Raw genomic sequence first — 53470 nt, forward strand, 5'->3', positions numbered from 1 at the left:
CGTATTTTTTTTTTGTATGTCGCTGTACTATGCAGCTGTCCTCAGAAATAAAGGATATTGTATCAGTAGTTTTGTGTTAAATCTAATGATCTGAATGACTGCTCTTTGATGTCACCACTTGTCCAACAGACATATCGACTTACTATGCTTACCAACTACACCATATACCAACATATATATATGCACACATATATATGCATGGATTATTTGGCAGCTAATTCCATATGGCCGGACCGCCGAACATGAAATGTAAAGTGAGTGCCTACCACGTTCTGAATGTCCCCAGACTTGTCATTTCCATGTTCAGTGGACCCCACGTTAGCATTTGGAAGGGGTTGTCTACTTTTTTGTTGTGTTGTTTTTGCCAAGTTACGCCAACAACCACAATAAGAAATGAATGTTTTATGTCACAGCAAGCAAGAAGTGACAATTGTCTTTTGGGAAAAGTAAATGAGTAATGGCATAATGAACTGCTATGAATCTTTGTTTCAAAGAAGGAAAGGTCAACCTTTTATGACAACCAAATCCTGGTGCACCCTCTTGTTAAGATTCCTGAAAAGTGAAATTATAAAGACAAGGAAGATAAAGGGAACTCTCAACTACTTGGAGTCTGCCAAACGTTGACTTTTGAACATTACAAACCATTTTATAAGCTATTTTATTGCCTCCTGTAAGCCATGCAGTACTTTGCTCTTTTCAAAAACTCTAAATGGCAGAATTTTGAAGAAGGAAAAGCTGCAGCCACTGTGTACTAAAGGGGATGAAACCTGCTGGTTAGTATTTGGGGAAGGGGAGAGTAAAAAGATTATAAGTGTTCAGCATGTTAGATGTCAGATATTCCTGGTCGGGGTTAAAAAGAGCTGGAGCCTATCCCATCGGTACGGGATGCAAGGCTGGACCTAGCTTAGTAAATATCGGGAATGGTAATTGGGCATACTGCTTTGAGTGGTGCATGAACTGAACCAGAGCCCAAGGGGCAGCTGTCATGTTTCAGCCAGTATATCTCCCCTGACTGGGTTCAAAGTTGTGTGTTTTGTCTAATTTTGTGTCATTTACTTGTATCAACGTTTCCTTTGTTTATTATGATTATTTTTCTTTGTGTTTATTTGATTAGGCCCCATGGGTTTTATGGGTGGTTCCCAAAGGGGTGGGGCCACCAGGAGCTGCCGTCCGCCCTATTTATTGGAGGGCCTTCCAAAGTTCCTGGCGGTTCATTTCAATGGGCTAGGGAACGGAGTGTCATTTGTGTTTTTTTGTTGCGCCTTATTACTTTTCGTGAACCTGTGCTCTGTTTTTGACTTCACCTTTGGATTCTGTTTTGGGACTTTGTCTGCAGTGGGTTGCCTTGCCTTCTCAGACAATTTTTTGTGCTCATCAGATCTTTGTACATTTTGTGCATTTGTATAAAATAAATCCTTTATTTTAGTAAGAAGTCAAGCAAAATGACGCCTGTTATTGGCTAACTAAAAAGATTACAATATGCAAGTGTTTCGAGGCAACTCAGGCCTCTTCTTCAGGCAAGATGTTTTAAAAAGATTATTCAAGGCCCTTTTTTGGATCTAGTCAGGGTTTGGATGGTATTTCCCCCAACTAGAGGGCAATTGTGAAAGTATTTTTGGGACCCCTGAGTCATGAGAAACATTTTTAGAATTTAAAATGACAAAGTTTATGAATTCAGCTTTTAATAGACGAAGTGACAACGACAATATCCTGTAGTTCACGCGTTAGGGGTCCAGTGCAAATTTAGAAACATTTGTCTCACATTTAATATGATTAGAAAAGAACAAATATTTATAAGTAACATAGATATTTGACTTAGGTTGCAATCCCAGCTTGGTACGTTGGTATTTATCGTGGAACTGGAGTTTCCGAATTGCACAGACGTGCATATTAGATGAACTGGTCACTCCAGACTGCCCATATTTTTGTGCCCGCACCCTGTGAATAACTGATTTCCCATCCAGCCAACTTTGAGCATAGACTCATTACGACCCTAAACAGGTTGAAAAAATAGATAGGTAGAATTATTGTTGTTATTATTATCATTGTACTTTAGATAGTGACAAGTTTCATCTAGAGCCAAAGCTAGTTCAACAATTCAAACGGAAATATTCTGACATTAAATTAATCATTTTCAGTTTGCGTAGTGAATAGCGGCACACTAAGACAGTGGCTAGCACTGCTGCTTGACATCTTCAAGGACCAGAGCTGGAAAGTCTCTTTCAGCTCTGTGTCTGTGAGGAGTTGTCACATTCATGTCCACCATAATTAAAGGAAAGGTGTCTGTGGGTCCATCTGGTTGTTCTTGCTATCCAACAGATGGTGCATCATAAACATTAGTTCTGCTTTTACGAATCTTGTACCAAATAGTATGTGACAGGGACACACTGGAAACACTGCAAATATTAACCCCAAGGTCTAGGGCAGCAGTAGCTCAATCGGTAGAGCGGGTTGTCCAGCAATCGGAGGGTCGCAGGTTCGCTCCCGGCATGAGAATGCAGCTGTTGTGTCCTTGGGCAAGACACTTAACCTACCTTGCCTGCTGGTGGTGGTCGGAAGGATTGGTGGCGCCAGTGTTCGGCAGCCTCACTTCTGTCAGTGTGCCCCAGGGCAGCTGTGGCTACATAGTAGCTTATCATCACCAGCGTATGAGTGTGTGTGAATGGGTGAATGACTGTTGTGTTGTAAAGCGCCTAGGGGGGTTCTTGAACTCTAGTTAGGCGCTATATCAAATACAGGCCATTTTACGTTGATTATTTAGATTTCAACTCATCTTCGACGGGGAGCACAGCTAGTTCACAGTTTAGGTGGGTATTCACTGGATACCCCAGTTTGCTCCCTCCTCCAAAAGTGGTTCATGATAAAATTAACTGAGATCTCTAAAAATGACCCATCATAGGTCAGTCCACATTGCATCGACTCTGGTCCACTACAAGGAAAATAAAATGGAGGCTTTATTGACTGTCTCTTCATTTCAAGTTGTGACCTCCATCACAAAGCAGTCAACAGAAAGTAGACAACTAAGAGACAGATTTGTTTCTTTTATTTTTGATACTGAACAAAGCTGTTGTTTTTAAAAAATGCTTCAGGGAATGGTAACTTTTGTGGAACTGCTTTCACTTGGGAAATTGTCTTCACACTGATAGTAGGACTTCCCTCAAGATTATACAGCTCACACATTCACACACACCGAGGAGCAATTGCCGCTTTGACATTTATATTCAGAGGAGGAAACTGAGCCTGTGGGCTCCACATAAGCTATTCTATTGTATTACTTAGCTGCTAAAGGCATTGCCGGATTTTATATTTGTCCTCAGCTGCCTACATGACATAAAAATATATATTTAAGCAGTATTAATTTATTAAGTGATGTTAAGAGTTTAATCATGCCTGTAATTCTTTGAATTATCTGCTGCCCATGCTAAAGAATGACAAATCCAGCATGTGCAGTCTTGCTTCAGATGTGACACGAAGAATTGAAATATGTGGAATGCGATTCCTTTATCAAGTAACTGATTTTGCAAACGTTAAAAAGGAAACCCCACTATAGTAGCAGCCGGAGGGAAAAACACGCGTTACAGGCATTTTTAGTATTTATGTCTTTCTTACGTTAGCACTTTTTTGAAGAGCCTTTAAGCACATTTTGCAAAAAATGTCAATGGTTTTCATCTGAAATCAGCAGATGCTTCAGTCAAGTTAACTGTTGAGAATTCAGACAGAAGTTTGGGAAATTTTATTGAGCTGTTTAACAAATACAGAGCCTTGACCTTAAAAAAATGAAAACAGACAAAACTAAATTTCCCATAAAGGGGAAGTTCATGCTTTTTGACATATGGGCTTTTTAGAACAGCAAAGCCAATCTCTAAACCCAAAAGCTATTTTTATGTTTGATGCTTGCACAAAAAGGATATAAGTTAATGAGTTTAAACTGATAGATAGATAGATAGATAGATAGATAGATAGATAGATAGATAGATAGATAGATTTTAGTATAGTAGGCAGGATAAGATAGACTTTAATTTTAGTGTAGTTGGATAGATAGATAGATTTTAGTATAGTAGGCAGGATAAGATAGACTTTAATTTTAGTGTAGTTGGATAGATAGATAGATAGATAGATAGATAGATAGTACTTGTATTGTCCTTAAGGGGAAATTTATCCCTCACCCAAGACCAATGAATTCATTATAAACGATCTTCCCTTTTTCTTCTTGTCTCTTGCTCTGACAGATTCTGTTTTCTTTCATCCTGCCAGTTAAGATTTGGTTTCCTTTTACTTATAATGGTTTATTACGGCACCTTTTTTGGAATTTCTTTTTTATTTCTACGAAGAAAAACCCTGCCCCGACTGGACTGCTGCATAGTGCAGTACATCCATTTTGAACGTTTTCGTGTTTATGCTATTCTGTCATGGCTGATTCAGGTTGAGATCATGTCTAGACTATTCCTTTAGGCAGAGGGGGCATCAGGTAATAATTCTGTGTGTGATGGTAATTCTAACAGTATGTCTTTCCTAAAAAGATTTTAATATTCCTCGATAAAACATCAATATTATTATAGTAAACTGAAATATGGGAAATCATATAGAAGCAATAATTCATGCTGTATATGCTCTATTGAATAACATTGCAATCGTGCCAAGAAATATGAAGATTATGCTTACATAATTATGTTGTACCACATTAACCTGCAAAATGGAGAATTGCAACACAATAAAGTGAATTTCGTGATGCAGCATCCCATCCTTACACATATCCATCCATCCATTATCCAACCCGCTATATCCTAACTATAAGGTCACGGGGATCTGCTGGAGCAGGGCTTAAGGCAGGAAACAAACCCCGGGCAGGGCGCCAGCCCACCGCACCTCACACATATCCATGCTCTGATATATTCTAATTCACCATCTCCAATTTGTATCCCATAAGTTGAAAGTATATGGGAATGTGTTGGAGAGGTATTTCCTTTATTTTGAATTTATGAAGAAATATAAATAATAAAATTTTCCACCGTGCTCAAAATCAATTACTACCATCATAGTATGCTAATTTAGTGCTACTGGCACCCTCAACTCGTATTTAACTGGCTGCTAATGCCCATTTTCCCAACATTTATGGCGGAGTTTATTTTTTCTTTAGCTTGTCTCTGAGAGGTTTGTTTAAATACTTTCCATTATTAGCCCCAATCCTCTCTATGGGTTTTTACTTCTTCGGCTAGAGACACTGTAACATCATTCATATTGTCCATAAAGGTCAGAATTCAGTTATTCATTTTCTCTGTAGTTGTTGCTCTAACTGCCCCATCTCAAGAAACCCTATTTTAGTGATCTGAGATTTTTTATAATCGAGGCAGAAATAACTTTTAAATAGGGAAACCGAGTAAACGTTTGATACAAGATAGGACTGATTTTTGTTCGTTACAAAGCCCAGTCAGAAATCAATAAGTGTAGTCGAGTAAACGAAAGTGAGTCTGTACTTTGGAAAAATTCAAATTGAACATAAAGAAAAGCACAACACATGACCAACGCAATGACCGGAGAGTGCATGACGATGACCTTTGATACAAGCTCACAAGAGATGACGCTGGCCACATACTCCAGTCAGGGACACTGGCAACAGAAGCTACAAGATTCAAAGAATGGTGACGCACTACACAAAACAACATGGTGTCAAAAAAAAAAATTAAAAAAAAGAGACACAAAAATAAACAAATGTCGTTAAACGTATTTCCGTTAATTTTTTAAAGAGCAGAATCATAGGCTGCTTATGTTAAAATTCCCACAGAAAAAGAGATATTCCAAGAAAAAGGTGCCTAGTAAATCATGAGATAAGACTGCCTGTGAATGCTTTTCTCCAAGCTTCCTCCAGACTCGTCTACACTTGTTATGAACTGTGTGTTCTTATCAGAGAATGCAGATTTGTGCTGCATTGTTTTGCAGATCTTTTTGGAATGATTTGCTTTAGTTTTTAGGTGATTGTTTATTATTATTTTTATGAAAGGGACATCATGATGCCGTCACATTACAGTCTATAGATGCCAATTCTGTTGATCCTTTTGTGACTGTGGCCTGTTACCTCATCATTCAAATGTTGTATAACATGGTGGCACCAATTACTCAATTTCCAAGCGTGACAGTTAAACCAAGTAGGCCTCAGGACGTTTGCTTTGAACTAATTTTTCGTTAACAATTCTGGTTTTACCATTTTATTTATTCTTGGTTAGCCAGCTTTTTCAGACCTTAACTTGGTTGCTCAGGGACTGCGCCATTGAATACCTCTGACTCTCTATGATTACATAAATACTTTTGAAAATCGCTGGAAAAGTCGAGTAATGTGACATAGCTTCGATCAGAGCCAAGGTTTACATCTGAAAGTATTTTTGCATCTGATGGTTATGCAATATTCTGTAATTTAATTATTATGGTTTGGTCAGGGCTTTATGTTATTGAAATGTTTTCAATACATTGTATTATTCTTTAATTAATATTGACTTCTGTATTCATCATTATGTATTTTATTTTAATTCTGTTAGCCACTATACCTGTCTGTTATATTTAGAACCCACCCTTATGTAGCAGCCATGAGGACCATCCTCAGCCTTCATGAAGACAACAAAGACCTCAGCCCAGTGTTGAGGCTTTCGTTTCGACTTATACCGCACGGCTCCCTGATTTTGCTCATCTTTTGAATGCTGTAAAGCTCTCGTTAAAGTTCTTGGGTTTATCAATTATTGCCTTGTCCTTTTATAAAGTTCTTATTTGTCGGAACATTCTATATCATTGTCTTTGAATATTTTGTTAAATAAACTTTATTACTGTTATTCTTAAAAGAATTTCTGTTTTCATTCATGTGGGCAAGGGGTTTTCACAGTTCCCTTCTTTCTGTTTTAAGAATTATAATAAGGTGACCATCCATCCCCGTTTTCCGGGGACAGTCCCCTTTTTCAGACAACTGTCCCCACTCAGAAACATGTCCCCTTTTTGTCCCCGGTTTCAGCTGGTTCACCTTTTTGAATGTATCTTCATCACCACGATAATTTGAACTTGGCGCGCATGCGCGGTGTTTTGACGGAGGTTATGCTTTACCGCATCCTGCAACTTTGGTGAGAAATCACATGATAAGCTTTCCCTTTGTACCCTGTAGTGAGATAGTGTCAATTTCGACATTTTTGAAGATGCCAGGAAAAAAACATGTAAATTATCAATAAACGGAATTGTAAATTTAATGTCCATACCAAAATTTTGTTTCTTGAACTGATGCAGACTATACAGAATGTATTTATGATTTACAAAATTGTCCACATTTCCAGTCCATGCACGATCTTGCGTTAAGTTTTGCTTGTTCGTGTACGCTAGCATGTCATAATGAAACTGCATTTTCACAACCAGGCATGAATTCTTCTCAAGTCTACGCTCCTCTCGCAACCATGTCCCTGGATTGGCCCAAAAAATTCTGGTCACCTTAATTATAAGCTTTGCCTCTTGATGGTGTGCAGGCCAAAGAGCCTGTTTCTTGTATTTTCTGAGATTCAAGCTTACTTTATTTCTGGTGAGGCCTGTTTTGTGTTTTTCAGGCCTGTCTTGGAGTATAATTTTAATTTCATTGAGGCCTGTTTTTAAGTTGCTGCCCTGAGTATGAAGGACCGGGGGAGAGACTATTTTCAAGACCATTTCTCCCCCTGACCAACATTGAGCAGTCCCCTTGGCTTACAGCGGGGCCACCACAGGTTATGAACATGGAAGCTCAACCCTGCTGGGGCCCGTGGCCACTGCCAGGGGGCGCCTGGTCATTTACTGGTCCCTATTTGGCAGCACTTCCGCCACACTCAGAAGTGCTGCCGGAAGAAGCTCGTTGGGCACCTGGACTCCTTCCGGGTGGCCTATAAAAGCAGCCAGTCATCACAACTCAATGGCCTGAGTCAGGAGGAGGAAGACGAAGCTCTTGAGGAGCAGTGGAGGTGGAAGGACTGGTGGCAAAAGGGACTGTATTGTGCTCTGTGAGCATTGAGTGTTGGACTGTATACATAAACCGGGTGTGGTGGAAGTGCTGCCGGAAGAAGCTTGTTGGGCACCTGGATTCCTGAGTTTCCTAAGCCCAGCTAGCATAGCAATGCACCAGTTCTTTAAAACTATAAACCTTTGTGACTATAAGTGGGCCAGACAAGATGCTCTTTACACACTGGATTCTATCGATATGACTTTGAATTGCAATGCAGACAGCTTGTTTACAATATCCAATAATAACAAAATAAAAACATACTGCTTCTGCCAGTCTCCAGCCACAGATTCCACTCTTTTCCAAAAAAGAACCATGAATTCGGAATTAGGAGGACTCTATCAAACTTTAACAGCCATTTTCAAGATTCTTTTTACTAGGGGTTTTAAGATAATGTGGTCAATGTGTCGCTTTAATCCAAAAAGTTTGGCGTCATCTTGACTTTTGTGTTCTGCATTCCATTTTTATTGTAGCTAAATTGTCATCTAATTTGCCAGCTCCATCGGTTTACGGGAGTTGAAGAAAGCCTTATCAAATGTCTGGTTATGTTGGTAGTTAACATGAGCTTGCTACTGTTGTGACTTTGGAAACTGATAATATTTGGCTGTGTGTCCTTTGCAATTCAGAAAGAACATTGGATTATGTGAGTCAGGTGTTAGGCTGACTTCTCTGTCTCCAACTACAGATTCCAGCTCTTCTGGGGGAATTCCCAAGTGTTGCCAAGCTGACTGAGAGATATAACTCTTCCAGCATGTCCTAGGTCTGCCTCAAGGAGTAGGACATGTCTGGAGAATCTCTGAGGGATGTCACCAAGGGGGATTTCTTATGATATACCCAAACCACTTCAACAGGCTCCTCTCAATCTGGAGGAGGAGAAACACTACTCTGAAGCTCTCCTGAATCACTAAGCTTCTGACCCAGTCACAGAATTTCAGCCCAACCACCCTGCAAAGAAACCTCCTTTGTGCCGCTTGTATTCACAATCTCATTCTTTCAGTTATTACCAAAAGTTCATGACCATAAGTGATAGACAGGGATTTAGTAAGCCGAGAATTTTGTCTTTAGACTCAAGTCCTGCTTCCTCACCATGGACTCCAATCCACTGGTTGATCTCATATTCACTTTTTCCATCACTCATGAACAAAATCCCGAGATACTTGAACTTCTCCACTAAGGGCAGTTGTTGCCCCCTCACCAGGGGCCTCATGCATAATGGCGTGCGAAAAATTCACACTATAACATGGCGTATGGACAAAAGCGGAAATGTGCGTACGCACAAAAAAATCCAAATGCATAAATCTGTGCAAACGTCAACTTCCACGTTCTTTCACTACATAAATCCCGGTCAGTGCGAAAAGTAACGCACATGCACGTGCTTGCTGCCACTCCCCAAACAATAGAAAAAAAACAGGTACACAGTGGGGAAAAAGCTCGACATGTCAACTTTAATCTCGAAATTTCCACTTTAATCACGTAGTTTATTTTCTCATTAAAGTAGAAAATCATAAACTTCATCTTAAAATCCTTTAATTTACTAGTTTCTCAAATCCCATTGTAACTAAAATAACACGTTAAATGCTTTGTTTTGTATTTGATCTTCTATGTGCGAATCACTACGTTCTTCCGGGCTTTCTCTTCCTCCGACAGGACACAGAATCCATTACATTCGTGATATTACAGCTCTCTGAATAATTAAAATACTGAGATGTATACTTGATATCATTTTCATGATGATAGGAGTTAAAGCACGTTATTAAACATGGGAACACGTGGTGCAGTGATTGTTCATGTCACACGCAAGATGCTTGCTGTGCCGTGCTCGACCTTCAATGAAATAATTTACTGCAGCAGTACTGTCTCTTTCAAACATACAAACCTCTAATTCCTGTCCTTCCTTTTCTTTCTCTAAGTACCAAATCACCACACAATCAGCTCTGTAATAGACGTTAAGCCATCTGTAAGCTGAGAACGCCAATTCTTCAAACCTTTTAAGGAACAGTGAAATATCTTCATAGTACATGTTTAATTATTCCATCCATCTATCCTTCCAGTGTCACACCAACTCCAGCAAGAATACAGTGTGAGGCAGGAACAATCTATGACCGGAGCGCCAGATCCTTGCTAGTGCAGCGACACCATGTCCTCACATGTTTAATTATTAACAATATAGATTATTTAAATGAAATTAAAGTTTTATCTGTATAATATAATAAATATAGTTTGCTGCATTTCATCTTAAAAATGATATAATTATCATATGTATATACATGCTTTATAAAGTGTCTCAGGTTGTGCAATATTATAACTGTATCGCACGTTTACAGTGAGGTATTTGTACTTATAAGTACAGACAATTCTACAAGGAACACTTGAAGGACTGATTGAGTGCGTTTATAGTTCTTGGGATGAAATTGTTTCTGAACTGGCGAGAAAAGACTCTGAAGCGTTTGTCAGATGAGAGCAATTCAATAGACAGCATGGCTGAGGCAATGTGTGCAAGATACTGTATACCGACAATTCTCTTTCTGATCAGCTGCTGTAGAGTTGTGATTCCCCACTCAGTTACAGTGATATAAATACTCTGAGTGGTGCAGTGAGAGTAATATGGAAAAAGATGATCTGCTGTGGAAACTCCTAACAGGAGCAGCTGAAAGAAGAAGAAGAAGGTGCAGTGAGAGTAGCAATGCTAAAGCAGTTATGGTATTTAGAATCATTTGACCATTCTGTGGACTATTATATTGTTACAGGTTAATTACAATCAGATGCATTAAACTAATAAACAATATGCGGTTAATTTCAGTGTATTTATAAAGCTGCATCAGGAATGTGTATCTAAAAAAGAAAGGGAAATCACACAGGAACAGTAGCACTGCTTTGACGCTGGGTGCCGGCAGTCTGTAAAACCGAGCGCAGAACTTGCGTACGCGAGGGTATAAGCTACCGTGGAAATGTGTGTGTCTTTATGCCAAGTTTAGGTTTTATACATTGTGATTTGAACGTGGAAACATTCGTATGCAATATTTTTGTGAGTACATACCGTTTATACATGAGGCCCCAGGTGAGTGCCATCCACTCTTTTCCAAAAGAGAACCATGACCTCGGAATTAGGAGGACTTGATCAAATTTTAATGGCCATTTTCAAGATTCTTCTGACCAGTAGTTTTAAGACAGTGTGGTCGATGTGTCACTTTAATTCAAAGTTCCAAAGCCAAGATTATTACTCAGCATTCTTTGGTGTTGCACATAACTTTTGTCTCGACTCTTGTGTTCTGCGTTACATTATTATTGTAGCTAAATTAGAATCCAATTAGCCAGCTCCATCAGGTTGCAGGAGTCGAGGAAAGCCTTATCTAATGTCTGGTTATGTTGGTAGTTAACATGAGCTTGCTACTGTCGTGACATTGGAAATTGAGAAAACTTGGCTGTGTGTTGAGAAAGAACCTTGAATTAATAGAGTCAGGTGTATTAAATTTGGCTGGTAATCTTGGTGGCAAGAGAAAGTGAAAAAAATCAAAAGGTAATTATGAAACAGTACCATGAAAAAGTACAATAATATATATATAAGTTGTGGTGGACAGGCAGCACCCTTCTTCTTAAAGGAAGGACCAGAGGGGAGAGAGACAGAGGGAACAGGACATTATCTCCCCCAGATTGCTAGATGGCAGCCCCATGGGTTCCTACAGGGCACACTGGAAGTTGGAGTTTGATGGCTTAGCCTTGTTGGGTTTCAGAAGTGAAACCAGGGGGTGTTGCAGGGGTTTCAGAACCCTAATTTATTAGGCTAACGGGTGCAGGATAAAAGAAGCCCACTGCCACTGCTCCAGGAGGTAGAATCAGGAGGTGGAGGACAAAGCCTGCTGGAGGAGGAGTGGAGGCAGACAAAGGAAGAGAAAACACAGAGAAATGAAGCAAAAGACAAAGTGCTAGGTGCTTAATTATTGTGCTTATTCACTGTACTGTGCATTGCAGGGGGGAAACTACTGGAAAGAGTTTCCCACACCTAAATAAAAACCTGTGTGCGGTGCTGAACTTGTGTCCTCCACGCCTGTTGGTGTTAGGTTTGGGGAAATGGAGCTCCCCCTGGTGTCCACAGATTCATTCAATTTTGAAAAACTGCAACAATGTTTATAAAAGATTAGTTGCTAGACAACAAAACCAGGTAGGTTAAAAGAGACCTTCTGAAGTGAATAATAAGCTATGTTGAAATGTGTCATCGAGAAAAGTCCCGACGTGAAATATAAACAGCCTTTAAAAATAAGGTAGTTTGTAAATAAAATTCCCAAAAGTCAAAATATAAGTCAATTATTGATAATGAATAAAACAATGATGTAGCATTTCATAATAACTACTAGTACTAGTGTGTAGTATTCGCAAATACTGTTATTTTACAAGATGTATATATTTAAATAGCTCAGTTATAAGCAAAAGCACTGGCTGCATCTTGCTTTGAAATTAACAGTTTCTTACAAATAAGAACGAGAGGCCCAAAAGAATGTCACAGTTTCAATAAGTCTAAGCTTGTATCTCTGTTTATTGAACCTTTTCACAAGAAACCCTTAGGCCAGAAGAATATCAACTATATAATAAAACACCAAACTCTGTGTGTGCACAGTCCCTCTGAGCAATCTAATTGGTCAGTTTGGCTTTGATGTGATTGGTCATCTTGGCTTTGATGTGATTGGTCAGCATGGCTTTGATGTGATTGGTCAGCATGGCTTTGCTGTGATTGGTCAGCTTGGCTTTGATGTGATTGGTCATCTTGGCTTTGATGTGATTGGTCAGCTTGGCTTTGATGTGATTGGTCAGCTTTACTTTGGTGAGGTGATGAAAGAGAAAATGCGAGCGTGAGATGCATGAGGAGCTGTAAAGGCGCAGGAGGCACACACCTCAAAGATGGCAGGTTTAAATGTGGACTGGAGGCAAACAAAGCGCCTTGAGAATAATGACAGAGTCTACGAAGCAGACTTGAGGGAGGGAGCACTGGTAAATATGCAAAGAAAGAGGAAAGGCACTGAAGGTACATGTAAGTCAAGGTATTGCAAATATTTGTTCTAATACCTGTGCAGGACAGGTGGCATGGCTAATATAACATCAACTGAAAATAAAGTAAATTCATTTTTAAAAAGTCCAGCCTTGGAGGTTGGCTATGCCCCTGTACTGTGCAGCAAACATATGATTGGTTACAGCAGGTAAACTTCTAACTTTTATAAGCTTTTAACCAAAAGCTTATAACAACAAAGTGACTTAACCTTTTCTGGCCCGCAGCTGAGGTCTTCAAGTTCAGTCCTGGGGCCCCCTGCAGTTGCAGGTTTCTATCCCATCTCATTTCGCCATTACTGAGTCGTTTGTACCTTTCATTCATTCGATTGTTTAACTAGCTGAACTTTTTTCCCTTTTCCTAATTTGCGTTCAGTAAAGTGCAGTATTGTAAAATTTACCTGGTGGTGGATGCCCCGAGTATGTAAGGACTGGGGAAGAGACTATTTTCAAGACTCTTTCTTCTCCCCCGGACCGACAGAGGGAAGCCCCCTTAGCTTACAGCGGGGCCACCACGGTTAGGAACATAGAAGCTCAACCCTGCTGGGGCCCGTGGCCACCGCCAGGGGGCACCTACTCATTTATAGGGCCCTATTACTGGACTCCTTCCGGGTGCCCTATAAAAGCAGCCAATCACCACCACTCAACAGCCTGAGTTGGGAGGAGGAAGACGAAGGTCTTGAGGAGCAGTCGAGGCGGAAGGCCAAGCGGCAAAAGGGACTGTGTAGTGCTCTGTGAGCATTGTGTGTTGGACTGTGTAAGTAATCCGTGTGCTGTGTGGACTAAAAACCTGTGCCCTGCCTGACTCTGTCAGGGTTAGGGTGGCTGTATGCGCCCAGGGCTTCACAACCTATATAAGAAAGAAATTATTTTTTCCTTAGCTTTAAATGGTTAACTCTTTTTTTCCATTTTCATTTTTTTCTGTGAAATTTTCTCCGTGAATTGCGTCCAAATGGTGACAAATAATGATCAGCAGAGCAGAGACGGGTACAAATGACTCTGAATGCTAAAGGACAGCAGCTTCCTCATTGGTATCCACCTGAGCACTTTTTAGCCACTACTGACTTAAATGACATGAGCCTCAACAAAAAGCAGAATATCAAACAGTAAGATAAAAAGAATTCACTCCTCTCCGTCTAAAGCGGGCAGCATATCAGATCGCAGTCCAGACTCTTTAGGTGTGTAGCTCCGAGCTGGTGAAACGAGCAGCCCGCCTGCATTTGAAATTCTGACTCCTACAAGGTGTTTGCAGACTCTTTTTTTGGGGTGAATTTCTGTCGGATTGAAGCTGTTAGGTTTTTATAACTCAGCAATTGTAACTCCCTGTTCTGAGGAATATTTCGGACAAAATGAAATAAATAAATAAATGCGTAAATAAATAAAAGTACTGTGAAATGTGAGCATAAATAAATACATGTGTCATGAAATGAGAGCCTTAATAAATAAATATGTCATGAAATGAGAGCATAAATAAATAAATGTGTCACGAAATATGTTTTTCGTTGCTTATTTATTTATTTCATTTTGTCCGTAACATTCCTGCAAACCGTCATGAAATACGGCTTGAAATAAAACTGTCACTTTCACTCGTCAAAGTTGAGAGGGTGGGCTCTAACACGCCCTCTAGTTACTGATTGGTGAACCGACAGCACAAGAATTAATTAGAAAAATGCTTACTACTGCCGATGAAATGGATTCTGCCGAAGATATTACGTATTTCAGAGAGAGAATTGAAGATTTATCGGAAGAAATTACAATGTTGGCGACCCTTTTAGACTCCGATATAGATGAAACTGTTTTTGAAATTATCGAAGAACAGGTGGAACGGACTCTACTACACTCCAGTTCAGGTGATGCAGTTCCCTGCTCTGGACGTCCATCCTTTGACATTCCAGCTGAGTCAATAGAAGACCTTCTGTTATGCGGTTTAAAATTACGACTGATTACAGATCTATATGGTGTATCGGAGAAGACGATCACAAGGCGAATGAGCCAGTTTGATATACGGTAAGCTGCACCGGCTGTATTAGTTTAGGTACTTTGACATGGAATGCCCAAAGCAGCTCCAACTAATATTTTGAACTTAACAATTTTACCACTGATCAGAGCTGTACAGTTGTTTGAAAAAGTAGCTGCGAATATGCAACTGACTTTATACTCGTAAAACAAGGGTCAAATACTCAGTTCAAAAAGGGCCGCCAACATTGTAATTTCTTCCGATAAATCTTCAATTCTCGTAATATCTTCGGCAGAATCCATTTCATCGGCAGTAGTAAGCATTTTTCTAATTCATTCTTGTGCTATCGATTCACCAATCAGTAACTAGAGGGCGTGTTAGAGCCCACCCTCTCAACTTTGACGAGTGAAAGTGACAGTTTTATTTCAAGCCGTATTTCATGACGGGTTGCAGGAATATTACGGACAAAATGAAATAAATAAATAAGCAATGAAAAACATATTTCGCGACACATTTATTTATTTATGCTCTCATTTCATGACACATTTATTTATTTATGCTCACATTTCACAGTACCTTTATTTATTTACGCATTTATTTATTTATTTCATTTTGTCCGAAATATTCCTCCATACTTCACGTGTGATGATCAGTTTTGTAACCTTGTCCTGTAACCTTTGTTCCCAAACAGTCCCCCAGACTGATGTTGACTCCATTAGGTTGACGTCTGCGAAGCAAGTAATTGTAAATATTAATGTAAATGCAACATGAATCCATGATAGTCCAGGCTGGAGGTGGTAGTGTAGGGAATGGTTTCACGGCACACTGTTAATGCCAATCAGTCGTCACTTGAAAGCCTCAGCCTATTTGACTATTTGTTGCTGACCACCTGCATCCCTTCATGGCCACAATTTACCCATCTTTTAATGGCTGATAATGAACCATATCACAAAGCAAAAGTCACAATGTGTTCAGTGTTCTTCAGTGGCCTTCACAGTCACCAGATCTGAATCCAGGAGAACATCTTGAAGATGTGGTAGTACAGGAGATTTGCACCGTGAATGTTCAGCTGACAGACTGGCAGAAATTGTCTGTAGTAGTAGTAGGGCGTAGTAACGTGTTAGCCATTTTGGATGCAATGAGAAGTCAAGCAAAATTACATCTTTTATTGGCTAACTAAAAAGATTACAATATGCAACCTGTCAGTTTGCAAGGTGTCATTTATCTTGACTTCTCATGTCAGAAATTGTGTGATGCAATCAGGTCAACAGGGACCCAAATCTCAAAGGAATGTTTTTCCAACATCCTGTAAAATCCATGCCATGAAGAACTGAGGCTGTTGTGAGAGCAAAAGGAGGTCTTATAGGATGAATAATAAATGACAGATAAGTTAGTAACAGAAAGATCCAGGGCTTCACATTCCCCGTTTAAAGTGCTCTTCAGGTAAGGCATGAGATAGACTTTCAGTGAAGAGGTGACTTTGGCACCCTCTAGTGGAGCCACAGCAAGAATCACCGGAGCTTCTGTTCAGTTCAAGCTCTTCCAGTCTGTTTATTCTCACTGGGAAGAGGAGGCAGATGTGATTCCCTCCTCAGTTCTTAAGAGTGAAATGGAGACTGTGAGAATAAATGTTCTACGCTGTTGCTACAACCCTGGTTTATTCTTAAATTGTTGAGATTACAAGACAAAACAATCACAATCCTACATTGTTTCCTGTAGGGTGCCCCACAGAGCCCCACACTCAATAATACCCAACAAAGTCATGGGTTCAAATAATGGATTTTTTAATCCACTCAGCACTTTGAACAATGAAGCACCGCCAATAACCATACAAACAATAAAAAATGGCTTCCAGTGACCCAGCGTGACTTGTGAGGAGCACTTCTGGATTGTTTGGGATCCAGGGTAGTGTTCCCCACACAGCTCCTCCTTGTGCCCCCTCAGGGGGACCGAACAGGGCTGGCACTTGCAGACTCCAGTTCTCATGAAACCCTCCATCAAACCACTTCCACCTAACTTATGGGGAATGTAACGGCTCCTGGCCTCTAGCTTCTGCTTGTCCATCCCCTGCAACCTTCCATTCTGTGCAGAGATTATGATGCCCATCTATCCTCCATGGCACTCACAATTAACATGTATATATGGGCAAAAGGACACTACATAACAAATAGAAAAAAAGAAAACAATTAACCTACTTCTCCTTAGATCCTGCGTTTACAGGTTTATCACTTGCCAACAGTGTGGAACATCTACAACACTTACCCAATTCCCAAACCACAAAAATATGTTCTCTTCTCACCACCCTGGTTCTTTTCTTCCATCTATCTATCTATCTATCTATCTATCTATCTATCTATCTATCTATCTATCTATCTATCTATCTATCCTGCCTACTACACTAAAGTCAATATCTCTATCTATCTATCTATCTCAGCGTTTCTCAACCTTTAAGTATTTGCGACCCGAGTTTTCATAACGGTTTTAATCGCGCGCCCCCTAACACTTTTTTGAAATGTAGGTGCATATTTTATTATACCTACTTAACTTTTATCTACATTTATCTAACTCTATATTTATTGTTCTAGTATCAGAATGTAGTTTAAGTTAATTTGTTTTGGTTTCAACAGATGTTTTGTTCATATTTTTGATTCTTCTTTTCTTTTTTTCACATCTTCGCACCCCCCTTTTTGTTTATTTGTGCCCCCCTAGGGGGGCCCACCCCACAGGTTGAGAACCACTGACCTATCTATCTATCTATCTATCTATCTATCTATCTATCTATCTATCTATCTATCTATCTATCTATCTATCTATCCTACTACACTAAAATCAAACTATCTATAACTACACTTCACACTGTATTAATTCATGTATATACACTGTAATTTAAAATAACCATACAGAAGAAAATCACGAAAAAGACCTTGAAAATGTCCTTTGTAATGCACATAAAGCAGGGGTTTTCAACTCCAGTCCTGGTGGGCCTCAGTGGCTGCAGGTTTTCATGCTAACCATCTTCTTAATTAGTGAACTGCTTTTGCTGCTGATTCACTTGTTTTGCCTTTTGTTTTAATTGACGTGACTCAGACCCCTTAGTTTTTCCTTTTTCCTTAATGAGCGGCCAAACAATAATGTGACACAAAACAAGCCACCACATGACCAGCTAACCTGAAAATAAAGAAAAGGTGAAGATCTCGGTCATGTTGGTCTGCTCAGATCAACAAAACATCTTGACGGTGGTCTTAGAAAAAACAGAAAATCAACAGTCTGCTGTGGCAGAATGAGAGTAGCAGCAAGCCCTGATATTCAATAACGGCTTTAATTAACAGCAAGAATTGGCTTCTCATTAAGAAACTGGTTGGAGTGAAATTGACTGGAGTTTGATGTTCCAGTTTAGTTGGTCATCTGTTGGCTAATTTCACATCTCATTTCTGTTCAGCTGGCATTTAATAAAGAAAAGAATCACTTCAGAGAACTGAATCCTTAAAATCAGGATTATGGGGAGAAGGAGTTAAGTAGCAGTGAAAACTGCTCGCTGATTAAGAAAAGGGTTAGAACGAAAACCTGTAGCCACTGCGGCCAGGACTGGAGTTGGACACCTCTGACATAAAGTATGTAAACATCCTAGACCAAATGGAAGCCAATTTTACATCTAGACATCATTTTTCTAAACACACACACATCAATGCTGGATGAGTATTAATTCATCACAGAACACATTGTAGCATTGCCACATAAAAAAGTATATATTTTTTCTTCTTCTCTCTATGTAAAATCCCGTTGTCATTTAAAAATACAGAACATAAGATAGGCGGGTTGGATAGAGAGGACCTTTTGGGAGGTACAGGACTGTCATTTACGATTTCCGGGAGTGCCATGGAAACAGATGCACTATTTAAATAGGGGAGCAAAAAGGTAGGAAGAGGAGGAAGAAAAGACAGCCCGAGTTTTACGGCGAACGAGGAAAGGACATGAGCATTCTGAGTCCAGGAGAAAGATTTGTTTTCGAGGAGCACCGCAAGTCTACTGCAGCCTGGGGTGGCCACCTCGAAGATTCCGGATACGCTGAGGTTACCGTGAAGGGGACCGAAAGCAGTGTGAGCCGTAAATCTTTTTATTCTGCGATTGGCATGTCTAATGAACTGGACTATGGAGAAATACTAAAACGGAAAAAAGACTAAATCGAAAGGACGGAGGGGAAAGTTCTCGGAAATATAATTGTATGCTTTTGTGTTCATTGTATATATTGGAAGTGGGGGTGTTGTAAAAGTGTAATAATTATAGTTTTTTGTTTTTGCATTTTTTCTCTGTGTGGGTTAGTTAATATCATTTTTATTATTATAAATCACTTTTTGGCGCTGTGGGAAGGGGTTGAAGGCAGTTTGAGGTTGACCTGCAATCATCAGTTAAACTTAGTGAAGTGTAGCGGAAAAAATCATTACAACGTTCATGCAGATGGACTCATAGGCGGCTAACTGAGAGTCATCAATTTACCTAAAGTGCACATCTTTGGGAGTATCCAGAAAAACTCCATATGGACAATGTGAAAATGCATTAGAGTCAACATGAAGCTGGAATTTGAACCCAGGAGTGCTAAGGCAACCGTATTTACCATTGCAATGCCATGTTCCCCCTCAACTCGTTATGTCTTTTCAGCCGGACATTGATTTTCTGAATCCACTTATTCTATCACTTAGTTACTGAGGACCAAAAACTGTCGTGGTTGCAGTGAGTACAAGGCGGGAGTAGCCTGCCCATTCATGACACTTTCCACTGTCCAAATATTATTTTGTATTATATTATGACATTGTTATCCCTATTAAACATCTTGGGTTGCTACTGTATATATAACAGTAATCCTTAGAGCATTCGAACAATCTAAATTTAAACGGTGCTTTCTGTTGTAGTGTTTAAAAGTTTCAGTAATACAATATGTCACCACTAAGTGGCTCCCGAGAACTGTTAAATCGCCTTAAAGAGACTCCACGCTAACGCAGAACTTCTGCTGCCAAGCTACGAAGACCGGCGTGGGGGGCAGCTGGCATATTTTAAGCACATATGTCACTTTTGAAGGGCATAGTAAAATTACATGAAGATTTTATTTAAAGCACGGGTGTCGGACTCCAGGCCTGGAGGGCCGCAGGTTTTCATTCTAACCATCTTCTTCATTAGTGACCAGTTTTTGCTGCTAATTAACTTCTTTTGCCTTAGTTTTAATTAACTTGACTCAAGCCCCTTGGTTGCTTCTTCCTTAATTAGCAGCCAAACAATAATGAGACACAAAACAAGCTGCTACATGACCAGCTAACCTGTGCCCATCACACAATATCTGAAAGTAAAGAAAGGTGAAGGTCTCAGTAAGGTTGATCTCTCAGGTCACCAAAACATTTTGACAGTGTTCTTATAAAAAACAGAAAATCAACAGTTTTGGAAATGTCTGCTGTGGCAAAATGAGAGCAGCAACAAGTAATGGAATTAAATAACGGGCTTAATTAACAGAAAGAATTGGCTTCTCATTAAGAGACTGGTTGGAGTTTGAAATCCCAGTTTAGCTGGTCATCTGTTGGCTCGTTTCACATCTCATTTTTGTTTGGCTGCCATTTAATAAAGAAAAGAATAAATTCTGATGACTATTAAATCCTTAAAAACAAGGCTATTAAAATGAAGGGAAAATAAGTTAAGTAGTGCTGAAAACTGGCCACTGATTAGGGAAAAGAGTTAGGATGAAAACCTGCAGCCACTGTGGCCCTCCAGGCCCGGAGTCTGACACCCCTGATTTAAAGCATGACATAAAATAAAGAACGGTCAGCTCCTAAAAACAAAGTAGTCACACTATTTAATTTTAGTTTAGTTTGACTTATTTTTGGCAGTGTTTGACATGTTGTGATGTTGTGAGCTCACAGCTGAACGACTTGACATGTGGATTATTTGGCACAAGTAACGTGAGATTTTTTCTTTGACTTTTTGATATTTCTTGCTGGTGGTCACCATAAACCACTGTGATATCAGAAATCTAGATGAGAACGTGAGATTAACTTTTTTTTTCAGTCACTTTAATTCCAGAAACTGAATTCATCACCAGGAGTCTGCATTTGAAATGTCTGCTGTAAATGTAACCCCTGATGACTGAAGATTTACACTCACCTAAAGGATTATTAGGACCACCATACTAATACTGTGTTTGACCCCCTTTCGCCTTCAGAACTGCCTTAATTCTACGTGGCATTGATTCAACAAGGTGCTGAAAGCATTCTTTAGAAATGTTGGCCCATATCGATAGGATAGCATCTTGCAGTTGATGGAGATTTGTAGGATGCACATCCAGGGCACGAAGCTCCCGTTCCACCACATCCCAAAGATGCTCTATTGGGTTGAGATCTGGTGACTGTGGGGGCCATTTTAGTACAGTGAACTCATTGTCATGTTCAAGAAACCAATTTGAAATGATTCGAGCTTTGTGACATGGTGCATTATCCTGCTGGAAGTAGCCATCAGAGGATGGGTACATGGTGGTCATGAAGGGATGGACATGGTCAGAAACAATGCTCAGGAAGCCCGTGGCATTTAAACAATGCCCAATTGGCACTAAGGGGCCTAAAGTGTGCCAAGAAAACATCCCCACCATTACACCACCACCACCAGCCTGCACAGTGGTAACAAGGCATGATGGATCCATGTTCTCATTCTGTTTACGCCAAATTCTGACTCTACCATTTGAATGTCTCAACAAAAATCGAGACTCATCAGAACAGGCAACATTTTTCCAGTCTTCAACTGTGGTCTTCACCAATTTTGGTGAGCTCGTGCAAATTGTAGCCTCTTTTTCCTATTTGTAGTGGAGATGAGTGGTACCCGGTGGGGTCTTCTGCTGTTGTAGCCCATCCCCCTCAAGGTTGTGCGTGTTGTGGCTTCACAAATGCTTTGCTGCATACCTCGGTTGTAACGAGTGGCTATTTCAGTCAAAGTTGATCTTCTACCAGCTTGAATCAGTCGGCCCATTCTCCTCTGACCTCTAGCATCAACAAGGCATTTTCGTCCACAGGACTGCCGCATACTGGATGTTTTTCCCTTTTCACACCATTCTTTGTAAACCCTAGAAATGGTTGTGCGTGAAAATCCCAGTAACTGAGCAGATTACTCAGACTGGCCCGTCTGGCACCAACAACCATACCACGCTCCAAATTGCTTAAATCACCTTTCTTTCCCATTCTGACATTCAGTTTGGAGTTCAGGAGATTGTCTTGACCAGGACCCACACCCCTAAATGCATTGAAGCAACTGCCATGTGATTGGTTGATTAGATAATTGCATTAATGAGAAATTGAACAGGTGTTCCTAATAATCCTTTAGGTGAGTGTATGTACTGTACACTCTACCTGAGCAAGGCCCTTAACCGGCTATTGCTTCATCCTGGGTATGATGTTAATCTGCATCCAGTTCTGCAAGTAGGTCCTCCATTTTACAGGGAAAACTCGAGGGTTGGTGGTATGATTGGCACTCCAGCTATCGTAAAAAACCTCACACTGCTCCAGTGGGGTGCTGAGGTGTCTCCCGTTGCACGGCTGCACTTCATGTCCCAGGTGTTTGGTCATGTGGTGGGTGCGGCAAACGCCCTGTAATCAGAACATCCTTCCAACCTCCTCCTCCTGCGATGATTCATCAGTCAAAACACAGACCTGGCTAGAGCCCACCCTGTCAACTTTAACGAGTGAACATTTCATTGCAAGTTGTCTGTCTCCTACAGAGTCACAGAAATAAATGTATAAATAATGAAACAAATATGCCAATAAATAATGAACAAAAACATATTTCACAACAAATTTAATTATTTATTCTTCCTACTTATATCCATTCATTTTTTTACCACTTATCCAGTCTGGATCGCATGGGCAACAGACTAAGCTAAGATGTCCAGACATCTCTTTACCCTGCCACATCATCCAACTCCTCCAGGATGTTACAGAGGCATTATCAGATCATCTGGGAGCTATCATCTCTCCGTCATGCCCTTGATCTGCCCTGAGGTCTCCTCCTGGCTGGACAGGCCCCAAACTCCTCTAGAAGGTATTCTAATGAGAAGTGTGAGCCACCTCAGTTAAGTCCTTTCGATTGGGAGGTGTACTGACTGCGTTGAGCTCCCTCTGAAGGCTGAACCCATACACCCTAAGAAGGAAGCTTGATCAGCGATTCCATTCTTTTATTCGTTACCCACAACTCGTGGCCATAGGTAAGGGAAGGTATGTGGATCAACTGGTAAGTCAAGAGTTTTCCCATTTGTCTCTGCTCTTTTTACAATGCCTGACTAGTACAGTGTCTCCATAACTGCTGTTCCGATCAGCCTGTCAAACTCTCTCACCCTTCTTCCCTCATCGCTGAACAAAACCCAGAGATATGTAAACTCCTCCACTTCAGATAGTATGTCCTCCTCAAACTGCAGAGGGTAGCAATGACCTCACACTTGGAGGTGCTGATCCTCATCCTGACTGCTTCACACTTCAGCACAAACCGACTTAGTGTGCACCTGAGGTCATCACCTGTTGAAGCCAACAGGACCGCATCACCTGTGAAAAGCTGGAGCCTCTCCACCCCTTAGCTGCGCTTAGAAATCCTGTTTGTCATTTTTATCGGTGACAAATGGCAGCCATATTGGAGTTGAACACCCACTGGTAACAAGTCTGACTTACTGCTGGCAATGCAAACCAAGCTCTCACTCTGGTTGTACAAGGACCTAATAGATGGTTAACACCAGGCCCAGTACTTCATATTCCCAAACACCCCTCGACAAGACACCACAAGGCATGTGGCCATATACCTTTTCCAAGTCTACAAAACACATCTAGACTGGTTGGGCTTACACCCAATAACCCTTGAGAATTCTAGTGAGAGTAAAGAGCTGGTACAGAATTCCACAACTGGGAATTCTGCATTGTTCCTCCTGAATCTGAGGTTAAACCAAAAGATGGACTCCCCTTTCTAGCACTTTCCAATAGATGTTCCTAGGGAGGCTGAGAAGTGTGATTTCGCTATATTTGGAGCACACCCTCTAGTATCCCTTCTTAAAAAAAAGGACCACCACTTTATTTTCCCAGTCCTGAGTCACTGTCCCCAACCTCCACACAATGCTAAAGAGGTGTGTCAGCCAAGACAGGCCAATAACATCCAAAGCTTTCAGGAACTCCCCCTGACTTTGCCTCATCTAAGGAAGGTCAGTGGGATTCAGGAGGTCCTCAAAGTGCTTCTTTCACTGGACAGGTCATCGGCATTCCATCCCTGCTATTATGCCATTATTCCTGCTTTTCTATTTATATATTGTCACATATCCCAATACATTTATTTAATTTTGCTCGAAGATCTCCTCCACAGAGTTGATTTAACTCTGGAGAATTTCCGGAGTGACATGAATATGGGTAGCACTGAAGGAATTCCAGAAAGGAGATCAGGAGATAAGGTCCTCTGAATTTTCAAAAGGTGTTCCTGTGCAGATGTAAAAAACAATGGGACGGCAAAATCACTGAATGTTGATTACAGATAACTGGGATAAAAAACAAAAAAAAACAAAACAGTACATGAGCTAACTGGACTGGGAAATGAAGCACACAAGATGGCGTGAATAGTCGAAAAACAAGCAAGGTCCATGAAACAGGAGGTCAAACAAATGGTCAGACATTAGAAATGAACAGCAAAGGCAACAGGTTGTGATGATAACTAGAAATACATGCCCCTTACATGAACTACACAAAAAAATTTGGACATGAGTGTCAGTAGGCTTTGCTCCCTAGGAACCAAGTTACCCGAACCATTCTATTACATTTCAGTCATTATTTACCATTCCGATGCTGATCTTTCTGATCATAAAATAGATCATTACGAAAGCAATTGACAAGAAGAATTCATCATGAATTGTAGAATTACGGTATTTGAGAGTTTCTCTAGAGCTCCTCTTTCTCTTGCATGGTTTGGCTGAAAAACTAATCAGCACATTGTCATCTCATAACAGGCTTAAGTTTCGAGTTTGCCATTTTTCCGTCCAGCTATCCTCAAGAAACCATGACACACACCTATCATCAAGAGATCGATGTTTTCGGTATCAGGGGATCCTAAAACATCCAGATCTGTTGAAAACCAAAGACTGAAATTTTTGACGAAACTAAAACTTTCACTCCCCCCCCCCCCCCTAGACAATAGGTTATGATGGGGGAGGATGCAAAGTAAAAATAAGTCATTGTTTTATGTTTAATCAGGATGCTTGGACATCTGGAGATGTGTGACACCATCTTTGATAAGGAACATGTAGTGATATTAATTTCGTTAGACCTCAGTGTGGAATTTGACTCTGTCAGACATGACATTCTGCTGTCCAGAATGGAGAACATGCTGGGTATCCCCGGCACTGCCCTTCAGTGGTTTAAGTCCTCTTTGACTGATAGGCAAGAGTTTGTTAGTCTTGGCAAAAGCAGGTCCAGCTTATTGCCGGTCATACAAGGTTCTCCTCAGGGCTCTGTCCTCAGCCCTCTTCTCTTCTGTATTTATATGCTTCCACTTGGTCATATTATTTGCAGCTTTGGACTGGGTTATCATTGTTATGCAAATGATACTTAATCAAAGCTTTCTCAGCTCACAACTTGCCTCAGTGAAATTAAAACCTGGATGGAGCAGAACTCTTTAAAATGAAATTGCAATGAAACTGAACCCCTGTAAATTGGCACTAAAGCACAACTTAAGAAAATGAGCTCCTTCTCAGTCACTCTTGACGGTGATCTCATCAGACCTTCATGTAATGCAAGGAATCTTGGTGTCATTTTCGATTCCCCCCTTTCTTATTCCGACCATGTAAACCACATTAAGAAACTTGCTTACTTCCACCTAAATATCATATCCCATGTACGCTCATTCCTCTCCTTTTCTAATGCTGAGAAATGTGTCCTTGTTTTTATCACATCCTACATTGATTATTAAAACTCCCTATTGGCAGGTGCCCCTTCAAATGTTATATCACAACTCCAGTTAATTCAGAACTCTGCTGTAAGAGTCCTAACATGGAGCAGCAATGGCGAGCACATCACACCCATCCTGCTTCACCTCCACTGGCACCCTGAGTCTTACAGGATTGAATATAAAATCCTATTAGTAACCTGCAAAGCTTTATATGGCCTCGCACCAAACTATATCAGTGACCTGTTCACCCACTAAAGTCCTCTGATTCTGGCCATCTTATTGCGTCCCACACTAACCTGCACACTATGGGTGACAGCAAGGCCTTCAGCTGTATAGCACCCAGACTTTGGAGTGACCTCCCGAAATTCATGAGATCAGCAGAGTCCATTCATTCCTTTAAAAAACTGAAAACTCATCTGATCAGGAAGGCGTTGAACTTAACTCAACATTCTGCCCTTCTTTCAGTTTACCTCTCTGTCCAGAGGCTCCGGATTATTTGTGTGTGTGTTATATCTCAAATTATGTGATTTGTTCAGGCATTTCTTTTAGTATTGAATTTAGTATTATACTCTGGTTTATTCTTTTGTTTATCCTATTAAATATTTTTGTATATCCTGTGTTTATTTGTTCATTGTTCTATGCCAAAATTATTTGTACCTTAAGCTCCTTGAGCATGGGAAAGATGCTATATAAATAATATATACTAATATTATTATTTATATATTATGTATTATCATTATTATATATGGTGGCACAGTGGTAGCTCTGCTGCCTCGCAGTTAGGAGACCCGGGTTCACTTGCTGGGTCCTCCCTGCCTGGAGTTTGCATGTTCTCTCCGTGTCTGCGTGGGTTTCCTCCCACAGTCCCAAGACATGCAGGTTAGGTGCATTGGCGATCCTAAATTGTCCCTAGTGTGTGCTTGGTGTGTGTATGTGTGCCCTGTGGTGGGCTGGCGCCCTGCCCAGGGTTTGTTCCCTGCCTTGCGCCCTGTGTTGGCTGGGATTGACTCCAGCAGACCCCCGTGACCCCTTAGTTAGGATATAGCGGGTTGGATAATGGATGGATAGATTATTATTATTGATATATTATGTATTATTATTATTATTATCATTATTATGTTGACATTTCAGCATATATTTGGTAGCTGCTGGTCATAATATAGCACACATCCATCAAAATGTATAAACAAAATGGCATCGTTCGTACTGTGGTGGGCTGGCACCCTGCCCGGGGTTTGTTTCCTGCCTTGCACCCTGTGCTGGCTGGGATTGGCTCCAGCAGACCCCCATGACCCTGTAGTTAGGATATAGCGGGTTGGATAATGGATGGCATTGTCTGTAATGAAAATAATAATCAAACTGATGAATGCTAATTCCAATGCTTATATAAAATCAGAACATATTGGTCTGCCAGCCTAGGAAGAGTAACTTTTATTTCTTTTTTTTACGATAACATGCCACCAGCCAACAGATGTACATAAGCCACATTTTTGATTCTTCCTCTCTATGAACAGGCAATTTGGGAAAATGAAATATGGCAAAAAAAACTTTTCTACAGTTCTGGTGAATCACTGGGCTTTGATCACCCTTCCAAGTGACATGCAAAATGTGTATTCTGGGAGCATGTGGTGATTTTACAGTACGTTGCTGCACCCACCACACGATTAACCACCCGGATTGGGACTCGGGTGCAGCCGTGCAACAGGTGACCCCTCAGCACCACACTGGACAGTTTTTTTACAGTAGCTGGGGTGCCAATCCTGCCACCAACCCCCAAGTTTTCCCTGCAAGTTGAAGGATCTGCTAGCAAGACTGGATGTAAAAAAAACAAAAAAAAAACAAACAAACCATAAACTCACTTCCTGTTAAGGAACAGAACATAAGAGGTGACAGTTTGGGACAAGGCACTTTAGGGGAAATGCCAGTCACTCTGACAATAAGCTGCTTTACTGAAACCAAAGTCGGAGTCCAGCAGCTTACAGATTAGCCTGACACACCTTGTTTAGTTTCTGGGTGTCAGTCTGAAGGTTCTTTTGTCTAAAAGTTCACAATTTTAAGTAAAAAGAAACAAACCCCACAGGCTGTTAATGCCACAGCACTTGAGTGAAAAGGTTTTTCTAATTTTGTTGTGAAAGACGTGTATGTAGGTGTATACCTGCCATCGCAAATCTTCATTCAGAGCTGATAAAAGACATGGAATGGTGGGGGAGAAACAAAACAGTTTTTGTAAGTACCTCTTAACAGAGCTGCTTTTACAAATTTATGTTGTCAGAAAGCAGATGATCAAAGGTTGTGTTTGTGTCTAGGAGGGGGTGATATTTAACAGAAAAGGACTTCTCAGACTCTTCATCGTCGTCTTATGGTCTTAAACATCTTATTTCAGCTAAGCCTTTATTTACTATATGACCAAAGGTATGTGGCCACCTCTCCAAATTATCGAGCTGAGGGGGGTTTCATTGTTTGCAGGTGCATCAAGCCATACAATCTCCAACAACAGTAGAATGGGTGGCACTGAAGAGCTCAATGACATTAAAAGTGGCACTGTCAGAGGATGCCACCTTTATGACAACAATATGCTACATTTTGTGCATCCATGCTCTCTCTCTGTGGTATACATTAGAAAAAGGAACTTAACATGAAGCATTTACTTTAAAAGGATTAACTCCAGATATAAAAATGACTGGCTCTAAAACAAAATTAACAATAGGTTGCAGATTTCCAGTTTGGCTCTACAAATACAACTTCTCGAGAAACAAACGAGGTGACACGTATGATTCTTGGTTTTGAAAGCGAGCCAAATACACAGCACTCTCAGTATGTTTCAACGCGAACCTGGTTAGTAGGCAACTTGCAATATTATGAACCAAACTACAATAAGCTGCTGAAGAATAAGGCTAGAAATTAAATTACCGATTCCAGTCCCTGACTGGAGGAAATCAAAGAAGATGCAATATTGAAAGAGAGAAAATCTTTGGAGTGCAGAAACGCAGAAGTCAAACCGGTTATTTGCTGAAAGACAAAAGTAAGTAAAGAATGGAATCCGGGTAAGGACTATGTTACTCTAAGCTATAGATGCACTCATCAAGTTTCTAACCTGCTTGGCATGTACCTTGGTGTCTACCTTGGCAGCATTGAGCACAAGGCAAGAATTAACCCAGGGTAGGTAGATCAGATCATTGCTGGGAAGAAACCATGCACAGAGGGAGTCTGGGTCAGCTTTTCAGTGTCGCCAAATAAATAATCTCCTTTGGGACATCTGCTCTGGCTCCAGGAAGAAAAGGCTGTATCTGAAATTGGCAAAAACAAAAAATTAAGATTAAAATGAGCAAAATAACGCAGACATGATGATTGTAAAAAGCATCTTATGGTCAGCACCCCGTAGTCATCTTTTCAGTGTTGTAGATGACACTGGTTTCTGGCAAGTATCTAATGCAGAAGCCATCTGAGGACCTGTAAGGGGTTTGCTTCTCACACTACACACTCTATGTTGTTAGTGGTTTACTTAGGTTTTCTCCATCTTTTTCTGTCCTGGTTAGATCCACTTTGCTTTTTTCTCTCAAGGCAGTAACAGGTAAGTTTGTATGATACCTTCAGTTTCCTGGCAGTCTGTCACATGGAATGATCTTCATTCCACAAAACTACACCAGACTGACACGTTTCTGGAGAAAGCTGTTTCATTTTGGCCAGTTTTGAACCCAGGACTGAAGTTCAGAATTGCCAGTACCTTGCAACCCAAGTGAAGAGAAGAACAGGTTTGAAGTGGTTCTAATGCAATGCAAAAGGTTTCTTTGCTTAACATTTAAAATGACTAATCAAGTATAGGCTAATGGAGGTGACCATTTGGATACTGCAGGAATAGCTGCTGAAAATGGAACTGTGTAGTTATATACAACTCATGAATTCAAAACCAGTCATTTCAAGCAGTTAGCATGGCTGTATGGTAAATCGATAAAAAAATGTATCCGTTTCTACTAAAAACATGCACATGCCTAGATGTGTCCAGACTTTTGACTTGTGATTTACTTATACAAATAAATTACAGTTCACATACCAATAAAGCATAACAGATGGGTATACTACAAAATGGAAAATAAATCAAGAGATAGTTTCAAGGTTTTATATATAAATATGCATTGCTAAAGTATTTACACCAATCTTGTTTTTCAGTCCAGATAATATGCTAGCTGTGTTACTTGGGATCATCCGAGAAATTTCGGGCGTCAGTTATAGCGTCGTCGGTTAATCGGGTGTATTAGAAAAAGAAATTAAGAGGTTTTCAAGGTTTTATACAGTTTTATTTTTCACCTCATATAATACTTTCGTTTTGAATCCTAAAACCTTTCCTGCAAATATGATTTTACGAATAGCATACTTTTTACTCAATCATTTTGCGATCGTGCCTCCCACACAAGCTCACGCTTTAAATCGATTATAATGCACTCACTGACCGCTACAACACCGTCAGCACAGGCGTCTTCCGTATGACGTGTATATGGCGTCATTTCCGGTAGCTGAATATTGACGCAGCAGGAGGCGGAGGAATAACAATTCGTTTCTGGGCAGGTGAGGTAGACAGAGGGAATGCTGTTCGGCAAGCCGGAACTTTTAGGTGAGACGCTTTGGTTCTTCTCGCGGAAGGTTACGGCTGTAAACAGACAGACAGGTGCAGCTTAATGGAGACTAGAATTATAAAAAATCCCTGAACATCACAGGCAGGGCTGGAACTGATCTGCGTGGGAAGTTTGGAGCATTTCAGATATTGCAGGTCATTTTCTTGAAGATATGGAAAGCGGTAACGTGAGGACCGGGGAAAGTAGTGGATATCCCTACTAGGAGGTGAGTTATACGACGTTGGTTATTATAATGTGAGAGGGCTTGGAACCCGGGTCCACAATGTTAAGGTTATTGGACTGGGGTTTCCCGTGCGATGTGCTGCAGTTCTGCGCAACTGCTGACGACTGAGTAGTAGAGCTGTTGCCGGTGGTTTTTAGTATATACGCCGGCGGTGGTACGGGTAGCAGATGTTGGGACGATCCTGATGCACCTACACTGCTCTCCGATCAGCAGATCGAGGAGTCGCAGGCTGTTTTATGTTTTATTCTTTTTACGCGGTGTCAGACACTGAGCCCTGTCACTATTTCTGGAGTCTGCCCTGCATGTGAAGCACAGCAGGTCCCCTTACTGCTGCAGCGTGGGTGTATCGGGGGAGGAACCGGCAGCTTTATGCCCGACTGTGATGGTTTTGAGGATTATTTTGGCTACGGATTAAGACTGCAGGTCCGTTTTATACGGACACGCCGTAAATACACGACATAACGTGCCTTACGTGCAGTTGTGTACCTGTGCAGCACCCGGAGTATTGCGTGTTTTCCGTATGATGCACTTTGATGGGATCAGATTGTTGAAATTTCTCTATAAAGCTAAGGTGTGCTGAAAAAAGAAAACTTGTACAATACAAGAAGTGAAATCATGAATATACAGAATGAACAAAGTTTGAAGAATGCTTTCAGTTCTTATTAAACATACTGTACATGTAAACGGTACCCAGATGATTTCCACAAATCTCAACTGTGAAAGACCTGAATGCACAGCTGCTTCACTTGCTTCCATCCAGTTATTATTATTTTTCTAAGATACTTACATTTTCTTTTTCATATACTTGTGGCGTTTTGTGTCATTGCAAACTGAGCTCTATGCGCTGTACAAGGTATTTTGCAGCCACTAATATTAGTTCAACTATGTAGAAATTTCTTTGTGCCTACCATATACAGTATACCTATGATCATCGGTGTATGCAAAGGCTGCAGCAGAAGTTAAAATTTAGTCAAACATATCAAATGGTTAAAAGTCAGTTCAAGGTTCTTTCAGCTATTGATGCTTTAGAGACCACCAAATATAGCAGTTATGGTCATGACTTTTTTTTTTAATAACAGTTTGAAAGTCAAAGATCTATCAGTTATAAATAGTTATAAACCACTACAGATAGAGACTATGTGTGATTTGTTGAATACAACTAAAAAATCAGATCATTTTCTGAAAACTGGACTTTTTGTTTCCTTTCTGTAGTGTCCGTTTACCTCAGAACAAGCAAGTTAGGCACACAATGCTACCAAAATGAAGAGTTCATATCTGTATATTCTCCAAGTGTCTCTGTAATCCAGTTTTCCTTTCGCCTCCCAAATACTGTATGTGTTTGTTAGGTTATCTGGTAAATCAAAATAGGTCCAGCATGGGTGTTTGCTTGAGTGAGCAAAACAATGGACTGGTGTCTGAAGCCTTTATAAAAGGTCGGTGTCTTTGGACATGGGCACCACCATGTTGAGGCAAAGCCAGATTTTGCCAGCTATACCAGATGTAAATAATGGGAAGCAATCTCATGAAAACCCACCAACCCATGGAGGATTCAATGGCCAGTCACAGATCACTTGAGAACGTCTGTCTTCTTTCATGAGGTTCAAACAGAGAAGATGTTACCAAGGGTGCAGACCCTACAGATCCCACTGACTACACCAGATGTAAAACATTGGAAGCACTCTCATGAAAGCCTGCTAACCAAATGAAATAAACAATACAACAAAACATTGCCATTCATCCTGAAATACTCAAGTGATGAAAAAACATGTTTTATAAGTAAACTGAACCTGTCCAGTTCTGTAAAAGCTAAACCTAGTTAGGGGTTATCATTGCTAATGTCCTCCTTGTACTGCAAAACATAATTGGAGGTTGATGGAGAAATTTAGTATCTGGCTAGTTATGGTAAAATTGTCTAGAGGTCATCATCTTTCTTCTGTTTTTTCCACTCATCTAATTATGAGGCAGACTTGGTTCCATTATTTTACCCATTGCTATCCAGCACCCTGCCACCCTTAACTTGAATTAAGTGGGTTTAGAAAATTAATGGATGAATAAGCAATGCTGTGTGGAAGCTGGCCCGGACACAGACAGGCAGACACGTTCATGTCACCCACAAACACGGTTATTTACAACTATATACAGTTCCAAGTGCACCACAAACCCCCAAAGTCCCCACAGTCCTGGCCACACAATGGCTTCTTCAGGCCGCCTCCTTCTCTCCTCTCCAGCTCAGTCCACTCCCGACTCTCGCCCTGAATGAAGGGAGGCGGCCCCTTTTATCATCACCCAGATGTGCTCCAGGTGGGTTCCGGAAATCTTCCACGTACACACCCCTGTGTGGCGGAAGTGCCGGCTGAATCCTCGGAAGAAGTCCGGGTGTCCCTGCTCCTCTTCCCCCGCACTACCTGGTGTGGCAGAAGTGCTGAGGTCCAGGGCTCCAAAGGCATGGGGGGCACCCCCTGGCGGCGACCATGGGCCCCTACAGGGTGGAGCTTCAAAGCTCTGTACCCGTGGCCCCCAAAGGAACCAGGGTGGTCACCCCCAGATGGTCTGGGGAAGGCGCAAGCCCTCCTCTGGTCCTCCTGGGCATCCCGGCCGGGTCGCCACCCCAGACACCGCTGACAACTGGCATCTATGTAGCTGTGCAAAAGCTAAGGCTTGGCAGAGGCCACCAGTACCAATTAGAAAAGCTAGATGCTCCTCCAGGAAGAAGAGCTATGTCACTTAGCAAGACGTTTCTTGAAGCCTGTACATAACTCTGCTTTCTGTCATGGAGCAATCGGGATGGGGAAATTGAATTGTGCAATTTGTTTGCCGAAGTGCAAATGAGTTTCAAACTGTGCAGAAATTCTAGGGTCCTATCATCAGCCTATATTCGTAAATCAATGTACTTGTACTTTTGTTGAGTTCGACCATCCTTTGATCATTTGATGGCGTTGCAGGACAGCTCACCCCATTGAACGCGGTCCCTTACCAGGCTTGTGAGATGCATTGGTCATGTCTTGTTATAATTCTTTCTGCTCAAGCCAAATGGGACCAAAATACAATTTTTCACCTGATTGTTGAAGTTTCTGCTTCATTGTTAGGCGAACTCCCCCTCCAGGCCTTTTCCATCCAAATTCAGGTTCCAAGAAGAGACAGACATGAGAAATTGTAGATGGTGCCATTCTCAACATATGCCTCGCATATTTCCAATGTCTTAAAGCTGAAGTTTCCAATAAAGTTTGGCTTATGGCACAAAGTTTAATAAGAGTTTTGAAATGCTGAAACATGGTGTACCGGAAACAGTTCTAGGACAGCTGCGGTCAAAGACATCGAATAGGTTTTGATCACTGGCCTGTAGTGGCCAAGTTTCACAGTCATACATGAGTATTGATCGAATAGTAGAATTGTAAATTCTAATTGTTTTTTATTGAAATATCCTTTCATTGCCTAAATTTCTTACACATTCCAAAAGCCTTATGTGCCTGTTGTGGACGGTATTTTATATCGCAGGAAGTGTTTCATTAATACAGATCTGCGTACCAAGATTTTGAAACTGTTTCACAAGTTTTGTGTTCACTCCATTTGTTGATAATATAATGTTATTTGTGTCAAAGCAGTTTGTTAGGATTAGGATTAGGTTCAGGCCAATTTTTGATAATATTTCTTATGAAATATCTTGATATATTTCTTATGTGCAGTTGAGTGAATTTCCCCTTGGGATTAATAAAGTATCTATCTATCTATCTATCTATCTATCTATCTATCTATCTATCTATCTATCTATCTATCTATCTATCTATCTATCTATCTATCTATCTATCTATCTATCACTAGTTGATGATCCTCTGCACTAACATCAGCGAATGTCAAGTCTGTTTGCCGCCTACAGATTAGAAACAGACTGATAGCACCTGTAGCCGGGAAAGCATCCAGTGCAGTTCGTAAAATGTGATCAACAGCCAGGTTGAAAAGTATGGGGGATAAAATGAAGCCCTGACGTACCCCGATGTGACTTCAAAAGGAGTACTTAACTCGCCATATGCTTTAATTGGATACCACATTGATTAAGTAGACTCCATGGGGTGGGCCTGTCCACATAAATCAATAAACCTAGCAGCCCCACTTTCTCTTTACATCATGCATGTGCCAGTCTTAAACATGATTATATGATGAGATCAAATGCCATGTTAGCTGTGGAACTGGTGTTCTGATATTTCTAGCTGTAGAGAGATACAAAATAGTGCCTTAATTATTGCGCGTTAGCTCAGAGGTAACTAAATGCATCATGGAGGGTGACATTAGCAACACGAGTCAAGACTAAAGCCCACTTGGGCTGTGCTCTGCTACACTGGTTTCCCAGACCAGCCTTTTGTAATTTAGGATTGTGAGCCTAACCCGAGAGCACTGGCGCAAGATAGCGGTCAGCCTTGGAGAGGGTGTCGCAACGGCATTCCCTGTCACACATATTGGGAGAAGTTTTAACACACATAAGTAAGAATTTCACTGTATTCTGTGCACATGACAATAATGATCCTTTAAACCTATTTAGGGTCACTGGTTAACCCATCCTGCACATCTTCAGGTTGTGATAGGAATCCATTAGAAAACCCATTAATTTTCTCCAAGAATATAGAAATGCTGCACGGGTAGTGAGTGACAAGGTTATCAGTTGAATTTGATGTAAGAGCTCCAACTTCTGTGCCACCCTCCTAAATTAACCCGTGCATAATTGAAACTGAAATTAGCTTCTTGTTTTCCACAAGTGTGTCCCTGGTGAGCTGTCTTTCAGGACAAGTAGATCATTAAACTTTCTGAAAGGAATTTAAACTAAAGAGAATCTTATATACAGTGGTGTGAAAAACTATTTGCCCCCTTCTTCTTCTTCTATTCTTTTGCATGTTTGTCACGCAAAATGTTTCTGATTATCAAACACATTTAACCATTAGTCAAATATAACACAAGTAAACACAAAATGCAGTTTTTAAATGATGGTTTTTATTATTTAGGGAGAAAAAAAAATCCAAACCTACATGGCCCTGTGTGAAAAGTAATTGCCCCCTTGTTAAAAAATAACCTAACTGTGGTGTATCACACCTGAGTTCAATTTCCGTAGCCACCCCCAGGCCTGATTACTGCCACACCTGTTTCAATCAAGAAATCCCTTAAATAGGAGCTGCCTGACACAGAGAAGTAGACCAAAAGCACCTCAAAAGCTAGACATCATGCCAAGATCCAAAGAAATTCAGGAACAAATGAGAACAGAAGTAACTGAGATCTATCAGTCTGGTAAAGGTTATAAAGCCATTTCTAAAGCTTTGGGACTCCAGCGAACCACAGTGAGAGCCATTATCCACAAATGGCAAAAACATGGAACAGTGGTGAACCTTCCCAGGAGTGCCGGCCGACCAAAATTACCCCAAGAGCGCAGAGACGACTCATCCGAGAGGTCACAAAAGACCCCAGGACAACGTCTAAAGAACTGCAGGCCTCACTTGCCTCAATTAAGGTCAGTGTTCACGACTCCACCATAAGAAAGAGACTGGGCAAAAACGGCCTGCATGGCAGATTTCCAAGATGCAAACCACTGTTAAGCAAAAAGAACATTAGGGCTCGTCTCAATTTTGCTAAGAAACATCTCAGTGATTGCCAAGACTTTTCGGAAAATACCTTGTGGACTGATGAGACAAAAGTTGAACTTTTTGGAAGGCAAATGTCCCGTTACATCTGGCGTAAAAGGAACACAGCATTTCAGAAAAAGAACATCATACCAACAGTAAAATACGGTGGTGGTAATGTGATGGTCTGGGGTTGTTTTGCTGCTTCAGGACCTGGAAGGCTTGCTGTGATAGATGGAACCATGAATTCTACTGTCTACCAAAAAATCCTGAAGGAGACTGTCCGGCCATCTGTTCGTCAACTCAAGTCGCCAAAGTGAAACCATCAACAAAAGACAAACTCGCTTAGTCGCTAATACACAAGCGAGGCGAGCGCATCGGCAAAACGAAACTACCGAGAAAAGGGAACCTCGCCTAGCCGCTAATGCACAACCGATGCAATCGATTGATCGAAGTACCAGAAGCCATGGCTTCTAGGAGCCCGGCCTTACACATCTAGCACAGTATATTCTCAGACCTGCTTAAACCTAGTTCAAGGGCTGGAGGCTATCCTAAACAAAAAGGACATAGCTGCGCTAGAAAAGGTCCAGAGAAGAGCGACTAGGCCGATTCCAGGGCTACAGGGGTTGAATTATGAGGAAAGATTAAAAGAGCTGAGCCTTTACAGTTTAAGCAAAAGAAGATTAAGAGGTGACATGATTGAAGTGTCTGCGATGGGCTGGCACCCTGCCTGGGGTTTGTTTCCTGCCTTGCTACCTGTGTTGGCTGGGATTGGCTCCAGCAGACCCCCGTGACCCTGTAGTTAGGATATAGCGGGTTGGATAATGGATAGATGGATGAATGATTGAAGTGTTTAAAATTATGAAGGGAATTAGTACAGTGGATCACGACCGTTATTTTAAAACGAGTTCGTCAAGAACACGGGGACACAGTTGGAAACTTCTTAAGGGTAAATTTCGCACAAACATTAGGAAGTTTTTCTTTACACAAAGAACGATAGACACTTGGAATAAGAGATCAAGTAGTGTGGTAGACAGTAAGACGTTAGGGACTTTCAAAACTCGACTTGATATTTTCTTGGAAGAAATAAGTGGATAGGACTTGCGAGCTTTGTTGGGCTGAATGGCCTGTTCTTGTCTAGAGTGTGCAAATGTTCTAATGTTCTAAACGGCCCTTGGCAGAAGTGGAGAGTCTACTGTGGATGTGCTACATGTGCGTAACAGAACCCACTCACGTTCACAGGCCACACAGAGTCGCTCTGGGCCAATTTCCGAGTTGCCAGTTAAGCTAACCTGTATGTCTTTGACTTGTGCAATGGAAAATCTACCTTCTTGCTATGAAATATGATACTTTGTATGCAGCTGTAAAGGACATAATTATAATGTGCGCAAGTGTGAGTTCATATATCCAGTTCCTTTTCATCCCAATCTCAACAACAACAGCATTTATTTCTATAGCACATTTTCATACAAATAATGTAGCTCAAAGTGCTGTACATGACAAAATAAATAAGAATTAAAATAAGGGAACACTAATTAACATAGAATAAAAGTAAGGTCCGATGGCCAGGTAGGACAGAAAAAAAAAAAAAACTCCAGACGGCTGGAGAAAAAAAATAAAATGTGCAGGGGTTCCACGGTCACGAGACCACTCAGCCCCCTCTAGGCATTCTACCTAACATAAATGACCTCAGTTAGTCCTCATGGTATTCAGGGTTCTCATGGAAGAACTTGATGATGACGGTCATGTGGACTTCTGGCCTTTAATCCATCAATGTAGGGACATCACGGTGTTTTGATCAGGTGGTGTTGGCACCACCCTAGAAAAGAGAAAGAAGAGAAAGTAGGGGTTAGTACGGATTTTGAATATGAATAGCATTAATAATAATGATAATTAATTGAATATACAGAGCATCAGGATTAAACTAAGATGAAGCTATGAGAAAACCATGTTAAAGTAATGTGTTTTTAGCAGTTTTTTAAAGTGCTCCACCATATCAGCCTGGCGAATTTCTATCGGTCAGCTATTCCAGATTTTAGGTGCATAACAGCAGAAGGCCGCCTCACCACTTCTTTTAAGTTTAGCTCTTGGAATTCTAAGCAGACCCTAATTTGAAGATCTAAGGTTACGATTTGGAGTGTAAAGTGTAAGACACTCCGAAATATAAGATGTAGCGAGATTAAGGCTTTGTAAACTATACTCAGCAAAAAAAGAAACGTCCTCTGACTTTCAACTGTTTTTACTTTCAGTAAACTTAATGTGTAAATATTTGTATGAACACTAAAAGAGTCAACACCATAAGACATAAACTAAAAATGTTTCACAATGTGTCCCTGAATGAAGGGAGGCTCAAAATCAAAAGTACCAGTCAGTATCTGGTGTGGCCACCAGCTGCTTGAAGTACTGCAGTGCATCTCCTCCTCATAGACTGGACCAGATTTGTCAGTTCTTGCTGTGAGATGTTACCCCACTCTTCCACCAAGGCACCTGCAAGTTCCTGGACATTTCTGGGGGGAATGGCCCTAGCCCTCACCCTGCGATCCAACAGGTCCCAGACGTGCTCAATTCCTTCGACGATAAACACGAATCCGTCCATCACCCCTGGTGAGACAAAACCGTGACTCATCAGTGAAGAGCACTTTTTGACACTCCTGTCTCGTCCAGCGAAGGTGGGTTTGTGCCCATAGGCGGCGTTGTTGCTGGTGATGTCTGGTAAGGACCTGCCTTACAACAGGCCTACAAGCCCTCAGTCCAGCCTCTCTCAGCCTATTGCGGACAGTCTGAGCACTGATGGAGGGATTGTGTGTTTCTGGTGTGACTCGGGCAGTTGTTGTGGCCATCCTGTACCTGTCACGCAGGTGTGATATTCGGATGTACCGATCCTGTGCAGGTGTTGTTACGCATGGTCTTCCACTGCGAGGATGATCAGCTGTCCTTCCTGTCTCCCTGTAGTGCTGTCTTAGGCGTCTCACAGTGCGGACATGGCAATTTATTGCCCAAGCCACATCAGCAGTCCTCATGCCTCCCTGCAGCATGCCTAATGCACGTTCGCGCAGATGAGCAGGGACCCTGGGCATCTTTCTTTGGGTGTTTTTCACAGTCGGTAGACAAGTCTCTTTAGTGTCCTGTGTTTTTAGAACTGTGACCTTAAATGCCTACTTTCTGTAAGCTGTTAAGGTCTTAACGACCATTCCACAGGTGCATGTTAATTAATTGATTATGGTTAATTGAACATGCATGGAAAACATTGTTTAAACCCTTTACAATGAAGATCTGTAAAGTAATTTGGATTTTTAAAACATTATTGTTGAAATACACAGTCCTGAAAAAGGGACGTTTCTTTTTTTGCTGAGTATATAAGCAGTTGATGACGACTGTCATATGAGAGCGTCAAGAGTCTGACATTGAGGAAACCGACATTAGCACTCCAAATTGGCAGCAGAAATGCACACTTCCTTTATCTGTGCAATTTCGCAGGGTTAATTCCTGTGTTAAGTGGCTGTTTGAATGTATTTTTGTCTTGCCGTCTTAAGTTCAGAAAAGTAAAAAAAAAAAAAAAATCTTTCAGTAGGAAAAGTATAAAAGTGTAGCTTTGGTCAGCTTGCAATTAAAGGTACTTTAAAACAAATCTGGAGTTTAAAAATAAAAAGATGATATCTGTAACATGAACAGTGCTCCATTGACAGAGAAATGGCAAGTAATCCTGTTAGGAATTTACTTTCTTTTAGGAGGTGTTGACAGCATAGCTAAGTACTATGGTAGGTTTCTATAAATAGACAACTGGACAATAAAAGCACCCTTGTGTATTTATTATGTATATGCCGGTATGCTGGACAGGACATGTTTTTTAGTTAATAAATACTGATTGTGATGTTTACTTTGAGAGGACCTATTATATACAGTTACAGTATATATACAGTACACCCCTGGGCAAGTTACATAGTTTGAAGTAAAAGATAATAAATAAAGCTTCTATAGCAAACAAACTAAAACAAAGGCATCCATCCATCCATTCATCCATTCTCCAACCCGCTATATCCTAACTACAGGGTCATGGGGGTCTACTGGAGCCAATCCCAGCCAACACAGGGCGCAAGGCAGGAAACAGACTCCGGGTGGGGCACCAGCCCACCACAGGGCACAGAGAATAGAGAATAGAAAACCTGTTTACGACCTTCTAAATACGTTTTTAAACATTATTAGAGCCCTCCAGACATGAAATAACACCCTTTAGTCAAAAGTTTAAACTGTGCTCCATGACAAGACAGAGATGACAGTTCTTTGTCACAATTAAAAGAATGCAAACATATGTTCCTCTTCAAAGGAGAGAGAGAATGTCGGAGGGAGTGAGAGAGAAAATCAAACAATCAAAAATCAATACGTGCTGTTAGAGCTTTGAAGTGTGTGAAGCACCGCACGGGAAGCATATCGTATATCATTGAGGAGTTTTATTTAATATGTAATATGTGCTCTGATTGCGTAGCTTCTCAGCCATCCGCCAATAGCGTCACTTGTATGAAATCAACTGGGCAAACAAACTGAGGAAGCATGTACCATAAATTAAAAGACCCATTGTCCGCAGAAATCCGCAAACCAGTGAAAAATCTGTGATATATATTTAGATATGCTTACATTTAAAATCCGCTGATGGAGTGAAGCCGCGAAAGTCGAAGCGCAATATAGCGAGGGATCACTGTAATTATATAATTTAGTATCCAATACAGAAATTAAATGTGTGGCTTAGTCAACTAAAGCTGTACTTCTGAGTCCTGACAGAAGCTATTCAGAGGCCTTTATGAATGTGAAGTTACAGGAGCACCATTTCTTAGCTTTCTGTGATGTAGTGAGAAGTTAAGCAAAATAACACCTTTTATTGGCTAACTAGAAAGATTACAATAGGCAAGCTTTCGAGGCAACTTGGGCCCCTTCTTCAGGCAAGATGTAATCTTAGCTTTCTGTGACAAATGCTGTCATAGAGATTTGTATAAACAAGCAAGGTTGGTCAAGGTAGAAAAATCTACTTTGAGACAAATGAGCAAGCCAGTCTCTCATTCTCTCTGGGTGAAGTAGTTTGAAACAATCTATATATATATATATATAATCGACCAAGTCGACTGACCATGGGGTACGCACAATGGAGCCCTGCCCGCCAACTCTAACCCTCCTCCCATGCCCACTCTCGCTCTCAAAGCATGTGCATTGCCTGCTCATGTGCCCACCCCCAACACCTCACCGAACACATTCTCAGTCGCTTTGGTCTCTGCTACAGTCCACATGCACTTCTGAACCACGTTGACTTTTCATTGTTGTTCTCAGTTCGGGCTGCTTTGCTTTGCTAACAGGTCTCTCTCAATTCTGCCGTCTTTGTTTGTCCCCGCAAGCTTCTGTTCTCCCTGTTGTTTCTGTGCCCCTTCTTTTTTTCCTTTGTTAGACCGACACCGAACCGGAGTGATGGCCGCCGCCCTATCGCGATGCTGAATAGGGGATTGCTGAACTGTGTCTTTCAGGGAGTATTCATCCATCAATTAAATAATTATGTGCCGTATGCTACGCCGCTGGTCGGCTATTAGTAAAATTAAAACAAGAGAAGGCTAAATCAAACGGCAATAATTAGCAAACAAAGATAGCTGGCAGTAACAGTGCAAAATTCACAATTGGTATGCCAGTTTGAAAAGATAAGCTTTGAGGACAGTTTTAAAGTGTGTTATTGAATCGAGATGATATATATGAGAGAGAAGAGAATTCCCGAGTTGAGGAGCACCAGGAGAGACGCTCGAGCTCCCATAGAACCGAGTCTGATGTGTGGTACAGAAAGTCGAGCTGCAGATGAGGATCTGAGTGAGCGAGAGGAGTTCAAGTCTGTAGGAGATCAGTGAGGTTGTGGAGAGCTTTAAATGTTAAGAGCGGTATTTAGTATTGTATTCTGTAGTGAACAGGGAGCCAGGGAAGTTGAGAGAGAATAGGTGTAATAAGTTCAGTGGATTTAGAACAGCAGGTTATTATCCTGGCAGCAGAATTTAGAATAAATTGTAAGCGATGGATACGTTTTTGTGGGATGACAGATAGAATAGCATTACAGTAATCTATACGTGAGGTGACTCGGGCATTAACCAATACTTAAGTACTGTGTTGCGCAAGAACAGAACGAAGTCTAGAAATGTTTCAGAGATGGAAGAAAGCAGTCCGAGAAATGTTACTTATTCGGGAGTAATTATATAATAATAATAATTATTATTATTTAATAATTGCCATTATTAGTGTATAACTGGATATAAATAATTGCATGTAAACGATTCGTCAAAATCTGTTGTATGTAAACGATACTTTTTAAAACGTTATTGTTTTTTCATCAGAAAACCCGGTTTCCATGTCTGCCTGTGTTAGCTTAAATGGCACTTTTACCACTCGCAATAGGGCGGACGCGCTGACTTATCATGTCGACTGGGCAACACCGTGAATGCGGCATCTATCTATATATGTCTATGTTTTCCGTAGCCTGCTACAGGAAGGTACTCTCTCGACCATTGGCGTTGGTTTCGCTCCTTGCTATTTTCGTTATACTGCGACGGTGTTTTCCTAAGCCTTTGTTATACTGAATTCCTTTCTCACAGTTTTCCGTTCCTATTCTTACACCGCCGTATGCTACAGCAGGCGTCGGCTAGTTAGAGAAATTCAAGAACTGTGCGAGCCGGGGACCTCTGATGTCCAAGGTTTAATCTGCTTAGGCAAGTGTGGTTTCTATATAGAATTTGTAAAGCTTATTCAGTCATAAATTATTATCATAAATTCGCCCTGTCTTTAACAATCCATGCTTACTTTGTCCATTTCAAGTTGTTTAAATGAGCGTTTTCTCGACCCATTTACAAATACATTTTTCCTCCAACATCCTAACGAGCGGAGTGTTATATTATTAATAACTTTGTTAGCCAAGTGGTGTGAACACTGAGTACATTTACATGCAGACAAAACCTTGATATGATGAGCAACCTGGTCAAGGAAGAAACACGGTTTCTTACAACTCCGCAGTTTGCATGCAGGTCTGTCTATGGAGTTATCAATGGCAAAACACTCCGATGTTCTTAAATTGCACAGAAAAAAAAAAAAGAGTTAAACATCCTCATTGGCCGCAGTGAATCCAAAAACAAGCATGGAACTCGTGTCTCCCAAGCACTTTAAGGGAACGTTACTTTTTAAAAGCAACTTAGTTACGTTACTCATTACTTACCAAATAAAGTAACTGAGATTTAATTATCTCTATATATTTATATTTATTTTTTCACGTTGGCAAAATGAAACCTCCTAAGAAAGACAAAGTCACTCAGCCACTAATACACAAGCGATTCAAGCATGTCAGCAAAACAAAACCTCCTAGGAGAGAGCTGCCCAGAGTAGTTCCTTTCAATTACCTGGCATCCCTACATTTCAGTTTTGTTTCTGACGATTTCAGTAGTTTCTAGGACCCCCGGCTTTTTACAGCACAGGCTTACAATGCTAGTTTGTTATAAAATAAAATGCTTCAATACTGTGTTACTTTTGCTTTACTTTTATGTTTGTATGAAAAACTGCACATTTGACTGGCAAGCATTTATTAAATCCTAATTCTGTACATGAAACTTCATGAAGTTGACTAGAAACACAGCCAAACCTGATCATTTTCTTGTGTTTTATAAATACATTTAGCCCATCATGTGCTGTAAAGTAAACCATATTGATCCCCTTTTTACATCCTTGACCTGAGCCTCCCATCATTCGCAATATGAACATTGGTCGCTGTGTCAACTGACCCCACTGTTTCAACATATTCAAAGCAAATAGCTGGTTGAAAACTAAACTGACATTTTTTTATAGGTTTACATTACAGGATTGCATGCAGCACACACTTTTGTGCTTGGCTGTACAATTGAGCCCTGTAAAGGAGTGGCATACCGGTACGTACACTTCATGCCTAACATCAAGTGCTGCTGCATTAATATGAGGGACGTTCAAAACGTTTCCACACTTTTATATTGTTGTTGGAAACGGTGAAGGCGGGAGAAGTAGTGATTGGGCATTAAAACGTTGGTACAACACTGGGGAAAATTACATCACAAACGAAGGTGAGTATGTAGAGAAGGGATGTCATTTGTTTTTGAAATTCTTAATAAATAGAGTTAAAAAAAAAACAAATGTGGAAAGTTTTTGATCGTCCCTCGTAATAACAGGTATTTTTATGTAAATAAAATAAAATTAAATATCACTTGGGTTAATTACTTTAAAAAGTAATCCGACTACTTAACACGCGTTACGTTTCTTTTAACATGTTACGTCGACACTGCTCCTGAGACTGGGCTGTGGAGTTTAGCCCTGCATGTTCTGCTCATCAACATAAGTTTATCAATTTCTGAAATTGATTATTTCAGCCAGGAGAGATAATAACGCGATCGTCTGAGCATTTGCCTCAGGAAATAATTTTTTTGGGTACGATAACACACTATCCGCTCATGCTCTCAATCTTTATTCCACCTCTGGCTGCTGAAAGCATGTTCGAAGCTAAGCAGGTGAAGAAAGCATAATGGACACGCATGCTGACTACACAGTCCTTAAGCGAAGCCCAGTTAATGTGGAAAAATGTATGGATTAACTAGGTTTCTCATAAACCTTCATTCTGGTTATTGGTCTCTAAGGCATTTGAGTAACCGGGTAATTAAAGAGCAAGTTAACACCCTGACTGTATGTACTCCTTACAGCATTTATCTTTTTTATGGAAAAGCTCTCGTGTGACTTATTCTTTCTGTCCCATTTTAAAACAAGTTGTTTGTAGCAGTAAATATTTGTGGCATGCTGAACAAAGGAGTACCCATCAGCTTAAGTTTCCTGTTTTTGCTTCCTGGGTTGACGGAGAGCTTTGATGGAGACTTCCTCATGTGGCGCTTTGAATTCTAGTGGAGAGATATGACTAGGTCAGCTTATAAACATAAAACATGTCAAAATAGCTTCTTGAGCTAGTTCAGGGCAGTGATGGGTGTTTTTTTTTCACCTAGTGCCAGTGTGAAAGTGGAAGTTCCTGGCATAACAAAGCCCTTTTTAAAATGGAAACATGTTAATTATCCTCTAAAGTGCAAGTAGATGGAACTTGGGTTGTATTTGTTTTATGATCAAGCAGTGTAGCAGTAGACAATGCACTTAGGGCAGTCTGAGGCTAAAGGGGATAGCAGAATGTAACTCCTGAAACTTCCAGAATAAGCAGAGTGGTGATTATGTAAAAGAGCTGAGGGTCCACAAGTCCTGTTTTATTGTGCTGTTAATGCTGTCCTTTATTTCATCCATCCATCCATCCATTATCCAACTCGCTATATCCTAACTACATGGTCACGGGGGGTCTGCCGGAGCCAGTCCCAGCCAACACAGGACACAAGGCAGGAACAAACCCCGGGCAGGGTGCACACACACACACACACACACGCATGCACGCACACACTAGGGACAATTTAGAATCGCCACATAAGTGTCCAATTTGGTGAACAAAGCTCATTTGGAGAATTAAAAGGGTAGCATAACCGATTTTTAAGTCAATTCATGGATAGCTTTGAGCACAAGGCAGGACACCAGATCTGGGCAGGGTGTCAACCATTTGTAGATAATTGTAGATAATAATGAGACCATTGGAGATTTATGATTTGATTTATGACTAGTAATGAATGTCCCAGTTGTAAACATCCATCCTTCCTTTTGACATCTGCTCAGCCAAAATATTTAGGCCTGAGCTATTCCTGGTAGCACCAGACTGTAGTTTTAAGCACTGCTCTTCAAAAATGCGTAAAAGTATGTACCATTACTCTTCTTAATGAAATTATCTCTACAGTTTTATTTTCTTAAGGCCTTGCCACATTTGATTATTTTTCCACCGATTTTCAGTCATTGTCTTCATTTACATAATCTTGGTGAGCGCCTGTGAGGTAAATCATGTTATGTGACATACCCAGTGATGTACTCATTCCATAGGAGTGGGCTCTCTGTGCATGAGAGCTGACAACCAATGAATGTTCATCCAAAACTACAGTAAATATAATGAAGTGATGAGGATTAAGGAATGTGGGTGTTTTGGGTAGAGGAGAAGCTTGTCTGTCTGATGCTTCATTTTTTATGTACCTCAATAGAATGGAAAATAGAAAAACACAAAGGGCAAAGGTTGCAGCTGAACTTGCCATAACTGTTACCCCTTTGTACAGCACCAGTTCTGTCAGGCAGCAAACTGTTAGAAAAAGAAGTAAGCAAGACTGTGCTGGAAAGCTGGCAAGCAGTTGCTAAAATGGACGTGCCCAACATGTTTAGTTGTATAAATTGGCATGGGCTGATGATGAGATCAGCAACTGTAGTTGACAAGTCAAACTCCACGACTAGAAGTCATGTAATGCTGCATCAGGTTTAACCTGCTTAATTCAATTTTAGGGCCAAAAGCAGACAGGCCAGTGATATCAGCATTAGATGCTGGGCAGGATGTACTTCTGGACAGGTGCCTTGTCAATGGGCACATTCACGTACATAACCACCCTTAACCACACTGGGCCAATTTAAAGTCTTCATTAACTTAACATGCACGTCTTTAGTGGTATAAACTGGAGTGTTTTAAGAACATTCCACATAAGACATGAAGAGTAGATACAAGGACAACGCAGGCAGTGACCTGCATGAGACTCTATCCCAGGCTGTTGGCTGGGTGTGGCAGCAGTACTAATTGCTGCACCACTCTGCCCCTGTGACCCTCTTTAAGAATTAAAGTATTTTCTCTAAATATAGAAACAAATCTTTTTTTTTCTTTGCTTGGCTCACAGCTTTTATAAGGTAACATTTTGTTCGCATTTCTTTGCTAATGGATTATAAGTGCAAGGACATTGCTTGTTGATGCACACAAAGATGTAATTTAGCACTGAACTGCTACAAAGAAACACTGATTTAAAGTAATTTTTTTTTCCTAGTGCATACAAATGAGTGAAATATGAAAGGCTATATTGATTTGCCAGTGGGAAAAAAAAAAATCTATATATATATACATGTGTATATATATCTATATCTATATATCTATATATATATATATATATATATATATATATATATATATATATACACATACATATATATCTATATATATATATCTATATATATATATCTATATATATATATCTATATATATATATCTATATATATATCTATATCTATATATATATATATATATATATATATATATATATATATATATACTAATAAAAGGCAAAGCCCTCACTCACTCACTCACTGACTCATCACTAATTCTTCAACTTCCCGTGTAGGTAGAAGGCTGAAATTTGGCAGGCTTATTCCTTACAGCTTACTTACAAAAGTTGGGCAGGTTTCATTTCGAAATTCTACGCATAAGGGTCATAACTGGAAGCTATTTTCTCCATATAATGTAATGGAGTCTTGAGTTGGAGATGGCGTGGGGGCGGAGTTTCGTGTGACATCATCACGCCTCCTACGTAAGTGCGTAGAGAACAAGGAAGAACTCAAACAGCGATGAGCACAAAGCGCCATTTCACAATTGAGAAGGCAGAAAAACATTATGAAGCAAATGATGCATACAAGCATATTCATAAGTACAGCTACTGCGGAAACAAAGCACGGCGTGAACCGTAAGTTTATATTAAATTAAGTTCATAGACAGGCTGCCACTAGCGTTTGTAATTTAGTGCCTGCCCATATAAGGCCGTCCATCAGCGGCAATCCAATACAAACACTGCCAGTAAATGTTCACGGGTGAAGGACTGTGTTTATGTAGAGGAAGATGAGATGGTCAGGGTGGTGTTTGGCACAAACTCATTGAAACTGCGAGAGAAACTTTTAAGTGCCGGGTCTTAGCTGACATTACGAGATGGCACCAGTACAGCTGGGAACCTTCGATGCAAGAACACCAAGCGGCTCACGTGAACTGACGCAATGCAGACAAAAAGCAACAGTTCCAAAGAGTGCTGAACAAAAACCGAATTACACAATTGAGAAGGCAGCAAAAAAATATGAAGCGTCTTATACATACAATCATATTCATAAGTGCAGCTACTGCGGAAACAAAGCACACGGTGGAAAAAGTGAATGTCCTGCTAAAGAAAGACAGCGTAAAAAAAAACCTGCATGCAGTTTGTCACGTCTCAGATAAAAAGGAAGACGAGCTGTTTATTGATGCAGTAAGGAACTAATCGATGAATGAAACCTCTTATCTTTACAACGATTGACAAACACGGAATGTAACTTGAACACATCCTACAAATACGAGCCTGATTGAAAAAAATAATGATAATCAAATCCTTGATGACAGCAACATTCAATAACACTCACAAAACAATTACTGTATATTGACAATCATGTTACGTTATTTTTAAAATGTTCCCTTTTCTTTTTCATAACTTCTACTTCTCCACTGCGGTACACGGGCGCAATTGTAGAGTCTTCGCCTCTAACGCCGACATTCGAGGTTCGATTCCCGAGAGGGTGTACTGAGTATGTACGCGCGCTACCTGATTCATTTTACCTTCGCATCTCCTTGGTTTGGGACGTATGAAAAAATATTAGGTTAACGCAGAATCATGTTACGTTATTTTTAAAATTTTCCCTTTCTTAGCACAAGCACAGCTGAAAAGCTTTGATACATGTACTCCATAACGCGTTAAAAATAACGCATTTAATCACACTTTCAATTCCAAGCAAACGGGAACTTTTGTCAATGCATGATTTCCTGGTACATCCATTAAACTGATGCACACATCACAGCTACAAAAATGTTAGAGTCGGAATAAAGCGCGTTCCTACGACTGATCATTTCGACTACCCGAGCGAAGCCTTGATAAAAGCATGGTTTTGTGCACACTGAAAAGCAAGCAAAATTAGATGCATTACAGAAAGCGGACTTTGTGGCTCTTACTGGGGATCATTGGACTTCCGTGACCGTTAGTAATTCTAAATACATCTAATTACAAAATGTTCAATGATCACACTGTTTTAGCCTAATGTACAAAATAATTTTGGCTAATGTTACTCAGAGTTTAAAGAGTAAGCTGGTCAAATTACCTTTTATGTTTCTGACTTATTTTTTTAAGAAGAAAACTGCACTTTATGTTGAAATTTTGGTTATTATTATTTAAAGACAATACTATTCTGAAAATGTACTTAAAGTACTTAAACTACCACTTTATTTTTAAGTCTGCCCAATTTTAACCAGGGATGATATTTTGTTTCTGTTTTGAATTCAAATGCAGTTTAAAAGCTTTTTTCAGAAATTTAAACAGCTTCAGTTTACAATATTCATGTCCATGTCTATTATTTGATTCTGTCGCCCACTAAAACCGTTTTAAATTAAAAAAAAAAAAATTTACGATTTGGGGCAAATTTACGTGTGCGATTACATACGATTAATCAAGATTAATTCTTACACAGCCTCTAATTAATTGGATTAATTTTTTTAATCGAGTCCCACCCTAATATATATATGTAGATATATATATGTAGATTTGTATATATATGTGTATATACAGTATATATGTAGATATGTATATGTTGTATATACAGTATGTATATATGTGTGTGTGTGTATATATATATATATATATATATATGCCAGCAACACTCATGACAATGACAAAACAATTACATTGTCAATCATGTTACGTTATTATTAAAATGTTTCCTTTTCTTTTACTTCTCGCTGCCAATCAGGTATTTTGCTATATATATATATATATATATATATATATATATATATATATATATATAGATAGATAGAGAGATATATATATATATATATATATATATATATAGATATATAGATATATATAGATAGATATGACAACAACACTCATATCAATGACAAAACAATTACATTAACAATCATCTTACGTTATTTTTAAAATGTTTGCTTTTCTTTTCATAACTTCTTTAACACACTACTTCTCCGCTGCGAAGCGCGGGTATTCTGCTAGTATATATATATAATATAAAATCTTCATTTGGATCTTGATTTTTGTTTGTCCGCGAATGAATTAGAAGAAGAAGCACTAGATGTCAGTAGAGAGACAGCTAAAACATAGGCATTGCATTAAGAATCTCCTCCAGGCTTATACTACTGAAGACTGTAGTACTCCAGTCACACCTTAAAACACAGACATTCAAACTAAACAAATTGTTGTGCTTTAAACTAACTAAAGAGATCTTCATTTAGATCTTGATCTTTGTTTGTCCTGAATTCCATGCGTAGACCACCTTCCAGTTTAGTACGTTGTTGTTACTCACGAATGTCAACAACGTGCCGGAATAACGAAAGGGGTGGTGGACAGTGTTACGCTGGTTAGCTCCTGAGGCCTGGTTAGAGAATGAGATTGCCGAAGATAAAAGGTATGTGCCTACGTAACATATGAATGAAAGAAAGACAGTGGGTAAAATGAATGAGAACGTGACAGCACGTTCCAGAAATTATTATTGTTACTTTGTAGCCGGCGAGTGCTGCACGTCTCACAGTTGTACCGTGGCTTGCTCACATTTCAGTGAAGTGATCCCTATTTATTCTTTAAAGAGCCTGGATACCTATGTGTCCCCCTTTTATAACCACTGCTCCGTGTATATTGCCTTACTCTTTGGATTGCCACAAAGCATCCTGTGAGATTGGAGAAAGGTTGGGAAGAGATCGTGAGAGGAAACGACAGCATTGTGAAAACGAGACGGACTGTGAACAGATAGAAGCAGAAATGCTTCTACACCACCACATAATTACGATTCGGACAGTGATTCCAAGTAGGCTGTTCCTATCAAATCAATGTCCAAGGGTTTTCTTTTGTAATTTTGTTTCCCTTATAAAAAATCATAATGCTGTGCAACGAAGGGCCCAGTTCACGACTGGCAGCCGCGTTTAAACAGGGAGCCCTTCACAGACAACTTTAACACGCACAACGTAATTGGGCGCATATGGCTAGTGTGTATATATGTGTATATATAATATATGTGTATAAATCTACAACTTGTTCTGAAATATCTTTGTGGAACAATATAATTGTGTCGATGCACATTTAATAAAAACTGACATTTTTCATGTTGTCTTTTTTTGGCATTATCGGAAGAAGAAAGTCAGAATCTGTTTTTTAGCTGCCATCAAACAGAATGCTACATGAGAATTGATTACCTAAGCAATGAATGAGACATTATTTTTTTAAGCAGGTAGAGTAAAAGTACTTCGAGTGAGTCCTTGTCCTCGTGATGATTCAGAGGTTCATTGGCAAACTTAAGACGGGCCTGTACATGTGCCTTCTTGAGCTGGAGGACCTTGGGGGTACTGCAAGATTTCAATTCATTACGGCGTAGTGTGTTACCAGTGGTGTTCTTGGTGAATGTGGTAGTCCCAACTTCCTTCAGATCATTAATAAGCTCCTCCCGTGTAGTTTTGGGCCGACCCCTCACCTTTCTCATAATCATTTTCACCACATGAGACAAGATCCTGCATGGAGCTCTAGACCGAGGGCGATTGATGGTCATTTTATATTTCTTCCATTTTTGAATAATCGCACCAACAGTTGTCACCTTCTCACCAAGCTTCTTGCTGATGGTCTTGTAGCCCATTCCAGCCTTGCACAGGTCTATAGTCTTGTCCCTGAAGTCAGTCCATCCATCCATCAGCAGATAAAATTGATACACCGTAACAATCATCATGTCACATTTACCTTTTGCAGTCCATCGTATAGTTTATGTAAATACACATGCAAATTTTATATGTGAAAAAAGTAATTACAACATTACATTTATCATTAATCCTTCAAATACCTGCAATTAGGCACCAGATCAGGTTAATGATTAAAACATCATTGGCGAGGGTCTGGTCTGGGCCGGTCTTATTTAAACCTCAGACATTTACTTTGGTTTGCTCTTTGTTGTTGAAGTGTGTTATAACCATTCCTGAATAGGAGGAGCTCTCTGAGGCCTTAAGAAATAAGATTACAAATCCTTTTCCAGACCCATAGCTATATTTAAAGATTCTCCCAGCAATTGAAAATTAACTATTTTCTGATCTGAAAGACCATTTGCCATTTAATCTCGGGACTTACAGGTAGCTGTTGCCACTCTCGATGTCGAAAGGCATGAGTCTACCATTTGAAAGAGGCAGCACAAAAAGATCTACATGGGTGGTGTTCCAGAAGGAAAACATTTTAGCAAGAAAGAACATCTGGGCATGGCACCTAGGCAAAGACCAGTACTTCTGGAACAACGTACTCTGGATGGTTAAGAGAAAGAAAGTAATTTGGCCACAGTACCAGAAGACAGGTTTGTCAGAAACAGCATTAGACCTGATGAACCCAATACCAACTGTTTTGCAGGTGATGGAAATGTTAATGTCTGCTTTCTTTCTTCAAGGCACAGGCAGCTCACCATCATAGAAACCACTAGAAATTCTTTGTTGTAGCAGATGGTGCTTGAGGATAATGTGAGACCATCTGTCAGAAGATTAAAGCACAGACAAATCTGGACCTTGCACTGTGACAGTGACTCGAAATAGGCCAGTTGATTCACCAAGGAATGGCCAAAATGAAATACATTTCTGGAATGGCCAAAGCCTGGATCTGAATTCAATCAGGGTGATATATGGGCTGAGCAAGCAAGAAAACTCTCAAACATCGCAGAGCTGAAGTAATTCTTTCTAGAGGAGTGAGAAAAACTTCCTCCTGGTCGATGTCGGAGACTGCTAGACAGTTTTGGAAAACTGCTACATGAGGGGGCACTGGCAGCTATTAGAGCCAAAGGTTGACTTGCTTTTTCTACAGACTTAATATTTTCATTGAATAAAGAGAAATTTTAATTTTATTTAAAATTACATCACCTTTTATTTAAAGATACTTTTTAAGTGGAGAGCAAATCTTGATGTGCCAACAATACTGAATGTTAAAAGAAAAAGCATTTCATGGGGTGTACTGTACTTGCTCAAACACATCTAAAAACTGATAACTCCCTGTCCTATGGACGCTTTCCAAAACAATAAAATGTGTAACAACCTTACGGTAGTAATGTGAATTATTTTAAATGCAAGTTACATAGGTATCCTCTCAAAACTAA

At 40.3% G+C, this 53470-nt stretch overlaps 1 long non-coding RNA gene across 3 annotated transcripts; it reads right to left on the minus strand.

Moving 5' to 3' along the window:
* Positions 1-16656: 16656 nt before the first annotated feature.
* Positions 16657-30429, minus strand: LOC120536959. 3 transcript variants are annotated; one of them, XR_005635234.1, is made up of 3 exons: positions 30371-30429; positions 29032-29209; positions 16657-17143 (listed from the first exon to the last, which is right to left on the minus strand). It is a non-coding gene; the product is annotated as an uncharacterized LOC120536959 (long non-coding RNA). The 3 variants fall into 3 exon arrangements; XR_005635236.1 differs by having other exon boundaries at positions 29017-29209; XR_005635235.1 differs by lacking the exon at positions 16657-17143 and adding an exon at positions 27680-28931 and having other exon boundaries at positions 29017-29209.
* Between the last annotated feature and the right edge of the window lie 23041 nt (positions 30430-53470).

This window comes from Polypterus senegalus, chromosome 10, assembly GCF_016835505.1.
Source record: "Polypterus senegalus isolate Bchr_013 chromosome 10, ASM1683550v1, whole genome shotgun sequence".
NCBI lineage: Eukaryota > Metazoa > Chordata > Cladistia > Polypteriformes > Polypteridae > Polypterus > Polypterus senegalus.